The sequence below is a fragment of the Spinacia oleracea genome, chromosome 6, assembly GCF_020520425.1.
Source record: "Spinacia oleracea cultivar Varoflay chromosome 6, BTI_SOV_V1, whole genome shotgun sequence".
In the NCBI taxonomy this organism is placed as follows: Eukaryota; Viridiplantae; Streptophyta; class Magnoliopsida; order Caryophyllales; family Amaranthaceae; genus Spinacia; species Spinacia oleracea.
Window position 1 is genome coordinate 108,830,640 of NC_079492.1, and position 72,089 is coordinate 108,902,728.

At 40.1% G+C, this 72,089-nt stretch overlaps 1 long non-coding RNA gene and 1 other non-coding gene across 2 annotated transcripts; both read right to left on the reverse strand.

Annotated features, from left to right (window-relative positions):
- Positions 1-36,136: 36,136 nt before the first annotated feature.
- On the reverse strand, positions 36,137-36,243 carry LOC130464675 (small nucleolar RNA R71). The gene has a single exon (XR_008925037.1). It is a non-coding gene; the product is annotated as a small nucleolar RNA R71 (small nucleolar RNA).
- Positions 36,244-44,964: 8,721 nt separating this feature from the next.
- Positions 44,965-52,365, reverse strand: LOC110788748 (uncharacterized). Its single transcript, XR_002533439.2, has 2 exons — positions 45,480-52,365; positions 44,965-45,274 (listed from the first exon to the last, which is right to left on the reverse strand). It is a non-coding gene; the product is annotated as an uncharacterized lncRNA (long non-coding RNA).
- Between the last annotated feature and the right edge of the window lie 19,724 nt (positions 52,366-72,089).

Genomic DNA, 72,089 nt, shown 5'->3' on the forward strand with positions numbered 1-72,089 from the left:
CTAGGATCGCCCTTAAGGTACTTAGAATTTTCGGCACTTTATAGGCAATTGTATGACTGAATTTTTGCTCTCAAAAATCACTTTTGAATACTTGAATAATCTCTATACAAAATAATGACCCTAGGCCTTTATTTATAGAGGTATGGAAAGGGAATCGTAATCCTATTAGGATACGAATTAATTAAACTAGAATTCTAATAGAGTTCTTATTTAATTAATTCATCCTTTTAGGTTTAGGAATTTAATCATTAGTTGAAACCTGATAGCTTTAGGATTCGTACAGCACACCAACACACACGCACGCACAACAGCCTACGAGGGGCGCCATGCGCGCGCGCGCAGCCCGCGAGCTCGCAGCCCATTGCTGCAAGCCCCACACGCTGCCGCAGCCTTGGCGCGCGCTGGGCCTGCCTTGCGGTGGGCCTGGCGCAGCCTTGGCTGGTGCGTTGTGGCGCGCTGGCTTGCTGGGCGATGGCCCGGCTTCGTGCTGGGCCTTCGTCTGGCAGGCCTCGTCCGATGCTAATTCGTACGATACGCTTCCGATTAATTTCCCGATTCCGGAATTCATTTCCGATACGAACAATATTTAATATTTCCGATTCCGGAATTAATTTCCGTTTCGAACAAATATTTAATATTTTCGTTTCCGGAATTATTTTCCGATTCCGGCAATATTTCCGATTCTGACAATATTTCCGTTTCCGGCAATATTTCCGATTCCGGCAATATTTCCATTTCCGATAATATTTTCCGATACGTACCATGTTTCCGTTTTCAGCAACATCTACGACTTGGATAATATTTACATTTCCGATACGATCCATATTTCCGTTTCCGGTAATATCATCGTTTCCGGAGTATTCATTTCTTGCCTGTGACGATCTCAGCTCCCACTGAAACCAAGATCCGTCGATTCCGAATATCCATAGATGGAGTATTTAATGCCATTAAATACTTGATCCGTTTACGTACTATTTGTGTGACCCTACGGGTTCAGTCAAGAGTAAGCTGTGGATTAATATCATTAATTCCACTTGAACTGAAGCGGCCTCTAGTCAGGCATTCAGCTCACTTGATCTCACTGAATTATTAACTTGTTAATTAATACTGAACCGCATTTATTAGACTTAACATTGAATGCATACTTGGACCAAGGGCATTATTTCCTTCAGTTTGTCCTTTTGGATCCTCCAGAGTCCATGTTGGCGAAGACTGTTGATGTCACCCGGGTCTGTGTGGAGGCTATGGAGGCTGGTGGCGAGTCCATTTGTCTCCCGTGGGAGAATTTTATAGATAGGAGGGCCAGCTATGAAGACCTCCTGTCGAGGCTTGCTCAACCTGTTCGCTTTGTGCCACCGGTGTGCTTTGGATTTTGAATCTTATATACTTGTATTCTTGTATTATTGAATCTTGTATAACTAGATCGTTGTATGTGTGCTTGTAGGTCGAGGAGATCGACCCGGAGGATGTTCCCTATGCTGACAAGGTCCTCCGTTATGTGGACTCGGATGGGGATCAGGTGGAAGTTACCGTTCCGATGGCTTCTCCTCCAGATCAAATGGCGACCAACGCCCTTCCGAAGTACTATGCAACTGTAAGTACCTTTGTATTTTCTTGAAAATTGGTTGTAATTTTGTATCTGGACATTGATCTTGAATTTTATATGCAGGCGCCTCGTGTGAGAGTGCGTCGTTGGATGACTGTGATTGATTCCTTGAAGAAGCATTGTATCAACCTGACCAAGAAGCTTGCTGGCCGAGACAGAGATGTGAGTTTATCAACTCTGAGGTGTTTTTACTCTTGAAACTTGTATATGGATGTCTGATGCTTGAATTTTGAATGTGTATAGGAGCGCCGTCGAGGCCACAGAGAACCTGTGGATAGGGGACCTCGAGCCGGTATTTCGATGGAGTAGACTGGGCGTAGCTTAGGTCGAGGCCCCGACTTTGGTGTTGGGACTCTCCACAGGCATTCATATGCTGGTTGGGGTGATGTTCCCTCTAATTATGCTCAGCCTAATAGGCATTCGTAATCTTTCAGAGGTGCAGGCGGTCAGATGCCTTTCATGGTTTCTCCTGGCGTCCACTTAGGAGCGAGCAGTTCTCAGCCCTAGGGTGCAGCGTCTTGGAATCAGTGATGCGAGATGGAGCGGATGCGTCAGGTTGAAGACCTAGAGATGCAGCGTTGGTATATGGCGACCCAACAGTCTTATCAGTTTCCTCCCTATCAGCAGGGACCTCTGCAGTTTTCTAGTACCTTCCGTATCTCGGAGCAGGATCCAATTACCCCTGGGACGGAGCTTGATTGGGACCTGGAGCAGTATGTGAGCCGGAATAGGAACAAGAAGCCAGTGATCGAGCCTGTGATTGAAGATGACTCGGACTGATCTTGCATGGTAGCAAGTTCTAGCTTTGCCTTGGTTGAGCTTATGTATGTGGATTTATGTATGGATATTTTTAGTTGTATTTGTATTTGTATGGTTTGAATCATTGGATTTTTTATGGTTTTTGTATTTGAATATTGGGTTTTGTATTTTGAACTTATATGATTTGAATTTTGCTATATGCATTTTTTGCAAGGTTTTCAATTTAATTTCGTATGCGTTGTGTGTAAATTGAAATTTGTGGCTATATGTGTAAAATGAAAAAATTTGCCCATTTTTTCAGGGTGTATATACCCACTATAAGCCCCCACTTTGACTGAGGTTTTATGGTTTAGAAAAAGATCAAGTCAAAGTATATTCAACTTTTGCTAATGCACATGCTAATTCTGAAAAACAATTGCCCATTTTTTCGGGTGTATATACCCACTATAAGCCCCCACTTTGACTGAGGTTTTTTGGTTAGAAAAAGCGCAAGTCAAAGTATATTCAACTTTTTCTTATGCACATGCTGACTCGACTTAGGGCGCCGATCTAGGACTAGAAAGCTTTGAATTTTGAACAAATTGACCCGAAATTGACCCGGGTGCTGATTCGAACTGCTTGAAATTGCGCGGCTTGCAGAGTGCGTACTTGATGTCATAAAGTAGGACGTTGGGCTAGTCCTTCTTGCAGGCCCTGCGCCTGGCGTAGGCTTTGGGGTCCAGCGCAGGTGGTACTTTCGAGTACCACCCTAAGTGCTAGTTTTTGTATAAATAGGGAGTAATCCCGATCACTTTTCTTGCACCAATCCTTCCCTGCTCTTATCCACCCCCTACTTCTTCACAAAAAAGAAAGCAAATGGCTGTGTCTTTTGAAAATGCCTTGAACTCTTGGCTGGGTTCGCTAGGCAAACTGGAGAAAAGGAAGCTAGATGGCATGCATCTCGGGGTGCTTGTCTCCTTCCGGTTTGTGAAACTTGATATGCACTTCATCCATGTCGCTTGGAGGCTTGGGATCCGACTCATCACGTTTCCGCTTTGGTAACAACGAGGTATGTCCTCTCCCTGAAAACTTAAGTGCCATATTGGTAATGGCGATGCCTCCCTAATAGAGATTGTGGACAAGTTTTCTTGTGGTAGGGACCCAATGCCGCTTGTGATTGGCGAGACATTGTTGGGCCTGGATATACTAAAGTCGGACCCCTCTTCTATGCCATCTTGGAAGTCCGGTGCTACTCCAAGTAAGAACTTGGAGTTTCTTGTATATTGAAATCTGTACTTGTATTTAGAACATGGAATTTTGAATTTCTTTTTTTGTATTTTCCCGAAGGACTGGCTTATGGAGAGACTCATGTTGGTGGCACCACCAGAGAACATGGCAAGCTATAATAGGAGGGGATTCACGGTGCGACCCATGATGTATGGTCGGCTTTCACTAGATGAGTGGCGCTGCGCACTCTCAGAGATTGGATCTTGTATCAGGTGGGTAATTCCATGGTGGGGAATTGCTGCTATGGGACATGCACCTGGTTCTGCTATTTTGAGGGTGCGTAGCTTTTTCTATGTTGGTATTTTACTCTCGTGCTCGAGCGATGAGACAATATGGCTTAAGGCAAGAAATCCCGGATTGTGCTGAGGAGCATCTGAAACCTGTTGTACTAAACGCTTATCGCCTTGAAATTTGGAGGCGGTATTGGGTTGCCAAACCATTCTTCAACATTCAATTCCCACCTGAGCCTGCTACTCATTCTGCGGGGTATATTGTATGGATGAAAGGTCCAAGCCAAAGGGATATTTCTCTCTCCGGATCCGTGGGAGCACGAGGTTCTAGAGCTAGACGCCCTACATCAATTGATTACGAAGAAGGTGATGGGAGTGTGGCCGGTCCGGTGCTTGACCTTTCTGAGTCCAAAGGAGGTTCGTCGTCCTCTCGTCTTGGAAGATTAGCTGGGTCCTTTTCCCGCCACTTGGGCAAGGGGAAGATTGATGAATGATCGCAAGAAGGGAAAGAGGATAGTACTCAAGATGCCAAGACTCAAGAGCCTAGTCCCCCAACTCCGGATCTTTGTAGGATTGATGTGTTTGAAATTGTATTTGTAGGAAATGTGTTTAAGAGTGTGTTTAGAAGATGTGCTTAGGAAGTGTGCTTAGTGGAAGTGAAAAGGCTTTGAACTTTGCTTCACTTGATTCCAACTTTGTAATCGAATTAGCTTTAAAGATTGTGCCAGATTCCGTTTGAACATGCTTTGTACATTTGGAATAAGAACAATGATAATTGAATTTTGAAATTGATTTGATCTCTTTAGGAAGCCCTTAATTTAGGAAATTTGAATTTTTTTTGTATTAAGGTGGTCGGGCCTTGGAATGAGGTTGCCTACGTGTCCCGTTAAGGAATCAGGCCGAACGTAGTTCTAACATACAGAACTTTTGGAATTTTGAATTTAGACATAGAACTTCTTAAGCTAATCCAGGTTCGACAAAGAGCGGAACTCAGTCCCATCGACATCTGTTAATTCGACTGCTCCCCCAGAAAGGATATTCTTTATAATGTATGGCCCATCCCTGTTGAGTCTGAATTTTCCCCTTGGGTCCATGACGCTCTTGCGAAGGGATTTCAGGACAAGCTCGCCTTCTTTGATATTTCGGGTTCTGATCCTCTTGTTGAAATGTCTGGCCACTCAGCGCTGATAGACTTGCACGTGGTGAGCGGCTTGAAGCCGTCGCTCATCGAGCATGACTAGCTCATCGTATTTTGATTGTACCCATGCAGCTTCTGGGAAATTTCTTTCAAGGACTATCCTTAGAGAAGGCAGTTCTAGCTCAATAGGTTGTACCGCTTCCATTCCATAGACCAATGAAAATGGAGTTGCGCCAGTTGAAGTGCGAATTGAAGTTCAATACCCCCACAATGCAAAGTGCAGCTTCTGGGGCCAGTCTTTGTAATTTGTTGTCATATTCATGATGATGATTTTGACATTCTTGTTGGCTGCTTCGACTGCCCCATTGGTCTGTGGGCGATAAGGCGAAGAACGGTGATGTTTAATTTTGTACTCAGTGAATAGATCTTCACACTCGCCTTGGAAATGGGTTCCCTGGTCACTGATGAACTCGTGAGGAATGCCATATGTGCATTTGATGTTTTCTTGTATAAATTGGGCCACTTCCTTGGAACCCAATATTTTGAATGACCTGGCTTCAAACCACTTAGTGAAGTAATCGATGGCAACCAGTATGAACTCATGAAACCCGGTGCCTGTTGGAGTGATTTTACCGATGACGTCGATGATGAATGGACATGGTGATGAATGTGAATATAGCAAGGATGGGGAAATGTGCTTTAAGTTTGCACACTTTTGGCAGATAGGACATTTCTTGACAAAGAAGTAGCAGTCCCGCTCAAGGGTGGTCCAGTAATACCGAGCCCTAATGACTTTCAGAGCCAGCATCTTCCCATTCATGTGGGTACCACAGACCCCGGTATGTACGGTGTCTATGACTTTTGTACTTCGTGCTTGTCAACACATCGGAGATTGGGGCCGTTAAGGGACCTCTTGTATAGAACGTCGCCTTCTAAAACGAAGTTGGCTGATTGTAGGCGTAAAGCCTTTTGATTTTTTCTTGAAAAATGCGGTGGATATTCAGAATTTTGTAGATACCTTTGAATGTCTTTAAACCAAGGCTCATCTTCGTCAGGCTCGACGTCGTCAATAGCATGGTCATATGCTGCTTCTTGACGCGTTTCAATTGTAAGGGGCATTTCAGCTATGCCATTTGGAATGTTTATCATTGATGCTAGTTTTGCCAGGGCGTCGGCGAACTGATTCTCCTCTCGGGGGAGGTATGTGTAACGAAGCTCTTCGACTTGCTCATACAACTTCTCGAGATAAGACTTGTATAGGGATAAGCTTTCACTTCTGACTTTCCATTTGCCGGAAATCTGATTGTTGATCAGGGAAGAGTCCCCATATACTCGACGTTTCTGGACACCCAATGCTATGGCGGCTTCCAGGCCCATAATGCATGCTTTATATTCGGCCGCATTGTTTGTAACATTGAATTGTAGTTTTGCTGAGATGGGAGTGTGAGTGCCGTCAAGAGCTACTAGGATTACCCGGACACCACATCTGTTTTGATTAGAGGCACCGTCAAAGTGTAGCGACCAACTATCATCGCTTGTCATTAGAATTTGCTCATCAGGTAAGTCGTAATTCTCCTCTTCTGCCTCGATGGGGCAGTCGGCTAGGAAATCTTAGACCGCTGAACCCTTGATAGATTTTTGAGGAATGTATTTCAGGTCAAATTTAGCTAACATAACCAACCATCTGGACAGCCGTCCGTTGAGAGCCGATTTTTCGAATAAGAACTTGAGAGGATCGGCTTTGCAAACCACTTGCACTGTATGGGAGAGCATGTAGTGTCGGAGGTTCTTTGTGGCCCAAACCAAGGCGATGCTGAGCATTTCGCGTTGAGTATATCTGGTCTCGTACTCAAGCAGCTTCTTGCTTAGATAGTTCACGTCATTTTCTTTGCCTTCGATCTCTTGGGCTAGCATGGCCCCTACTGCTGAGTCAGTTGTTGGAAGGTAAAGCCTGAGTGGAACACCCGGTATTGCTGGCTTTAACACTGCTGGATTGGAAAGGTAGCCCTTGATGGTGCAAATGCATGCTGACAGTCTTCACCCCATACCTTGGGCTCACACTTGCGGAATTTGCGAAACACTGGCTCACAAACCATGGTGAGTTTTGAAATTAATCTGCTGATGTATTGTAATTTTCCAAGGAAATCCCAAATTTATTTTTCATTCGTTGGCGGTTTCATGTCTAGAATGGCCTACATTTTCGAAGGATCAGCCTCGATGCCCCGAGAACTGATGACGTACCCGAGCAATTTGCCTGACGTTACCCCGAATGCACATTTTTGAGGATTGAACCTCATATTGTATTGCCTGAGCCTATTGAAGAATTTTCTAAGTACTGTTGTATGCTCATGTCGTTCCTTGGATTTGACGATCATATCGTCGACATATACCTCGATTTCACTGTGAATCATGTTCCTCATAATGGTTGTGGCTGTCCTTTAATACGTAGCCCCAGCGTTCTTTAGTCCGAACGACATGACTGTATAACAATATGTACCCCACAGAGTGATAAAGGTTGTTTTCTCTATGTTGTCCTCTTCCATGGGAATCTGATTGTAGCCTGCGTACCCGTCCATAAAAGAGAGTAAGGCATGATTTGTTGTGTTGTCGACCAGAATGTCGATGTGTGGCAGTGGAAAACCGTCTTTAGGGCTAGCCTTGTTAAGATCTTTGTAATCAACGCACATTAGGACCTTGCCGTCTTTCTTCGGAACTGGGATAAAATTTCAAATCAACTCTGGGTATTTGGATTCTCGAATAAACCCGACCTCTAGCTGCTTGGAGACCTCTTCTTTAATTTTGAGGGAAACATCCGGTTTCATGCGACGAAGTTTCTGTTTGATGGGCTTTGAACCTGGAATGAGGGAAATTGTATGCTGACCGATGCTTGGATCAACCCCTGACATATCATGATAGGACCATGCGAAGACGTCTATGTACTCTGAAAGTAGCTTGATAAGATCATCCCGCTCTGCTTGAGATAGAGTTAAACCAATCTGAACTAGTTTTGGATCACTGTTGTTAGAAAGGTTAACTTTTTCTGTTTCCTCAATTATAGGCGTCATGTTTTCATGATTTTCGATAGCTGTTAAGATTTCAAGGTCAGTTTCTTGAGAAGCAAAGTTTTTTGGATTAGGAATGTGTTTTGAATTTGGACTTGAAGAGTAGGAGAAATTGAAGTATTATTGAAATTAGCAATCATTACATCAACAACTTTAACTTGAAGTTCGGCCTTTAAGGGCTCTTGATTGATGCAAGACTCTAGCTCTAGACTCTTAGACTCATCACTAGACTCGAAAATTGAAAGACAGACTCTGGACTTGAACATAAGAGACTAATCATCGAAGTAGTTCTCAGGGTATTACCAAACGTCCTCATCATCATCACAGAGAAGGTCATATCCATAGATTCTTGAAGCTTGATCATAGACTTGATTCCAGGTACTGTATGGAAATGCAGCAAAGAGGATCTTGTATCGATCATTGAGGCCTAGGAGAAACATCCTTACCATCTTCCCTTCTGGTAGCTCAGGTTGAATCACACAAGCAAAGGTCCTCCACCTATAGTAGTATTCATGACCAGACTCATACTTGTCTGGCACAGGGCCGGTGTGTGTTTGACAGAGGTGCTTTTGTAGCTGGCGTTTTTGGGTGTGAGACAGGCAGGACCATCTAACAGCTCCTCGAACCAAGATTCCCCGAATAAGAGATCGTAGTCGGTTGGTATATCAATGACTAGGAACTCAACATTGTTGTAGTAAATTTTGAAAGAGAAGATCAAATCAAGGACCCCCAAAATTTTGTATGTGATGCCACGGAATTTGATGGCCCACTCTGTAGTCAACATCAGGTCGTACTCAGTGAAGACCAAAGTTTTGAGAGTTGCTAAGGGGCATATTTTTTCTTGAATGTCGGTGGTTACCCTAGGCTCGGGGATCACCCAGTCTTGAGTTTGCGGAATGAGATGGTAGAAACTTGGAATCATCAGCTCGAAGCTGGGCTTGCGCATTGTATGAATCAGTTACATGGAAAGTCATTTTCCACATCCCCAAAATCTTGAAAGATAGCTTGCAATGAGAGAAATTTCTTGTCTCCCGGGGGTAAGGGCAGGGTCTTGTTCTCCACCATGTTCTGAATTAGGTGTTTGAGTTTAAAGCAGTTTTCGATGTCATGCCCGTTTCCCAGGTGGAATTTTCAATAAGCCTTGGGGTCCCAACTTTTGGACCTTCTGTCAGTTGGGGGATCCACGGTTGGACCAATAGGAGTGATGACTTGCTTCTTTACCAATAGGTTAAAGGCATCGATATAGGACATCCCATGATTGGTAAAGACCCTTTGAGGCCTGCTCTGGAAATTGCGCTGATTAGCATTGTTCTTGAAGTTGCTTGATTTCGGACCCTGAGGAGCTTCTAAGGCGTTGACCTCATGGACCTTGTGTGTTGTTTCGGCCTTCTTGCCTTTCCACTTCTCAGCTTGTGGGATTGGTGCCACGGGTGCTTTCACGAGGTCATCTTCTATGTCAACCCCGATATCATATGTTCACTTGAAATTCTCTAGGCCTAGATACTTCATGTGAGTGTTGTATTTTGGTAGGAGCCTAGCGATGAAAATCTTCACCAGTTCTCTATCGAAGGGTTGAGTGACCATTTGAGCTTCCATTTCCCTCTACCGGTTGAGGTAGTTCGTGAAACCTTCTTGGGGACTTTGTCTGAGAACCTATAATTCTCGAAGAGTGGTTTGAAGTTGTATGTTGGGTTGGTATTGTTCTAGGTCGGCGCCCGAATTTGACTTGCCTTATATGATTTTGAGTGGAAAAGGCTTAGTAAAACCAATGGAATGGTCTACTAGATGAGATTGTACTTGGATTTTGAAAATTGTATTTTGTACCGAGTTCCGGAATGGGAACGGCCTCTGGGATTGGATTTTGGCTCTTGTATTTTGGAAATGTTCTTAGCAATTGGGATTTCCGCACGGAGTTGCTCCAACCGCCTAATAAGGATAATGGTATCGTCATCATCCCAGAGGGGAGACACGATTTAGGTGTCTACAGAAGCCCTCACTTTGACTGAGCGTTCGGTTAGGAAAGCGCTAGTCAAAGTACTCGACTTAGGACGAAGAATGGTCAAGACGTTCTCCGATCAAAACCATTCTTTGTACACCGGTACCTGCACAAAACAGGCGTTAGAAAAAAGGATAGAGTCTACCTCCGTGCGGTTGTGATGACTCCGATTTGTATTTGTACTGCTCTTCCGCCTTTGGTTTAGGACGGAGCTTGGCATCTTGAATTTTTGAATCTTGAATTTTTGGAATGTTGAATTTTTTAATCTTGAATTTTTGAATTGTGAACACCCGGAGTCAATCTGTTGGGGATGTGCTTCACTGGGGATAAGAGCTTTTTATTGCCCCTTAAGATTCGGATGACTTTCCTGGAGCTTGGGTCCGTTGGGAGTCGAACGCCTGAGTCGTTGTATTTTTTGGACTTTGTATTCTTGAAATGCTCATCTGTTTGTGCTTGGAGATACGGGTGTATACCCGTATTTTCGGAAGATAGCCTGACTCGACGTTTGCTACTTGGTGCAAAAAACCGTAGCAGCAAAGGACGTGCAATCAGCACAGGAGACCGCGTGCTGCAGATTCCTGCGCATGCAGCAGGCAGCGCCCAACGCGGATCTCAGCGTCAGGCGCGGGGTGAGCTATAAAAGCTCCCCTTGTCGTGCCATTTTTAGGCATACTCTCTTGAATTCTTTGCTCTTCTCTCTCAAAGGTCGATTAGCCTCTCCCCTTGGTCTTGTTCTTGCCTTGTCCATGTAAGTATTTCATGTTTTTTGCTTATGAAATAATCTCTAGGATTGCATGTAGTTTTGAACTTTCTTGTACTTTTGGAATGATGCTTGTATGCTTAAGCTCTTTGAATTTTGTTGAGAATTGTTTGATAGCCAGTTGAACTGGAACTATTAGAACTTGTAGATTTTGAACTTTTGAAAATTTTCTTGAATCTTGTACATGGTATTTGTAGATAGTGGTCTCACTGGTGACCTTGCGGGGTCTCGGGAGAGAATAGGCTAGGATGCCCAGATGTTGCTTGTAGAATTTTGAATGCCTTCTTCGGCGTGGATAGCCTAGGCGTTGGTGTAGAACTTGTATACCTGCTTCGGCGTGGATGGCCTAGGCGTTGGTGTAGAACTTGTATACCTACTTCGGCGTGGATAGCCTAGGCGTTGGTGTAGAACTCGTATACCTGATTCGGCGTGGATAGCCTAGGCGTTGGTGTAGAACTTGTATTTTGAACTAGAGGTCCCTGGCTGAATTTGTACTGCCACTAGGGATTTTGGAATTTTTGACTTTGTACAGGCTAGTATAGGATAGCCTCTAAACTTTGATTTTTGTACGGGCTAGTATAGGATAGCCCCCATTTTAGAATTTTGACACTTTGTACTCTGCTTGATTTAGTATGCCTCGTCATATTCGGAGGAAGCTCGCCGAATCTTTGGTGGTTCGAGCTGCAGAGGAGGACGCTTCGGACGATGAAGCGGCCGCGGTAAACGCGCTGGATGGGGGTATGGTTCCCCGGAGAGCACCCACTTTTGTCGGTACTAGCTGGAGTCCTTCCGATCTGGTGTTTCGACCGGAGTTTCACTTGAATCAGAGGTCTCGCGCTGGTTTAGTGAGTCTTGTACTGTGCTTTGAATTTGTATCTTGTACTTGTATAGGTTTTGAGCTGATTTGTTCATTTGTAGGCCGATGGAGAGCCGTTTCGCACCTTTTGGTCCTTGGCGGAGCTTCAGAAGGCTTTCAAAGTCATCCGTGCTGACGAGGAGGCTATGGAGATCTGGTTGCAGACGGGCCTGGTTGATTTCTGGCGTGCCATGGAAGATACTCCAAGGAGAACGGGGATCAAACCCCGGCTACAGGCTTTGCTGGAGCGGTGGCGGGATACCACCAACACTTTTCATATGGCATGGGGGGAGATCACCATTACTCCTTTCGAGTTTTCCATGATTACGGGTCTTCCTTTTTCTGAGAGGAACGTGACCTTTGATTCGGCGTTGACGTGGCACACCTTTGATTCGGCGTTGACGTGGCGCTCGGCCGCTGCCAGGGACTTGCTCGGCCATGTTGTTGACTTGTCAGATGATGACACCCATGCTTCTATGACGGTGATCATGGACGCTATTCGTAGTGTGGGTGTGTCCGCAGAGCAGAGGATTATAATATTCCTCCTAGCTTTGATGAGTAGGGTGGTGGCCCCGAGCAGGAACAGTCGGGTGCACATTAGCTTCATGTCAGCTTTGCAGGACTTGAGGGCTGTTTCGAGCTACAGCTGGGGTGGTCTGACATATAGCCACCTCTTGTACGAGATGAAGTGGGCCTCCCGGACTCCGCCGGAGAGTGCGCCGAGCATTGCTGCTATGTGGAGTGTGTTGAAGGTATTTAAGACTCCATGTACTTTGTGCCTTGTACTTGTATGCTTGTATTTTGAACTTGAATGATGTTTTGCTTGCTTGTTTTTGTTAAAGATATGGATGTACGAGCACTTTCCGACCTTGGCGCCGGCTCGTACTGGGGATGCGGCTTACCCGTATGCTGCCTCTTGGATAGGAGCGGTGCGCAGGAGGGTGCCTCTGGCGGCCTCCCGCAGAGCTTGGAGAGTTCTACCTGCTGATGAGGTAATATTTTTGTACTGTTTTTCTCTTTTGTATTTGTATTTGTATAGTTGCCTGAGTTGTCTGCTTTATAGGTGGTTTGGCGTCCTTTTGCTGACGCGCCTGTACCTGCCTCGGCTGCTCGTGCCCATTTCTTGTCCGGGCGGCGGGTCTTGCTCCTAGAGGTGTATCGCCACATGTGGTATCTGGGGGAGCGAGTGTCCCTTCAGCACAGTTCGGGGGATAGGTTTGTCCCCAAGGACCCACCAGAGTCCATGCTGGCGCCGGATCAAGAGCTTGCCCGGCTCTATGTGAATGCTAGGGGCGATTCTGTTTGCCGCTCGTGGAGGGACTTTGTACAGAGGAAGGGCCGCTATGACGACTTCTTGAGGAGGTTGGCTCCACCAGTACGCTTTGTACTGCCGGTGAGCTTTTGTATCTTGAATTCTTGTATTCTTGTATTCTTGTATTCTTGAATCATTGTACCATTGTATGAATTTTTGTAGGAGGAGGAGGTCGACCCCGAGGACATTCCCTATGCTAACAGGGTTGTCCGATATGAGAACTCGGATGGGGAGCAGGTGGAGGTGACCGTCCCTGTAGCTTCTCCTCCGCATCGGAGGTCGTATGATGCTCTACCGGAGCATTATGCCGCTGAAAGTACTGTTGCATTTTCTTGAAATTGATTGTAATCTTGTATCTGGAAATTGATCTTGAATTTTTATGCAGGCGCCTCGGGTGAGAGTGCGTCGCTGGATGCTCGTAATTGACTCTTTGAAGAGGCATTGCACCAAGCTGACCCATAAGCTTTCTGGCCGGGACAGAGAGGTGCTTTCTTGTGAGGTTTTTGTATTTTTAGAAGCTTTGAACTTGGATGTCTGATTCTTGAATTTGTATTTTGTATAGGAGCGCCGTCGAGGACGCAGAGGTTCAATTAATAGGGAGCTCCAGGTGGAGACTTGTTCGAGGCAGGAAGGACCGAGCTTTAACCTAGGACAGGGGTCCGGTGTTGGTACTCATCAGAGGCACTCTGATGCTGATTGGGGAGCTGCCCCTTTTATACATGCTGATCCTACCAGGCATTCCTTTGGGGGTGCAAGCAGTTTGAGGCCTTTTGTTCCTCCTCCCGGTTACTATTTCGAAGGGAGTGGTCCTCAGCCTTGGAGTGGAGATCCTTGGACTTACTGGCAGGAGATGGAGAGCATGCATCAGGCCCAGATGTTCGCGGTACCGCGCCAGTTCATGGCGATGCAGCAGCCTTATCAGTACCCTTCCTCTCAGCAGGGACCCTTTCGTTCTCCCGGTACTCTTCGTATCTCGGAGCAGGATCCTGGTACTCCTGGGACAGAGTTGGATCGGGATTTGGAGCGCCTTAGGAGGCGGAACAGGAACAAGGAGCCCATGGTTGACATTACAGCTGATGATGACTCGGATTGACCCTGCATGGTAGCGAGTTCCAGCTTGCCTGGGTTGATTTTGTATAGGTTCGGTTGTATTTGTATGGTTTTGTATGGTTGGAAATTTGAAACTTGTATGACTTGAATTGGAATTTTGATGGTTTTGTACTTGAAATTTGCAAGGTTTTGAATTTTGAAACTTGTATGGTTGAAAATTTGAATTTTGCATGGTTGAAAATTGAATTTGGTATGCGTTGTGTGTGCTTTTGAAATTTTTAGCTATATGCATGCAATAGAAATTTGCAAAAAATTTGAAATTGCTAATTTTTTCAGGTGTATATACCCACTATAAGCCCCCACTTTGACTGAGGTTTTTAGGTAAGAAAAAACGCAAGTCAAAGTATATTCAACTTTTGCTTATGCATATGCAGACTCAAGTTAGGACGCCGATCTAGGACCAGAATGCAATGAACCGAAATCTGCCCGAAGCGTTGATCCGGACTGCGTGAAATTAAGCGGCTTGCGGCTTTGGAATCTTGAATAATGGAGGTTGTACTTTGCTGTACGAAGCACTAAAGAGTGCGTACTCAGAACCATAAAGGGGACGGTGGCCTCGTCCTTCGTTGCAGGCCCCCGCGCCTGGCGCAGGACATGGCGCCTGGTGGCAGCGTGCTGTCGTGCAAGCCGACTCTTGTATAAATAGGGAGAATTTCGGCTCATTCTTTGCATTAATCCCTCCCAGCTATTCTTTGCACACTACTTCCTCACGAAAAAGAAGAGAGAATATGGCTATATCCTTTGAAAATGCCCTGAACTCTTGGCTTGGTTCGCTAGGCAAATTGGAGAAAATGGAGCTCGATGGCATGCACCTCGGGGTGGTCACCTCCTTCCGGTTTGTAAAACTTGATGTGCACTTCATTCTTGCTGCTCTGGAGGCTTGGGATCCGAATCATCATGTCTTCTGCTTTGGAAATAATGAGGTATGTCCCCTTCCTGAAGAGTTTAGCGCCATATTGGGGTGGCCCATTATGCCGGAGCCATGCATGCCTAGTGTTGAAGAACACTTTTTCTTGGGTTTTGAAAGATACTTGGGCTTGAAGCCCCCACTTTTGAGTGCCGTTGTTTATGGCAGAGGGGTGGATTTGTCTCTCCTTGTCAACTATTTTGCCGGTCTTGATGTTCCCAAGGTTTTCCGCTTGAGGGCCTTGAGTTTTTGTATCTTTGCTCGCTTCCTCTTTTCGAAGCAGGGGTTTGGCAATGGCGATGCCTCCCTAATAGATTGTAGAGAAGTTTGCTAGTGGCCGAGACCCAACGCCGCTCGTGATTGGAGAAACATTGATGGGCCTTGATATATTGAAGTCGGACCCCTCTTCTTTGCCATCGGGAAGTCCGGTATTACTCCAAGTAAGGATCTGGAGCCTTCTTGCATATTGAATTTGTACTTGTATTGAAACTTGAATGTTGAATTTTGAAATGTGTTTCTTGTATACTCCCCAAGGTCTGGCTTATGGAGCGACTCATGCTGGTGGCACCACCGGAGAACATGGAGAGCTATAATAGAAAAGGGTTCACCGTGCGGCCCATGATGTATGGCCGGCTTTCATTGGATGAGTGGCGATGCACACTCTCTGGGATTGAATCTTGTATAAGGTGGGTAGTTCCTTGGTGGGGAATTACTGTTATGAGGTATGCATCCGGCTCCACTGCTTTGAGGGTACCGAGCCTCACAATGTTGGTCTTCTACTCGCCTGTCCGAGTGATGTGACAGTATGGCTTGAAACAGGAGATCCCAGACTGTACTGAAGAGAACCCGAAACATGTTGCACTAAATGCGAGTCGATTTGAAGTTTGGAGGCGGTATTGGGTCGCCAAACCGTTCTTGAATATTCAGTTCCCACCTGAGCCAGTTACTCTGTCTGCGGGGTATATTATATGGATGAAAGGCCCAAGCCAGAGGGACGTTTCCCTCTCCGGATCAGCTAGAGTCCGAGATTCTAGGGCTAGACGCCCTGCATCAACTGATTATGAGGAAGGTGACGGGAGTGTGGCCCGCCCGGTGCTTGACCGATCTGAGTCCAAAGGAGGTTCGTCATCCTCCCGTCTTGGAAGGCTTGCAAGTTCCTTCTCCCACCGCTTGGGCAAGGGGAAGATTGATGATTGATTGCAGGAGGAGGTGGGGGATAGTACTCAAGGTGCAAGGGCTCAAGAGCATAGTCGCCCGACCCTAGATCTTTGTAGGCTAGATGTGTTTGAAGTTGTATTAGAAGGAATTGTGTTTGGAATATGTGTTTAGAAAATGTGTTTAGAAAATGTGTTTAGGAAGTGAAAAGGCTTTTTAACTTTGCTTCACTTGATCCTAACCTTGTATTTGAATTAGCTTTGAAGGCCTTAGAGCCAAATAAAAAAGATATTGTGTTAAATTCCGCTTGAACATGCTTTGCTTTCAATTGGCACATTTGGAATAAAGACAACAACAATTACATTTTGAATTTTGATTTTGATTTGATTTTTAGGATGCCCTTAATTGAGGAAATTTTGAATTTGTTTTGGATTAAAGCGACCGGGCCTTGGAATGAGGGTGCCTACGTGTCCCGTTAAGGAATTAGGCCGGACGTAGTTCTGACTACCTTACAGGACTTTGAATTGGATTCTTGAATTTGAACATGGAACTTAGACATAGAACTTCTTGAGTTGATCGAGGTTTGTGAGGGATCGGAATTCTGTTCCGTCGACATCTGTTAACTCGACTGCTCCCCCGGAGAGGATCTTCTTGACAATGTATGGGCCTTCCCAGTGTTAGGTTATGATACATATAACTGAATATAAATCATGCGGAAAAACCATTAAAGCCAGGAATCCAAATTAATTGCCACATAACAATTAGCATAATTTAGGACACATACAATTTGTAGCGTGCCCTCCCTAGCTGCGCCCGAACCGAACAAGAACAAGTCTTTAGGACTCCAAATGTCGTCCCTCCGTCGATAGTCCACAGGACGTCCGGATCCGCCTTAGATTTAATTAACTAGAATTGCACCTATGGTACTATGTGTTTTTTGGATTTTTACAGCAAATTAATGACTGAGTTTTAAGCCTAAAACTTGTATGAATACTTGAATTACTTGTTATAAATTGTGAACTATGATCACGTATTTATAGGGTAGGAAATCGGGTATTTCAATCCTACTAGGAAACAAATTAACTAATCTGAATTTAACTTAAATTCAATTAATTAACTTCTAGTAGATTTAATAATTTAATCTTAAACGAATCCTAATCGATCACACAAGCACAAACACACACACGCACAGCAGCCCACGAGGGGCGCTGGGGCGCTGCGCGCTGGCCTGGCCCAACAGCTGCTCGCAGCCCGCTAAGGGCGCGCGCCAGCCTGCTGGTCTTGCTCGCGGGCCTGGCCTTGCTTCGTGCTTGGCTGGGCTTGCTTGCTTGCTTGGTCGCAGTGGGCTGCGCTCATGCGTGCTTGTGCGCGCGGGCTTCGCTAGGCGCTGGGCCTAGCTTTGTGCTGGGCCTTACGTCTAGCAAGCTCGTCCGATGTTTATTTCGTACGTCGCGCTTCCGATTAATTTTCCGATTCCGGAATTCATTTCCGATGCGAACAATATTTAATATCTCCGATTCCGGAATAAATTTCCGTTTCGAACAAATATTTAATATTTCCGTTTCCGGAATTATTTTCCGTTTCCGGCAATATTTCAGATTTCGGCAACATTTCCATTCCCGATAATATTTTCCGATACGTACCATGTTTCCGTTTCCGGCAACATCTACGACTTGGATAATATTGATATTTCCGATACGATCCATATTTCCGTTTCCTGCAATATCATCGTTTTCGGAGTATTCATAATTTGCCTTTGACGATCTCAGCTCCCACTGAAACCAAGATCCTCCGATTCCGAATACCCATAGATGGAGTATTTAATTGCCATTAAATACTTGATTCGTTTACGTACTATTTGTGTGACCCTACGGGTTCAGTCAAGAGTAAGCTGTGGATTAATATTATTAATTCCACTTGAACTGAAGCGACCTCTAGCTAGTCATTCAGTTCACTTAATCTCACTGAATTATTAACTTGTATAATTAACACTGAACCGCATTTATTAGACTTAACATTAAATGCATACTTGGACCAAGGGCATTATTTCCTTCACCTAGTTGGGTTTGAACTTTCCCCATGGGTCCATGATGCTTTTGCGAAGGGCTTTCAGGACAAGCTCGCCTTCCTTGATGTTTCGGGTTCTGACCCTCTTGTTGAAATGTCTGGCCACTCGGCGCTGATAGACTTGTGCATGGTGAGCAGCCTGAAGTCGACGCTCATCGAGCATGATTAGCTCGTCATATCTTGCTTGTACCCATGCAGTTTCTGGGATTTTGGTTTCGAGGACTATCCTTAGAGAAGGTATCTCTAGCTCGATAGGTTGTACTGCCTCCATTCCATAGACCAATGAGAATGGGGTTGCACCAGTTGAAGTGCGAATTGAAGTTCGATACCCCCACAATGCGAAGTGCAGCTTCTGGGGCCAGTCTTTGTAATTGGTTGTCATTTTCATGATGATGGTCTTGACATTCTTGTTTGCTGCTTCGACTGCCCCATTAGTTTGCGGGCGATATGGCGAAGAAGGGTGATGTTGAATTTCCCGGAGCATGGGTCCGTTGGGATTGTTGTATTGAAGATTGTACGGTGTCCCCTTTTGAAGTTTGAATTATTGAAGCTTGTAGATGTTTTTAGAACTTGAACCTTTGGAGTTTGTAATTTGAATTTTGTACTTTGGAATTGTAGATGCCTTGCTTGGCACAACCTTGTTCGGTTAGAGATTATAGAACTTGAATTTTGAATCTTTGTATTTTGAATCTTGTAGTTGTTGAAAAGGTCTTCATATTCTCCTTGGAAATGGGTTCCCTGATCACTGATGAACATGTGAGGAACACCGTATCTGCATATGATGTTTTCTTGAATGAACTGGGACACTTGCTTGGAACCCAATACCTTGACAAATTTGAATGCTTGGACTCTCGAATAAACCCGGCCTCTAGCTGCTTAGAGACTTCTTCTTGAATTTTGAGGAAAACATCTGATTTCATGCGACAGAGTTTCTGCTTGATGGGTTTTGATCATGGAATGAGGGGAATTGTATGCTGACCGATGCTTGGATCAACCCCTGGCATATCGTGATAGGACCATGTGAAGACGTCTATGTACTCTGAAAGTAGCTTGATAAGATCATCCTGCTCTGCTTGAGATAGAGTTAGACCAATCTGAACTAGTTTTGAATCACTACTGTTAGAAAGGTTAACTTTTTCTGTTTCCTCAATTATGGGCGTCCTGTTTTCATGATTTTCGATAGCTTTTAATATTTCAAGGTCAGTGTCTTGTGAAGCAAAGTTGTTTGGATTAGGATTGTGTTTTGAATTTGAACTTGAAGAGTAGGAGGAAATTGAAGTATTATTGAAATTGGCAATCATTACATCGACAACTTTAACTTGAAGGTCGGCCTTTAGAGGCTCTTGATTGATGCAAGACTCTAGCCTTAGACTCTTAGACTCCTTACTAGACTCGGATCCAGACTCATCCTCTGACTCGGACTCGCTCATCATAGATCCTTCGCCCACAGTAATCTTGAACATTTTTCCATTTGGAACAATATCTTGAGGGACTTCCTTCAGCCTTATGCATTGAAAAGAGTTTATTGATTGTCTTCGAGAGCCCTTATACGAGCCTCAACTTCCTCAACACGGTCATAGAGTTCAGCTACAGCCGCTGCTAGTGAAGCCACCTTGTACAGGATTTTGAGAGAATCAGTCTGAGCACCTATTTAGCACACGACTTTGAATATTTAGAACTTGGACTTCCCGACACATGATATGATATGCATGCAATGAATGAGACCTATACTTGACTCTAAGTGCCACTCCAAAGATTCGGGATTTTGGATTTTTGTATTTGTATTCGGGATTTGCAACCCGTTGGAAATATTTGAGAGGAGCCTTCATTCTTTTGTGGAAGTTGACTCTTTGGACTAGAACTTGCAAGGAAGGTTTTGACTTCTCGGGACGTGGACTATTTCAGGGGAATTTCAACCAATTGAATTTTGAAAATTGGACTTGCATTGCTTCAAGGGATTTTCAACCCATTGGAAGTATTTTTAGGAGATTTGAACATTGTATTATTTCAAGGGAGTTTCAACCCGATTGGAAGGGAATTGATTTTTGTATTATTTCAAGGGAATTTCAACCCGTCAATATTTCAGGGGAATTTCAACCCATTGGACCTTGGAATATTTTAGGGGGATTTCAACCCACCGAATGGAATTCCGAACTTGTATTATTTCGGGGGAGTTTCAACCCGTGGATTTCGAGGTATTTTAGGGGGATTTCAACCCATTGAAATATTTAGGGGAATTTCGACCCAGTGAGTAGAATTTGGAAATTGAATTTGTACTATTTTAGGGGAATTTCAACCCATTTGGAATTTGGACTTGTATTATTTCGAGGGATTTTCAACCCATAATAGAATTTTAATTTGTACTATTTCAGGGGATTTTCAACCCATAATAGAATTTGAATTTGTACTATTTTAGGGGATTTTCTACCCATTGGAAAAGAGGGTTTTGAATTTGTATTATTTCAAGGGATTTTCAACCCATTGGAAATGTTTTTGAATTTTGTATTTGGGAGCAACGGAAGGCAAGGATTTGTAGCTTGAAGATGAGCTTGAAGTTTGAATTTGATTCGAAGTTTGAATATTGCAATGGGAAAGAGGCACTTTTGTATAGAGCTTGAGATGTTTGAATTTGAATGTTCCGGCATCATGCCATCATGAGTTTGGAATTGGATTTGAAATTTGGAAAGTCCGGCATCATGCCGCCGTGGACTTGGAATTTTGAAGTACTTGATCATGGAATTTTGAATTTGAAATTGAATGAGGAAAATCTGGCATTATGCCATCATGGATTTGGAATTGGAAAGTTTCGAATATGGGACTTGAGATTTGAAAGATTGAATATAGGAATTTTGAACTTGGAATATGGATTGGGAAAAGTCGGCATTACGACGGCATGAATTTGAACATTTGAACTTGACGTTTCGAACTTGAAATTGGTAATTTGTACTTGAGGTTTGAGAAATTGAATTGAAAAGTCCGTATTACGACAACATGAGTTTGGACATTTGAATTTGAGGTTTTGAGTTTGGAATTGGCAACTTGATCTTGAGGTTTTGAAGACTTGAATGTTTGAACTAGAAAACCCGGCATGACGCCGTTGGATTTGAGTTTTGAACTTGGAATTTTGAAATTTTGACTAAAAAATCCGGCATCATGACGCCGTTGGATTTTGAGTTTTGAACTTGAAATTTGAAACTTTGACTAGAAAATCTGGCATTATGACGCTGTTGGATTTGAACTTGATTTTGAAACTCGAAGTTTGAATTGGAAAATCCGGCATTATGACGCCGTTGGATTGCATTTGAACTTGATTTCGAAATTTGAAATTTGGACTAGAAATTCCGGCATTATGACGCCGTTGGATGAAATTTGAAATTTGGAGTAGAAAATCCGGCATTATGACGCCGTTGGATTGAATGTTGAATTTGGAACTTGGAATTCGGAATTTGGACTCGAAAATCCGGCATTATGACACCATTGGATTGGATTTTGAATTTGGCATTTGTGCGTGAGGCGTGTTTAAGGGTTTTGAATCAAATGGAGTGGCACTCCTAAAAGACCTTAAATCGGCGATTTAGATGCATGAGGCTTGAATGATTCTCCTAGGGGTTCGGTTTCCTAGTTGGAGGCTAATTGGTTTTGGCAAAGCTATAACTCGAGGTTAGCCATTCACCCGTGCAAAGACGCCCACACAATGCACAAGTAGCACGTTGTCACAATAACAAAGACATGAATGCGACATGCAAAGTTCTCAACCTAATGTCGGTCTGAGTTTTGTATGACGCAAGTGGTCGGCTTTGGGTGTCAAAAGGTACTTGACTAAGAGGCGGATTCGGCGACAACTTGCACATCCGCCTAAGGGACGTGTGTGTCGGCAGACGACCTCCATACTTGACATCTGGAATGTCAAGAAAATGCCAAGTTTCGGTGGGCGCGGAAATGGTCACACACTTTGGTCGGGAACCGTATGGAGAGTCACCAGTTCGTTGCCCCCGGGGCTAGCCCGAATGTAGAACACATCCGTTTGGGCAAGGTAGAAATTCATTTTCCACAAATATGGTTTTCGAAAAATGCATGAAATGCCTAGAAATTGAAAATGGAAATCGTACTTGAATGTCGTATTTGAAAATCTCGTTTTTCGACATTCGTTCTCGAGGTTTGGGAGCGTCCTTCAAGATTCAAAAATAGACTAACTCCCACATGAAAACTTGAGCAAAAGTGGGCAACAGGCCACTATGAGCCACTGTCCTGGATGCAGGCAGTGGCGTTTGGCGCAGGAGGTTGCGCCTAGCGCCAGTGCTGACATCCAGTACTTAAGCAGATCAGTGGCTTGCTGCTCGAAATCTGCTCGTATTTTCAAAGTTGAAATTAGAAAGTCCATAGTGGAGTCGCCAGAATTGTAAGGGGTGTTTTTGGATTTTCCCCCTACGGGGGCGGTTTTTATAGAAACCTTCGTATTTTTGTACTTTGTAGGAGTCGCCACCAAACATTGTTTAGGGTCTTGTTTGGAAAGACCGTAAATGACTCTGTTACGATAAGACTGGAATCTTCGAAATAGATGGGTGAGATCTGGGCAAGGGAACGAGATGCTTATTTCGCGAGCTTTAGAAATAATTCAAGTGCGTGACACAACATTTTCGAAAATACCCTCGTTTAGACTATGTGGGTTTGAATTCAGGACAAATTGAATTTCTACTTTGTATGGCGGTCACTTTGCTTTAAAGTAAATTTAAGGGAACCTAAGATCAGTTTGTCCAAGAAATTATTTTTGTTAAGCATGATGTGCGGTGATGAAAGCAAGAAAGCAAATAAAGCAACATCACAATAGTAAATAAGGCGGAATTAGTAAATACAAGACCCCCTAGAAATGGACTAGGGAGTAGGTCCACATTGCCTAGAAGGATTAGGCAAGTAAAGTTGCGGAATTGAAATTGCAATATTGAAAGGTGCGGAATTGAAATTGCGGAATTGAAAGGTGCATAATTGAAAAGTGCATAATTGAAAGATGCATAATTGAAAGGTGCATAATTGAAATGGCAATATTGAACTAGAATTTAAGAACATAAGGTCCGAACGCCAAACGGCTACTTAATAATAAGTGCGTCCGACACGGAGTCAAAGTTAAAAAAATCTCAACTTAGGATGGATTGTTCACCCAAAGTATCCTAGATTTTGCATATAGAGCTTGAACTTGAAAAGTTTGAAACTTGAAATATTGAACTTGAAATACTTGAACTTGAACTTGAAATATTGAAGTTAAGAGACTTGAATCTCAAAGATCGGGCCTTTTAATGTTGAAAAGGTTAGATCTTTGATATGCTCTTACTTTGACAGGATCCTAGTTTAGGGAAGTAGTCATGAGCAACCCTAAACATTGTTGGATCTTGAAATTTGAAAACTTCAAATTGTATATTGAAAAATGGAGTCTTGAATCTCAAAAGACTAAACCTTTAAAAGCTAGAAAGGTATCATCTTTGATTACTCCACACTTGAAAATGATTCTAGTTCAAAGAGATGATTACAAGCAACTTTGAACATCCTTGAATCTTGAAAGTTTGCATTTTTGTATTTTGAAAAGTTTGGATTTTGAAAAGTTGTATGATTGTTGCAAGTGACATCTTTAGTAATAAAAATGCCAACTTGCTAATCATTTTTGAAGTAGGAAAATCAAAGAAACATGATTTAATATGGTGGGATTCGGAATTACCTATTTAAGTTTAGGCAAGAATTCCTTTTAGAGCTCCCAATTGCTTAGAACTTGAAAATTGTATGTGTTTTTGAAGGATTTTTGGAGTTTGTATTGAGGCGTAATTTTGGTATTACGATGTTGTAACTTGAATCTGCCTCCCCTAATGCTTGGAATTAGGGGGTATTTATAGGGGGAATGGCTGCAAAACGCCAGCCATTGCCAGCGCAGCACACAACTGGCAGCGCTGGGCGTTGTGACGTGGCGTGAATGCCGCCAAAACAAGGACGCGGGCTCCGTCCTTGCTTTGTCTTGTATTGGTGTACCTTCGTACGAATAGTACGAAGTTTGGCACGTAGTGTTTTCTTGGGGATTAAGACTTGATTTTGCGTCTAAAAACAAGCCGTTTCGGGTTTTTGAATTTCGGTTTTACGGGACGAGGCCCGGCTTGCTCGGTTTTGTGGGTCGGCGCCCGAATTTGACTTGCCTTATATGATTTTGACTGGAAAAGGCTTATTAAAACCAATGGAATGGTCTACTAGATGAGATTGTACTTGGATTTTGAAATTGGTTTTTGAAAATTGTATTTTGTGCCGAGTTCCGGAATGGGAATGGCCTCGGGGATCTGATTTTGGATCTTGTATTTTGGAAATGTTTTTAGCAATTGCGATTTACGCACGGAGTTTCTCTAACCGCCTAATAAGGATAATGGTATCGTCATCATCCCAGAAGGGAGACACGATTTAGGTGTCTACATCCACCTTTGAGAAAGGTTGCTTTGTCATTTTGCCAAGTAAACAAGATTTGCATTGATCAATCTTCTCTAAGTTGAATGATTCTAGAATTCCTTTTCGTTGAAGTAATTCCATGCGCTTTGTGTTTATATGGCCTGATCGACAATGCCACAGAAATTGAGATCCGAATCACCAGTTTTAGCCTTTTTAGTATTTATGTTATAAATGTGTTTGCTCGCATCTAGCACATATAGACCATTTTCTTGTTGTGCTGAACCATAAAACATTCCATTCAAAGAAAAAGAACAACTATTGTCTTTAAATTGAAAACTAAAACCTTTAGAATCCAAACTTGAAACGGAAATAATGTTTCTGGTGATACTAGGAACATAGTAACAGTTTTCTAGTTCCAAAACAAAACCACTAGGCAAAGAAATAAAATAAGATCCTACGGCTAATGCAGCAATCCGTGCTCCATTTCCCACGCGTAGATCCATCTCGCTTTATCAAGCTTTCTACTTCTCCTTAGTCCTTGCGAATTGGAACATAAGTGTAAGCCACAACCAGTATCTAATACCCAAGAAGTAGAATTAGCAAGATTACAATGTATCACATACATACCTAAAGGAGAAGCAACGTTTCTTTCCTTCTTCTCTTCCTTTAGTTTGGAGGAATCTCGCTTGTAATGACCAATTTCATTACAATTGAAGAATTGCGATGTAGACGGAAAACGATCCTTCTTCATCTTCTTCTTGGAGGGCGCCACTTGCCTTCCTGAAGTAGATGGAGATGCACCCTTGCTTTGGATCTTCCCCGGAACCCTTTTCTTGATTTTCTTACTCTTTACTTTTAGCGATTCTTGCTTATCACTTACAAAGTCCAATTCATACTGATGAAGCAAGTAAACTAGCTCACTAAGAGTGTTTTCCCTTTTTTCTTGGAGAAATAGAGTAGTTTGAATTTCTTATAACCAGGGTGAAGAGAATTCAAAAGTATTCCCGCAGCAGCAAAATCTGGGAATGGATCACCAAGTAACTCCAGGCGGTTGAGAAGCCCAACCATTTTCTTTGTATGAGTTCTAATTGGTGTCCCCTCTGTCATTTCAAGGTCAATGACCCATTCCCTTGCCTTTTGTCTTTCGACGTCAAAGCAACAACCAAGTGGAGCATTAATCTTTAGATCCTCAAATGAATTTACCAATTCAAAAACATTTTGGTTGACATGTTGACCACCATGTTGGAATCTACCACGACATATATCCCTAAGATGCCTTAGGAGTGCCCATGGCTCGTATGCAACGAACCTTGCACTCCAATCCTTGGGGATAGAGCCAAGAATAAGATCCATCACTAGCGACGTGTGGTTCGCCCACGCACAGTGCTTTTCTGGAGTCATATCCTTTGAGTAATAGCTGGGGATGGGACAAGCAACTACATATTCAATGTTGTTCCACCTGAGGACCTGCCGAAACTTTCTCTCCCAATCAAGAAAGTTTGATAGGTTCAATTTTACATCCAGAATTTCGGTTACTTTGAGTGTTGTGTTGATTGCGGCCATTTGATTACTACAATCGAAAAGAATTTGCAATAAATAACCATTCATAACTTTAATAACTTTAAAATAAAAGCTAACATGCAATCATTAAAGCCATTAAAAATTTCATTCATGCAAAAAGCAAAACATGGTCAAAAAATAAATGAAACGATTCCAAGACCCTAAAAGTCCTAAATCCTTAAGCAGCTTTGGCATGTCTTAAGTGGTTTAAGATTCTAGGTAAGCAAAACCTATTGTTAGCATAGTAATCTCCAAATTACTCTTGGTTAATAGATTAATACCATAATTTATCCCATTGCCACAACATAATGCCATTGTTTTTTGAGTTGAAACCACAATCAACGTGCTCCTTTGGGACGCCTTACCACCTAAGTCAACTAAAATAGCACCTCGCTTTGGCGTAAACCTACTACCTTAGATCCTTAGATTTTTGTAAGTGCTTGATTTGGAAGGCAATTTTTAAACTCAATATTATTTTGGACCTAGTTGTTTCTATGTTGGTTCGATTATTTAGTGAACTTAATCTAATCGAGTCATACGAAACAACCTATTCATGCAAAGTATACATACATACATTCAAGCATAATATATATCAAAATGCATAAATAAATGGTGAACTAGTATGGCCCAAACCATCTTGTCTTGAAGCATCCAATCTTCATCACCATCTTGTTAGCTTGGCATCGTCTTGAATCTTTGTTCAAATGCTAACTTAAAGTTCTAAACTTAGAAATACTTGAAAATAATAAAATTACATCACAATTTCCATGGTACGCATACCATATTTAAAACTTTACATTCAAATATGGAACGGTTCGTAGACCGTATTTAACTATCCTTAATGGTCATACTAGTCACTTGGAGTACCTACATTACATAATATACATTCTATGCATTCACCCATTTGTATGCTAAAACGAATGGCCCATATAACTATGCAAGTATTTACGTGAATTAATTAAAATTCATGTTCACATAAACGCGTCCTAAAAGATTAATCAATTTCCAAATTATTAATCCTTAGACTTTATTCTAATTAAAATTGAATTTAATTAAAATAATGCGACCTACGAAAATAATTGAAAATAATTATTTCATTTTAATTTCATTTAGTGGCTCCCACTCAAACCAATAATTATTCCGGATAATTATTTATAAAATATTAAATTAAAACTTGCGGTCCGACCCAAGTAAATAAAATATTAAATTAAATATCCCGTTAGCCCAAATTAATGCAAACATGTCAAGCCCAACGAAATAAGCAATTTTTTAAAAAAAACTTCAAGTGCATGGTTGGGCTAGGCTTGCGCCCAGCCCATCGCAGCGCTTGTGTGGCCTACGAGGCACACGAGCAAGCTCGCACACCCCGCATCCTGGCGTGCGCGCGTCCCCGCAACATCGTGCTGCCCTGCGCGTTCGTTGTGCTCGTCGCTGCGCTGCGCGTCGCAAGGCTTCGTGCCCTGCTTCGCTCGCAGCACTCGCAAGCCAAGGCGCCTGCCTTGCTCGCCCCTTCCCCGCCCAGCGCGCGCGCGGCACGCAGCTCGCTTGCTGCTGCCCGCGTCGTTGCGGCTCAGCACAGGCATGGCAGCCTGCGTGGCTCATCGAGCCACACGTCCACCCCACCCTTGTGTTCGTGCCTTTGGTTCGTGCCTACGGACCAACTTAATTAAAAAAAAATTAATTTCACGAACTTTGCATCAATGTTATTTTTCATTAAAAGTTACGATTTTTATTTTCGAAAAACAACGGTTTTTACAATTTAATAAAATAACGACAATCCAATTTCGTAAAATATTAAATCAAGGCTAACATTATTCAAATTTTAAAAACAGACGAATCAACCAAAAATTTGAACTTTTAAATAATAAAATCCAAAACTTTAAATCGTTCTTTAAACATTTAAATTTCAGATTTTAATAATTAGGTTTAAGTGCGATTAAAATTAACGAAACCATTCAAAATTTTAATCCAATAATTTTTTAAAATTATCCACTGACCCATGAAATTATATTCCCTTTCCCAATTAACCGAATTATTAGATTTAAATTATTTAAAAAATCAATTAATGATCTAAATTTTACGAATTTTGGGAAAGCAAAATTAGGGTTCATACTTATCGGAAAAATCTGAACATTTTACCATAGATCAAGAATATACCCAGGAACATTGTATCAAAATTTCAAGCAATTCCGAGTTTCTTAGGTTGACATTTTAATTGAATTACTTTCCGACACTTTTAATTTTTATTAAAAAATTAACAAAAACGCCCAAAAAACGACAGTTAGAAGCATGCTTTTGCAATTCCGTTCTCATGATTTGATCTAAGAAAATCGTTTTCAATCAGATTAGGGTTTAAAAAGTCAAAAAACCGAATCTTTTTGAAATCAGACCTTATTACGCAATTCATCCAATAATTCATAATAAATCCGAAAATTCAACAAAAATTCCCAAAATTTCGACAACAGCAAAAATAAATAAAACATGCTAAAATATGCTTTGAATACATAAGGTTCATGATACCACTGTAGGGGAATACAGTTAAACATAATAACATGTGCGGAAACAATCCCCAAAGCCAGGAAACATGTATAAAGCACAGATTAAGCATACTTACCTTTGAAGCGTGTTTTGCCTAGTAATCTGTCAACGAACACGAACTTAAAACTCCACTTGTTGTTCCTCTACTTGGTTCACCGACACGATCAGATCCGTCTTGATAACCGTAGCTTAGACAATTAATCAAGAGTGTTTGCTTTTTGGGAAGAACTCGGTTTGGAGGCACATAGAGAATTAGGGTTAGAGTGTGTTTGAATTGTGTTATGGAAAAGATAGTGTGTAGGTTATAATAATAACCTAACTAACCGGCCAAGCCAAAAGGCCATGACCGGCCAGCAAGCCCACGCGACACACACGACAAGCGAGCACGCAGCCAGCTGGGCCATGGGCCGCGTGCTGCTGCTGCTGCTGCGTTGTCGCCTTTGGCCCGCGCGCGCACATGCAGCCGCTCGGCTTTGGGCCAGCGCTGCCGTGCTTGTGTTGCTCGCGCACCATGCGCTCATGGGCCTTGAATGCTTCGTGCATTTGGCTCGTGGGCTGCTCTTCGTATTCGCGACTGATATCGTTCCGGATATTATTTATCGTTTTGTATACGACGACTCACCGCCGACGATACGATTTATTCGTTTTGCCCAGCTTATGAATATTCACGATACGATATATGATTCCGATGCAAGGTCGTATCGTATAATACGTTTTCCAAAACTAATTCCCGAAAAGCTATTAAATGAATTTCCGATTCATTTAATCTGGTGATCTGTTACGTGACATTGGTGTGACCTTGTAGGTTCAGTCAAGAGTAAGTTGTGAGCTTAATATTCATTAGAACTCACTGATCGGAAGCATTGCTCCAGCTAGCTGTTGCGATCACTTGATCTTACTGGATTAATTGTTCGCAATTAATCTGAACCTTGGTATTAGACTTAATGCACCTTGGGTGAAGGACATATTTCCTTCATAGTGAATTAGAATGAAAAATCAAACAATGATGCCATTCCCCGACAACGGCGCCATTTTGATGAGCCGATTTTCGGTCATTGACGGATAGCGCTCAATCAAACAAAATTTATAAACTCCTAACTAATCGGCTATATTGACTATAGCGGCAAGCATAGGGATCGTCCCAAGAGAATGAATATGTTTGACTTTTCAATCTAATGTGTTCAAAAGCTAATTCGATCGAAAAATGAATTTGTGAATATATGAATCTATTGAAAGCAAGAAAAGTATGAAATATGAACAAGTAAAGAAATTCTAGAGGTTTCGGGAATCGGCAATGGAAGTTGAATTAAGGGAAGGACAAAGGTCAACACACAATGACGACGCAATGACTTGGCACATAGGGGAAAAGCAACTAATGACGCGCTCGCCACCTCTCGGATAGAGCGCGCTAAGTCCTCTAGTCTAGGAAGAGCTCTCGCATGATCGTAATACTAAACAACTCACGATTGAGACCTACTCTTCACATGCAACATAGAGATTCACAATCTCTTGCCAAATCAAAATGAAGCACTCCAATCTATCCTAATTGAACTACCATTTGCAACTGTACTAATTCATTATTCATGGAATTCCTAACTATCAAATCAAATTTAATCACAACATCAACATGAATTTCCCTACAATTTCCCCAAATTCAATCCCAAGGCTTCAACCCTAACCTCTATACTAATGACTACTCAATAGACATGATTGATATCAAAATTAAACTAAAACTAATCCTAATCATGTAACTATTGAATTAATGAAACCAATTGAATCAACAAAAATCAGAAAATTCAAATATTAAAATTGGGGGAAAAAATCAAGAAAATTCAAAATATGAAACTAAATCTAAGATTCAACAATGAAATCAAAGCTTAAACGAAATTAATGAAGCAATTAAAGAATGAAAGAACAAATTAAAGAGAAAAGTAAGAATTATACCTTGAATGATTGAAATTGCATCAAAATTGAAGAACACAATTGAAGAACAAAACTCAAATGAAAGAGAAGAGAAATCTGAAATTTAATGTTTGAATCAACTAGGAATTGAAAGATTAAGCTAAGAATCCTAATCCTAACCTCTAATCTAATATCTAATCTCTAACTTCTCTCTAGAATTTGAAGAACTAATTCTAATTATAAAATCTAATGTCCGAACAAAATGCTGTGATTTCTGTATTTAAAATCCTTCGCGCAGACGTACGACCGCATAAGGGGGTAAGTGCGCCCGCATAGAATGGTGCTGAGTTCCTGATCCATTTTCGCCAATTCGTGCACTCGAACAGAATGGTTGTGCGCTCGCACAGCAGTGTGCCCCGGCACACCAAGCTTGTGCGCTCGCACGGCTGCTGCTCTTGTTGTGGCTGTTCGAGTGCTGCTGTAGTGTGCGATGCTGCAGGGCTGCTATTCTTCTCGTGCATAGCTGTTGTTCTTGTGATGCTCGAGTGCTGCTGTTCTTGCCTTGCTAACCCCCTTTGTTGCTGTTGTAGTTGAGATGCTGCGGGGCTGTTTTGCGCGCTGCTACTCTGCCTGCTTATTGCTGCTGTTTGCTCGTGCACTTTGTGTGCAGCAACCAAGTGGATTTCTTTGTCGCTGCAAAGAGAAATTGTAGAGCTTATTATTAAAAATCGAAAAATAAAAACATTAATTCGTTTAACATTTTTAGAAATCGCAAAACATATAACTCGTCGACAAGCATAATGACACATTTATTAACACGTTAATACTCAAAACGACCCTTAGGCAATGAGAATGCGCACAAAAGGCACGTTTAAAGCAAAAACGACTAAAATCTACGCAAGACGAGAAAAAGTTACGATTAATGCAAAAATGCGATAAACAAACTAAAAACGATAAAACTAAGCAAAAAGAATAATAAAATGCTAATAAAATGAACTAAAATCCTAAGCTAAGAGTGACATAAATGTCGCTCATCAGAAACCCCCCCTCAAATGATCTTCCAAACTCCATTTACAAGTTCAAGTTTCAATATTTATGCTTTGATTTCAAAAATGATCAGTAAGTTGATGCTTTCATTCTTGAAAGTATTCCTTACAACAATCATCATACAATTTTACAAAATCCAAATATTTTCAAATGTTCAAGGATGTTTACGAGAAGGGCAATCCCTTTTCTAAACTAGAACATGTGAACATTCAAGTTCCTAATACAAAATTCAATATTCAAGTTCAATGATGTTTAAATAAGAGAAAACTCTCTTTAAACTAGAATATTTCAAATCATGGAGTATGTTAAAAATGAAATTTTTCAAACATGAAACCTCTCAATCTTTGATGTTGAACCTCCCTTTACAAGTTCAAGTTCTATTTCAAGTTCTATTTCAATATTCAAAATCAATGACACTTTAAGATGAGCAACTCACCTAAAGTTAAGATTTTTGGAGAGTTGAATTCGTGCCAGGCACACTTATTTCGGATTTCAAATACAATAATACAACTTGAATATCACACTTTCAATATCGTTATTTCAATTTCGCACTTTCAATATCGCACTTTCAATATCGCAATTTCAATATCGCACTTTCAATACCGCACTTTCAATATCGCAATTTCAATATCACAATTTCAATATTGCACCCTTACTCGTCTTTTCAAGGCGAAGTGGTTCTGTACGTATTTCAATAATTCCTCTTCTACTTGTGATGATGCTTTACATGTTTATCGCTTTCATCACATAACATGCTAAATACAACAATATACAAAAGCTTACATCACTCTTAACAAAGATAATCTCTTGGACAAACCGGCCTTAGGTTCCTTGAATCAACTTTAAAGCAAAGTGACCACGTACAAGTAGCAATTCCAATGATACTAAATGCATGATTCAACCAACCTAGTGCCATGATTAGGATTTTATAAAACGATCCTTGTCTTGTATTTGAATGTACTTCTAAAACCTATCAAAATAAGAGGTTCGTTCCCGTACCCGGATCTCACACATACGGTTTCAAGATTCAATGCCTTGTCCAAAAAGAGTCAACTTTGGTCTTTCCAAACGGGACCCTTAATACGTTTGGTGGCGACTTCGTCGAAGTTCAAAATTTTGGAAAGTCGTAGGGGTATTTCTCGCACTTTCCTATATTATGAGCCTTGATTTTTCTATGTTTAAATTCAATGACATCACTTGTGTGAACCTAGAATTTGGCTCCCCCTTTAGGGGTGGGATTGAAAAGATCAAGTCAAATCTAGTTGATCACACACTTGATAAATTGAACAAGTTAGAGACTTTGATGAGTCTTAAACATGACTCGCCAAGCTCTCATAACTTGCATACAAAATTCAATGTCCAAGTTATACGAAGTACAAAAAAATACAAAAAAAACCCCCTACACGGTGTTATAGAGAAGCGGATAGGGGAAGGAGCAGAGAAACTAGAGAGGAGAAGGAGAGAGAAGAAGGAAAATGAAAAAATGTTTTAGGGAAAAGAAGAGAAGAGGAAGTAGGAGAATTGGGAAATAAATTGTTTTTGGGTAACGTTTTTAGAAATATTTTGTACGGCTCGTTTGTAAAATGAGCCCGCACTTGAATTTTAAGCCCACACTTTAACTCAAGTGCTGTCAATTTTGTTAAATGATCCCGCACTTGTGAAAATGTTTTTTTCGTGCGCTCAAGTGCAACCAATTCAGTAAATGAGCTGCACTTGAAGGGAATCCCATGTTAGGTTATGATACATATAAATCATATATTAATCATGCGGAAAAACCATAAAGCCAGGAATCCAAATTAATTACCACATAACAATTAGCATAATTTAGGATACATACACTTTGTAGCGTGCCCTCCCTAGCTGCGCCCGAACCGAACAAGAACAAGTCTAGGACTCCAAATGGTGTCCCTCCGTAGATAGTCCACAGCACGTTCGGATCCGCCTTAGATTTAATTAACTAGAATTGCACCTAAGGTATTATGTAATATTCAAATATTTGAGGAAAATATTATTGTTAGTTTTAATCCTTAAAACTAGGTGAATACTTGAAATTATGTGTACGTAAATTGTGAAACCTATCACATATTTATAGTGTAGGAATAATGGAATTTAGAAGTCTACTAGGATTTAAGTAATCTAAATCTATTAGAGTTAGACTTTACTTAAAACTAGTAACCTTAGGAAATTAATCTTTCTAATCCTAATTGCATAAGGATTCGATGTATGCACGAACTTCAACACACACACGAGTACGACCCACAAGAGTGCAGGCCATGCCCAAGCGCGCGGAGAAGCCCACGCTGGCTCGCAGCCCATGAGCGCTCGCAGCCCGCGTCTGTGATATGTGTGCTTCATATAGAGTTTTACCCCCGTCCCTTAGCACTTTTATGCATCAAATGATCTCTTAGGGGCCGTTTTTAGTACTAATATGTGTTATTGAGTGTGCCTTGAGTTTCAGGTTTGATTAGTGAGAAATTGGTCTTTTTTAGACCCGTTTCATGGTGATTTAGGCCACTACACGAGCCCGAGGAAGTTCGGGACCATTATCGTCGACTTTCGGGAGCCTTAGATGCTTACGGTTGAGCCCCGGGAGTTAGACTCAGTGATATGGGCGAAGGATGTTGATAATTGCAAATCGCCCTTTGAGCTGAGGGAGAAACGCGGAGATCGGGCGGAAAGAAAAGGGATTTGAAGTCTTCTGTGCGCGCCCAATCGGGCGCACATCGCCCGGTGCGGATCGGGCGACCATCTGGGTCTGCTGTGAGCCTTCCGCAAACCGCCCGATCGGGCGGAATTTGGCCCGATCGGGCCGACTTTCGAGCACATCGCCCGATCGGGCGAAGCGTCGACCGATCGGGCGACGCCAACCTCTGATGCTTATGCGCGTGTTCTATTTCCATTTTTTGGGCTTTATTTTGGGGAAACTATATATACTAGCTCTTATTAATTTTAGGGACACCTTAATTTAGTATGGTAGACTTAGTTTATTTTCCTTAGGTTATTATTCTCTCAAATTTGTTCCAACACTTAGATTCAATTTCTATAAAAATTCAAGCTTTCAATTTCCATTGTTCTTCATTTTAGGTATTATTTTCTTACTTTGATTTATTACTTTGTTTTAATTATGCTTTCAATTAATATGCTTGCTTTGTTAATTATTATCATGAGTGAGTAGTCTATTTTCTAGGGTTTAGGGGATCCATGAATGCATGATTGGGATTAATTGTGGGCATGATTAGTTGATTATTTCATTGTAATTTCTAGAGCTTATTATTATTGCTCGTCAATTCTGTTTGGCCGGAATAATTTGATTTGAGTTTGATTAACCTTAGATTATGCGCCGAGAGGTATAAATCTTATGTTTTTTATCTGTGGCTATTAGATAGGAATTGTAATTGGTACATAGAGAGAGCCTGCTAGTTATAATTGCCTAAGGAATTCATAAGATTCGAGAGATGCATGTTTTACTGGTTATGATTGTTAATTGATTGTTGTTGTCCGTTGTCCAATCCCGGTCTGCATTTGTGGTGAACCGCTACCCTATATTCCTTTATCATTGATATTTTCTATTTTAATTATTGCCTTAGTCTAATCTGCAAACCAATTCAAACCCTTTTGATACCAATAGTCTAGATTAGTTAATTAGTAATAGAAAGAACACTGTTTCCCTGTGGATTCGATCCTGAATTCCCTTTGCTACCTAGCTAGTGAACTTAGGTTATTTTTGACTAGGTGATACGACTTCAGCCTGTCAAATTTTGGCGCCGTTGCCGGGGAGACGGTTTTATTTTCTGTTATTAATTTTTTATTCTAGATTATTGTTTGTTACTTCTCAAGGAACTCCCGTTCCTTGAGACCGGATCACACACCTGTTTGTAGTTTCTTTGTCTATGCCCAGGACTGTAGGTACTAGTAATCTTACTCCATTCGATCCTAAGCCCGAAAGAACCTTTCGTAGACGAAGAAATTTCATTGCACAGTGTGGGAATTACTCTGATTCTGATCAATATATTGGCGGTCTTTTTCCTTCAGATACAGATTCAGTTTCAGATATAGAGATGGGTGACGGAACACCGCCACCTGCGCCACGGCTTACAGACTATTCTAAGCCAAGTTTGTCTGTCCTACCAAAGGCAATCATGCCTTCTATTGCAGCTGAGACCTTCAAGATTGAGCCTGCATTGATTAACATGATTGAGAGACGCAAGTTCGGTGGGGAAGCAGATGAAGACCCAAATCTTCACATACAATCCTTCATCCAATACTGCTCTACCATTAAGCAAAAGGGATTGACTCCGGAGCAGACTATGGAGATACTTTTCCCGTTCTCTCTAAGCGGGAAGGCAAAGTTGTGGATTAATGGGTTGAATCGAGCAGCCATGAAAATTGATAACTGGGAGTCTTTGGCCCTTGCATTCTATGTTAATTACTTCCCGCCTGAGAAGACAGCTCGCCTGAGGGGCCAGATCATTTCTATTAGACAACAAGTAGATGAGAGTTTGTTCGAGGTATGGGAAAGGTTCAAGGATCTGCAGAGAGAGTGCCCATACCACGGCTTGACGGACTGGTTCTTGATTCAATAGTTTTATAATGGTCTAGGTAATGAGTCTAGACTTATTTTGGATTCAGCTGCATTGGGGAGATTCATGCAACTTGAGGTGGATAGAGCTGTGGAGGTGATTGAGGAGATGGCCATTCATAATGCCCAGTATGGAAATCCTAGGGGCTTATCTAACAAGGGTGGTAAGAATGATTTGAATTCCATAGAAGAATTAACTGCCCAATTAACTGCTTTACATTATAAGTTTGATAATATGCAAGCAACAAATGCTCAATCTGCCCAACCTGTTAGTGTAGCTCCAATGAGTGCTCAAACTGCTAATGTCTGTGAAAGTTGTGGAACGTCTGGTCATTATGCACAGAAATGTCGGAGCTCTATTGAACAATGTAATGTATTCCAGTCCTACAAACAGAATAACCCATTTTCCAACTCTTACAATGAGGGCTACAAAAACAACCCTCTACTATCTTACAGGAGCAACAATATCCAGAACCCCCATCAAGTCCAACATCCACCACCACAACAACCATAACAACCCCCACCACAACAATCATACCAACCACGGAACAACTATAACCAACAGTCTAGTGAACCGCCTGGGTTTCCTAGACAACACACATCACCTCCACCGCCACAACCTCAACCCACACAGTCAGACCCTATACTAGTAGAGATGAGAAACATGATGTTACAGATGCAGAAATCTCTAAGTGAAAAGGATGCTAAAATCGATGCTCTTACTGCTCACAATAAGATCATTAATACACAGTTGGCACAGATGGCCACTACTCTTGCAGGGAGGCCTCCCGACCAACTTCCTTCACAGCCTAAAAATAGGAAAACTGCGAATGCCATTACATTGCGGAGTGTTAGGGGTTATGATGGTCCTTCTATGCCTGTTGTGGTTGATTCTGGGGTGTCTGCTAGTGGTCTGGTTAGTGAGGAGATCCCAAAAATGGTCATGGATGGTAAGGAAGCTGAAAAGGTAGTCAGTGAGAACGAGGCTACAACTGAGGTTAAGAAGGAGACATATATTCAAGAGCCACCTATTGTACTCCCCTTCCCAAACCGGCAACTCAAGAATAAGCTACACAATCAGTTTGGCAAATTCTTGGAAGTGGTCAAAAACTTGCAGGTAACGGTTCCTTTTACTGAATTAATTTTACAGGTTCCTGCATATGCTAAATTTATGAAAGATATTTTGACCAGGAAACGTGCTTTTTGTGAAGTAGAGACTGTAGCTTTCACTGAGGAATGTAGTGCCTATTTGCAAAATAAGTCTCCACCTAAACTTAAAGACCCCGGGAGTTTTTCCATCCCATGTAACATTGGCACCGTATTTATTGATAAAGCTTTGTGTGATTTAGGTGCTAGTGTGTCTGTTATGCCATTGTCTGTCTGTACTAAAATGAATATGGGTGAGCTTAAGGTTACCAATATCACTCTGCAAATGGCCGACCGTTCTGTAAAATACCCCTTAGGTGTTTTAGAGGACGTCCCTGTTAGAGTAGGTAAATTCTATATACTTGTAGACTTTGTGGTACTAGACATGCAAGAGGACTCGCCAATTCCCATTATCTTAGGTAGACCCTTCCTTCACACGGCGGAGGCGGTTATTGATGTTAAAAGTGGGAAATTGACTTTGTCTGTTGGGGATGATAAGGTGACTTTTAATCTAAATAGTGCCTTAAAGAGTCCCATGCTAGAGGAAGAACAATGCTACCGAATTGATGTAGTTGATTTTATTATGCGTGATAACGTCTCCCAACTTCTCGAAAGGGATCCTTTGGAGGCAGTGCTTTGTTGTGAATCTTCTGCAGGTGATAGCAGTTCTTGGAGTGCTGAAGTGGATGCTCTAGAGTTGGCTCTTGATGGTGGAGGGTCTGAACCAGAGAGCACCAAATTGAAGAGGTTAGTTCGGCCGGTTTATCCTGTTAAAGAGGTAAAGAAACCCGAACTTAAGCCTCGTCCTGCTAATCTTAAATATGCTTTTTTGGATGATGAACAACTTTGCCCTGTAATCGTCATTACTGCATTTGATGCAGACCAGTTGTCCCAACTTCTTACTGTGTTGAAAAAGCACAAAAAGGCCATTGGGTACAGTATTGTTGATTTAAAGGGTATTAGCCCTGCCTTTTGTATGCATAGGATACATGTAGATGATAATCAAAAACCATGCATTCAACCCCAACGTCGTTTGAATCCCATCATGCAAGATGTTGTGAAAGCCGAAGTTATGAAATTGCTTGATGCGGGTATTGTTTATGCTGTGTCTGATTCTAAGTGGGTGAGTCCTGTTCAGGTAGTGCTTAAGAAAGGGGGGACGACTGTGGTTAGGAATGAGAAAAATGAATTGATCCCAACTAGGGTAGTTACAGGTTGGCGCATGTGCATTGATTATAGGCGTCTAAATGTTGCTACTAAAAAGGACCACTTTCCCCTTCCCTTTGTTGATCAAATGTTAGAAAGGTTAGCCTGTCACAAGTTTTTCTGTTATCTGGATGGTTACTCTTGTTTTTTCCAAATTCCCATACATCCAAATGACCAGGAAAAGACCACCTTCACCTGTCCCTATGGTACCTTTGCATATCGTAGGATGCCCTTTGGTCTGTGTAGACACCTACTTTCGTCTCCATTCCCGAAAGGGAAGGTTCGATGATGAAAACGTAAATCTCCACTTGACAACGCATCTCCTATAAAATAACGAATCTCATTACCCCTTTTCATTTCACCCGAAACCTGCTATTTATAGAAACCTGCTATTTATGGAAACCTGCTAAAAATAGTAACTGCCGTAATGGGTACTTGTTAAAAGTGGCAAGTCATAAAAGATAGAAACCTGTCAGAATTAGGTGTTGCACTCCAACATAAATCCTAAATGAGATAGAAATTGTGAGAGAATCCTATTCCTAATATGATTCGAAAGTAAGAGTCACGTATTAATTAAAATCCTAACGAGCCTAGAGTTCGTAATGGGCCCAGACGCATCCCGTTACAAGGTTAATACGCACTAAAGGACTCAATTAAATCTCAAATACTCCGGATTCTAGGAATCCGAATCTGACAAAGAAACGGCCCAAACAGCAATTTCAACGCCCAGCCCTGGGCGCTGAAATTGCCTGGATCCTATTTTCAACGCCCAGAGCTGGGCGCCGAAATCTTTGACGCCCAGGCCTGGGAGCTGAAAATACCTGGTACGTGTTTTTTCCTAATTCCTCGTGGATTAGAGTTCTACAATTCTATCTTTCCATGAACTCTTTTCTATAAATAGGGCCCTAAATTCGACGTGAAAGACACAACAATGACAACAACACACAATTATATTCTGAGTATTGACTCTAAACCCTAAGCCTAAGCCTCACGCTGCAAAACTGATCACGCGTTCTGTTGCAATCGATCCATAAATCGAACATAACGTATCCCGTCCCATAATTTGAGATTCGTTAAATAAAAGGAGAAATAGCAAAGTCAAAGTGGTTAGTTTTCTGAGAACCGTGACGCACCTCTCAAGGGTGCGTAGTAATGTGTCCCTTTTCCATGGTTTAATTGCTTTCCTCGCCCTTTTATGAACTGTTAAACTAACTAAATTCTGATTGTTCGATCACGCTTAATAAATATGATATTTTTGGGAAATTGGATTATCATGCTAGGTCCCTTAAAACAATCTAAATCAGATAATCGCGTTCGATCTAGTACTATATGTTGCATATTGATAAAATCAACTCAGATTAGTTTCATAGTTAACGCATGTCCCTTCAATTATTTATGCTGAGCTAGTAAGGATATCCTGCCTCTGGAGTTATCGAAGAGCGAGTACTCCTCTCGGTAGTTACAGTCCCCCGAACCCTCAATCTCTACCCTGCGGGTGTACGTTGAGCGATCCCCACCACCAGGGATCACAAGGGAACCTACGACCGTCGTGGTCAAACATAATTGCACTCCCTTTATGTCACGATAACCGGGTTTTGTCAGTTTTTCTCATTGTCGTTAAAAACTGAATGGCGACTCCTATATTACTAGTCAATTGGGTGTAAACTCACAGGAAATCCAATTACACTTGATTTGACAAAAAAGAAGCGTCACACCCACGAGGGACGATGTCACGCATTAGCCTCGTGCTTTTTCGACCCCCTCACAGTGGCGACTCCACTGGGGATAGTGAAGGAAATACTCGTGCTTGTAGGTAATCAAAATAGCCGAAGGGTGAAACGATCCTACCCCGCGTTTATTTCCCAATCAAGTTGGTACGACCTGAAAATCAGCATATTAATGTGAACGGACAGAACCGCATAACGAATCTTGGCTCCCTTGGTGTTTCATCTCGGGAGTCGGGACTAAGGATACCCATCGCCAACCGGGGGGTGCATACGCTTCGAATGTTGTCCACTCGGCACTTTCGCTAGTAGTACACCCGTCCCAAACCCAATCGCTCGCCCATTAGGTCCCTCTCGCCTGCATGCCCCCTTGGCTTGCACTTGTGGGTTGGCCTCTTGAGCGAAATTCGTCTGTTGAAGACACTACCTCGTCCGGGGCATGTGTTGGATCTACGATAGAAGCGGTACCAAGCTAGACGCAAATAACTACCCATAGAAGCCTATCATAAACTACATGACATATTATTCTTGCCTCATGATGGAATGTTAGTTATGTGTAGCGAAATATATGATTGTGTGTGACAAACTATCCTAGAAAACCAACGACCTTAAAAACTGCCCAAACATTCATAAACCAATTGGCCAAAGAGTTATACCAAAATACGTGTTCCGCAAACCCGAACGATCGCCACAAAAATAAGCGACGCTCGGGATGGCCTGTAACGAATCCCACAAATGCTGCACAACGCGTAAAGGACGTTATTAGGCAAGCATGCAAAATCGAAGTCGCATAAACAAAAGTAGACGCAAACAGAAAACGAGAACCAGCCAGGGACGCATTTTCTACGCCCCTGGCTGGGCGCCAGAATTTCTCACGCCCGACGCTGGGCGCTGAAGTTGCTGCTTGGCCTTCTGGTCAGGCGCAGCAGCCTCAGTGCCCGCGAAAAAGAAAACACGTAGCAAAAAAACCGTTCGTAAAAAAAAATTGCTGCGAGGGCGTAAGAAAAGCACTCGATTCTAAAAGCGACTCATAAAAATAAATAACTCTTTGTGTCGTTGTTAGGCCTCCTACGACGACGATGTTCGGCACCAAAACCGAGCATGCTAATTAAACGACCTTGAATGTCACATGGGCAAAGTATTCAAAAAATAATGTTCAAATGGAGTCTTCAAGGAAAAATAATGTTCGAATAAAAAAATAAAAAAAAAAACCCGAGTCCAGACTAGGTTATGCCGAAGTACAATCTAAATCCTAAGTCTTAGTTGTCTTATCCATAGAATCGGTCCTAATACTTGGTGTTGTTCTGCAAGCTAAAAGGTTAAACCATATTGAGTCTCCGTTCCTAACATTTAAATCAATGAGCACCCATATGTAATTGCCATCCCTTGCTAGGAATCCACGGCCTCAGTACTTTCTCTCACCAATAAAAAGAATATATTATAGTATTTGCAAAATGGAAATGGTCACATTCTGGAAATCATTCCCCCATAGTCGCACAACCCCCAAAGTGAACCTAAGGTGTTAATACCATTGGTAAAGAAAAAATTAATGGCCCAAGGCTTATAATCACATTGGGTCACGACTATCATAGTCCTCTCGAGTCACTCGCTCCTTGAAATACTACTAAGTACGGACTAAAATATTTTCCATGAATGCAACATGACCAACCATAAAAATACCCAAATCGACATACTATAAGGCTACCATTGGGGTAAAGCAATACACACTAAGAGAAAAGCCTCACTAATGATTCCTGTCTTGCAAAAATAAAAATTCGATCTCCCCAACTAACTACCTTGCCAACATTAAGCAAAATGGCGCATGACAAATGAACACCCAAGGGTTAAAATCTAAAGTGTCAACCAATGAAAGTTATGGTCCAATTAGCCTAAGTCTGAGAGTCGCTTGGTCAAGTATTATAGGCTTACGCCACGTCATCATTTTGAGTCTAGGCCACGTCCTTGTATTCCTACACGATTTATAATCAGAAAGATTAATGAAAGTTTGAGTCTAAATCACAACTTCCAATTAAATCCCAGAAACTGGAGTCTGAAAAGAAACAAAAAAAATTATTTTCGATGTAATTCTTTCGTTAAATTTCAATAAGGTAAAAACAACATTTTGAATCTACGCTATTTGCACATTTTAAGAAATGACTAAGTACGCCTGCAAAGTAAGACAAAATTAAAGGTCCACCCTAGGCCAACTAAAATTAAAGGTCCACCCTAGGCCTACTAAAATTAAAGGTCCACTATAGGCCTACCAAACGAGGCTCACTCAGTCTCGCCTCGTGACTCAAAGACCACAACCATCTACCTTTTAGCCCAAATAAAAATTTTGAAGGATTTATTTTAGGGAGAAATCCCATGCAAAGAAGGAAAAAATAGAAAGAGAAAAGGGAGAGCGAAAAGAGCGAGCCATGAAATACTTAGCCCGTACCTCCCAAAGTGCGAAATTTACCCAAGTAAACGAAGGAAAAGAATTGAGTCAACCAATTCAAATCATAAAATTATACGATGTCTACCCTTTCCAATCCTTATGTTCTTAGACGCCTTCGCTCTGGGGCCCCTGTTCAGCTCATTTAACCCATCCATGTTCTCATCGCCATAACCCAAGAAACCATTACCTCGACTCTTGTTCTTGAACTTGTTGTCAACTGCAAACCACGTACGGCAATTGACACGTGCGTCATACCCGTTATTTCCAAAACCTGCTCTTACATCACCACTAGTATGATGATCATATGACTTGTTTGGATACATCCTGTTGATATACCCTTGAGCTGTCCCCATGCTATTCATTGGCCTTGGTTGATGTAATCCTCATGTTCGACTAATACCTATACAACTTATCCTATCTCATTCAACCCATCTTTCAAGCCGTCTTGAGTCACAAATAAACAAGAGACAAATGAAGAGTACATTCTACGCTCAGCGTAAAAATAATAAATAAAAAAATGTGAATAGTAAAAAAGAAACTTTGCAAAGCGCCTCTAAAGTTAGTCTAAAAAGAAAAAAAAGGGGCATTTAGCGCACCAAAAAAAAGATCCGCCCAAAAATCATTTTCGCGCCCACAGCTGGGCGCCGAAATCTTTAGCGCCCCAGCCTGGGCGCTGAATCTCTCTACTTGCTAAATTTTGTCCAAAAGTGCTCGTCATTTTATCCGCACATACATGGAAAAATAACGAACACTTGGAGGGGTACAGCACGTATTCAGATATACGTACCACCAAAGAAATACATGTACTCAAAAAATATATAAAACAAATTTTTGGCTTACGGCAAAGCAGCAGATTAAAATAATAATATACCTCACTTATTCTACCGTTTCAAATAATATGTTTCCATCTCAGAACGTACTTGTTTAAAATCGGCATTCTAAGAAACCATTTTCTAGGCTAAGAACTACGCAAGACTTGATTCCAAATTAAATCTATTTAAAGCGGATACGTAGGCAATCCATGATTCGGTCCAACCAATATTAAAGCCTATAGAAAAACAAGAATAAAAATAGAAGTCCCTTATTGAAATTTAATTACTTGCAATCCAAGTCGAAAGAAAAATTGAAAGCACGAAGAAGAATCCAAGTCATCAAGATGCCAAAATGAGCACACATCGAAAAATAATGAGGGCACGTACCCTTGCCAGAAGGAGCACTCACACTCCTAGGCACTTAGCCAAGACTCAAAAAAAAAAAAAAAGGATCGCTTTGCCTCAATTGAATGGGGGCTAGCGCAAGCGTCCATGACCTCTAAAAGTACTCGACTTGACCCTCCCTAAAGCGAACTAACTCACTTAAAGACTTTCTTTCACCACTAGACATAGTCGTTCGCTTAAAGACCTTCTTTCACCACTAGACACAGTCATAATCGCCAACAAGTAGTGAAAGCAGTAAGCTCGCAATAAAGAGGATTGTTCTACGGCATCACCCCATCGTTCCTTCGAACTCAGGGCACCCGTTCATGGTAATTCAAATGCTTGCTAATCCCCTTTGGAAAAAAATAAGACATTGTCAATAGGACTTGGCACTTAACCGAGGCTCACCCTACTCAGACATGTGACACGGGCATCTAAAATCGAAATCTGAAAGCATCATTAATGGGAAGACATAACAGCAACTGGGGGCTAAAAATTGAAATGAAAGAGCTAGGGAAAGAACTAAGTATACCTTGACCTTTTGTGCAGACATACACCAAGCACTACTACAAATCCCGCCTTTTATCGACGATTTTCAGGCCATTTCTCGTCGCCTAGAAGCGTCGAAAAATTAGTCCTAGCCACTTTCTAAAGGCGTCGAGATAATTAAAGTCGAAAATATTCTCGACGCTTAAAGGCGACGCGAACGAAGACGTTTTCTGGATTCCACATTTTTGTTCAGCTTCGTCGCTATTAAGCGTCAAGACATTTGGTTTTTGCGTCAACAATATGTTTTCCCGCTTTGCCCAAAATTTACCTGTTTAACGTTCGCGACGCCTACAAACGTCCAGAAATTTATATTCACGACGCTTACAGGCGTCTAGAAATTTATATTCGCGATGCGTACTAGCATCCATAAATTTGTGTTGACAGGAATTTTAGTTCTAAATGATCATATAATTATGAAGTTAAAATTAAAGCAACAGGATCAATAATGAAACTTGAATTTTGAATAATTGGTCTTCAATAAAATTAACTTAATAATAAAACCTTAGAAGTAGCTAGTTAGTATCCATAGACTATAGTACACACATTTTACTAGCCAAAATCCATAATACATAAATGTCACTAACCAAAATATCATTAAATATCTAAATAATATCTACTAAACCAAAGAACTAAAGCCTAGAAAAACTAAGATCTAACTATATATATGATGGTAGTAGCTTTGTGAAGCTCAAGTCTTGCGCGTCTTCTTTGTCGTGTCCTTGCGCGTCTTCTTTGTCACGTTGGACGACCTTCAAAGAAAAAAAAAAATGTAATAAGTACAAAATGAGCAGGAGAATCACAAATATTTGCTATGAAAGTAATCAAGCTAGTCATTGTGATCATTGGTATATAAGTAATGCATTAAAAAAAATAAGATAACTAAAACTCTATACAAGATGGGAATGAGTCGGTTATCTAGTATTTGTATAAAGTTATCCGGTAAGTAGTACTAACCGTTGTAAACTAGTTCAAGTCCCATGTTATTACTCCTGTAGACAATGTAAGAACTTCAAAATTAAGAGTGCAAATAAAGAATACAAATAATGCTCTTATTCCTTTGACTGGAGTACAAATTAAACAAAATGCAAACCTTCCAGCTATAACTTGAGTGTGAAATCTGTTTGGAAAGTTCTACTTAACTTCCAGCCTTCGTTAGTATGCAAAAACTGAAAACCTATCAAAGGTTGAAAACACATTCTGCTACCCTCGTACATTGGTTATCGGAGGAACTCACTTGATCACCACTAACATTCATGAATAACAGCATCAAATTATCCCATATTAACAAGGCCTCCAAAACAAGATGATTTCTCCCAAATATCTAAAGTTCTAAACTCCCAACATTCTAAAATTCTACAGATATTGAAGCATACAATTCAGGCAACACAAAATCTAGAACAAAGAGCTATTATTCTAATATGAGCACCAAATAGACAAGATATTTATAGTCTAAAATTCTGAAATTAAAGTACAATATGTAAAAACTTGGTCATGTATTCACTTAAAGCAAGCCCATTGCACCCCTGCAATAATATGCTCGTCATTGCACCTTGTGCCCACACTACCAGACATCACCCTCACGCACACACTCTCAAGCACATATCAAGAACACAAGCACCAAACACAGACCCTATCAAACAATGTCTGAGGCCATCTTTTAATTCTTTGTTCAAATATGTAGTAAATACATGGAATGAAGCAAAACAGGGAACGAAAAACATCCACAGCTGCAGACTATAATTTTTTTACGATTACCTCAAAAAGAAGTCAATGTACTTATTCTCAAACTTCTTATGTATGGCTAAGAAAATCATCCAAGCCCTCGTTAGCATTGATTGATTTGGCCATGGAGGTCATTGCTCACATTTCTTCTGACCAGTTTGGTGCTAAGAAAAGAACGTCTTTATTTGCATAAGGCGTTCTTGACTTCTTGTTGTTGTTGCTTTATGTTCAGTCCCTTCTATCGCAGAAAACTCCAAAACAGTCTGCTTGAAGCTTGTATGTAGAATGTTGGAAGAACAATACCAATTCATTGGCTCAGTTGGTAAACTCATTCCTGATGTTTTTGCAGGGATAGGGTATGCTTTATCCTCTTATGGAGAAGTTTATTTTGTTAGGCTGTTAATCTTTCTTCTAGGGAATTGGGTTAAAATAGAAGTACCCATGAAGAACACAAACACAAACACCAACACCAACACAGACCATTTCAAACAATGTATGAGGCCATCTTTTAATTCTTTGTTCAAATATGTAGTAAATACATGGAATAAAGCAAAAACAGGGAATGACAAATATCTACAGCTGCAGAGTGAGTTTTTTTCTGATTACCTCAAAAAGGCAACCAATGTAATTCAATATTAGGTGTTCATATTAGTAAAATGCCTCTTTATCTTTTTATATTTATCTTTCCCTAATCTTATAAGACCACCACAATGCCTCTTTCTTGGTTTTCAAATTCCCCCCACAATAAGATTTCCTGGTTTGTTCCACTTGCACCTACGCAGGCTTTGAATTAAAGGTGGCGTCACAAGTCATGTTGACCTGGTAGTCAGTCCATGATGCTGAGAGTTGGGACTTTGCAGTGGAGTTTGCACTAGTCTGGGCACAAAATATGGGCATGGAGTAGGATTGTACATGGGGCCACGCAGTTGGTGATGGACTTAAATATTTAGTAGGCAGTAGGATTCTCCTTAGAGAATGGCTAGATGTTGGTGCTAACACCTGTTTAATACCCCACCAAAAGCCGAGTTAACTTACTATAAGCCTAATAAACTTGTTAAAGTAACCAGAAATTTTGATCCAGTAATGAGTTTGAGTTGTTAAATCCATTTCTCAAAAATCGATGATTTCTTATCAGGTCAGGAAATGAGGACTACACTCTAAATCACTAAATGATCCATGACAAACTCTGAAATACCCTCTAATTCAATCTTCTCTCCATCATGAATACAAGTTTCAATTAGATGCAAACTAACATCTCAGCCGACTGGAGTATACTTAAGAGGTCAGGAGTAGCTCATTATAGTAGTCTTATCATACCAAATAGGTAAAATCTTAGCAGTATAAACCACTTTTTGGTTAGTATCTTGTACATCAAATGTATGCCGATAAGTCATTCTGTCATATATATATATATAGTTAATAGTCACATATACTAATCCTCATTAAAACAATACCTCAAGTAATAAACACTTAAAAAAATTTGCACATGTAATATGGATGCCTCTGATAGACATTCAAATATTTTAATGCCTTAAACCCATGGGTTAGAGATGTTAAACAACTATTGACGGAAAAAACCTATGCATAACCCTTGTTAAATAGGAGTAAGTGTTAAATTAAACCCTGGTTTTCTGGGAAACAAAAATTTGCCATAACCCTACTGTAAACTGTTAACAGATTACATACTCAAAAGCACAACGCAATTGGGTCAAGTGTAAATTACCCATATATATAAGCAATTTTAGTTTTCAAATTCTATATGAATAACATCCATAAATTTAGTGATTTGATGTCTTGAGATGTATATTTGACATTATTTACTTCATCTAATACGATCCAAACCCAAAATACTAAGAAAATTTGTAATTTGTGAAAATAATACCTGTTGCCTAGAACAGCTTGAAGATCAACGATTCATCTACTGCTTCCTTGTCAAAACACTATCCGATATTGAGAGCAGTATGTACACACAAGTCTTCCACCTAGTATGGACCTTGTTTACCCTTTGTTCGTTACAGAGTATTCTTTAGTTTGCGAGTATCATATTCAAATTCTATAATAAAACAATGGAGGCAAGTATACATAAAATCCAGATAGCTATATCCCATTGACCATTCAAACCTATTGATCAAAAGAAAACTGATTCCTGAGTAAAAATCTTGTAAAATAAGCAGATTTAATGAATCCAACAAAAAGAAAAATTGATCTTTATCTAAGTCCTACTATAACATATGCGGTAACATGGAAGCTAAACTAACTTGCTTTTGGACTTTCTGCATATCATGCTTGTGTAAGCAACATAAGAATGTATCATATCAAGAGAAACAAGACTCTGTGTACAACGTTTTTAGGCACTGTTAGTTTGTAATCTTTGCATAGAATGAAAATGAAATCAAGTAGCAATCCAAACGAGGATAATTACAACCTCTTATATACATAGTACATGGGGTTAAAGAAATGTGTTCTTCTTTAGACAAAACAGATGTAGGACTTGATCCAACTCTAGTGACACACTAACATCTCAAAACACTCTACAATATTAACCTTCACTTTCACATTCATATACAAACATAACACTCAAAGTCTCAAAACAGCTCATATACACACTTGCAATTCATCCTTGTTACCTACCCTGGTAGAACAAGACCAACATTACAACACATATTATTATCCTAAAATGACTAATTAAATAGGAACGAAAGGACATGAGTAATTGAGTACCTAAAAATTACCATCATGCAATTGAAAGGATCAATAATATAATTAAAATAAATTCAGCCTAAAGATTACTTAGTAAAATCCATTCAAACACCACAAAAGAAGACAAATCTGAAAACTTGAACAATGAACAAGCATAAATAAAATAATCCCTAGAAATTCGATCAATCAATTATTCTAGATGCTTAACAATTAATATTCATAAGATAGTACCAAGTCGAAAATAAGAGTCAGAGTTTATCAAAATTAACATAATAATAACATGTTTCTACATATATTTTTCCACAATCGTCACGTTTATACACAATCACATAACATTCAATGAGAATTTCAAGAAATGGAGAACTCAGTGGAGAACAAGAAATAATAAGGTTTGAGAACAAAGGTCGGAAGAAAACACGATTGAATCTGAATTAGATGAATCTCCGAGGGCCTTTAAAAAAAATGAATCTCTAATGGGGTTTTCCGCCACTGTAACGCGTGAGGGTTGACAAGGTCAAAGATGAAGAATTCAATGAAGAAAAATAGGAATTGAAAGCCGACAAACCTGAACATCGACAATGGTGAAGTGAATGGGAGGAATTAAGCGATTTTCTCTAGCGAAATGAATGAAAATAAGTTAGGGTTTTTTTTCTACGAGTACTGATACTCTGATAGTAATACTACTCTGTAAATTACTAAACACGTGCAAGGCACGTGGAATCTCGACACAGAAAGGTGTTGAGAAAATGTTCGACAACATAAGGCGTCGAGAAAAGGCGGGAACTGGTATTTTCCCCAACGTTGATGTCCAAGCGTCGAACACCTTGTGTCGTGAAACCATACTTTTTGTAGTAGTGAAGTAAATCTAAGTCAATTTGAAAACGGTTTATATTCCCGCAATTCTGGAAAATGTAGCCCTAAAAACCTAAAAGCATATGCCAAACGGGCACAAGTAATATCTTGACACCTGCACCCTGGCTTCCAGCAAATCCTTAGACAGCATTCCAAAATCGTAACAGTATTTTGATTCACTCATTCTGTACGAACCCTTCTATAAGTCAACCTACTTAGGACACCTCGGATTGTACACAGTAGGACTCGGATTTCAAATAATTTTCAAAGACTTCTTCGAACATAATAAAGTGTCATTGGTTTAATCTAAGTACGCGTTTTGCGAGTGAGTCAAAGATATTTCTAAATATGATTATGGGTAAAGAAAGGCACCTAGCTTTTGGTCAAGGCACACTTCAACATGTGATTACCTTGACCATGGCAATGTCGCACAATACGACATTTACAAGAGAAGTAGCAAATCACTACTCGAACGTACCTCGCACTAAACGAGTCTGGTTCAAACTATTCATGATCCATGTCACCATGAATGCACAAAAACGTATGCAAGGCATTATAGCACCAAGCCAATCCCGTAGCTACAGTTGGAGGCTTGAGAAAAACACTCTAAAGATGCTCGAAATGACGATTTCATCGCAAATTCTCGACGCTAATGCTATATATATATGTCATAGGGGCACAATCCTAAGCTTTAATCGCGTAAAACGAACCTTAGAATGGCTACAACCCCTCCCAAATTCTAAGCGCTACTTAGAATATATAAAGTCACCCTACTAACAAGGGTAACTGAAAATCGCGAGTCACCAAAACTCCGATCAAACTACTGCACATAACGCTCGCCCTACAAGCGCCCGTTACACAGTCTACCTCGTTCCAAAGCAAAAGCGAAAGAAAAAAAAATCAAGGATAAGAACTGTCAAAATATACCCAGAAATCATTTTCAACGCCAAAAGCTGGGCGCCGATATCTTTAACGCCCCAGCCCGGGCGCTGAATCTTTCTGCTAGCCAAGTTTTGCCCAGATATAAAAATAAGAAAGAAACACCTATGAATCCTCGCATCGAACGAAGTAATAAGCCGTGCAAACCCACGCAGAAGGTGCTACACTTGTTCGAACACCTGAACGAGGGATGATGAAGTACTCCAATTCAAAAATAATAATGATATCCCAACACCTGGAGGAATGTTCTAAGACACGCTGTTAGGCCACACAAGCCTACGTCGCACCATAAGTTCAACCGTCCCACGGTACAAGTCTAAAAAAAAGAGTAAGGCATATTGCACAAATGCGGGCACGACCAAGAGCATGTGTAAAAGAGGCAAAGACTACTTATCGCCCAAATGCAAGCCACACGACTCCTACATTAAGGATTAAAGGTAGCAAAACATTACCTACCACGGAAGGGATAGCTCGCACCTACACGAGCGAAACCCGGAGGCATCTTTCTCGAAAGAACCTACAAAAATCGTACGCCAAAAGGAAGCGTCCCAACATGCATACTTGGGGGCTCCAAGCTACGAAACAACCATAGCAAAATAAAAAATCTCGAAGCAAATGTTTGACCAAATGAAAGGGCACGATGTTTGAGCCCACTTCATGAATGGGCCTGAACCCTTTCAAGCTTCTAAGCAAACTATTCAAAATCAGTCATTGCTCAAAAAAAAAAATGATTCAAGCAAACTGATTAATGGACTGCACACAACGGCCATTCTATGAATGCTCGTTCGCACATACATATCATCATTCTAAGTATCAAACATTCACGAACGCGTTCAAAAGGAAAAATATACAACAACAAGAGCGGTCCCTTCAACGAATGAACAAGAGGCCAACTGTGTCATCAAAAGACTAGCCCAAACAACACTTTCAACGCCCCACCTAGGTGTGAATTATTTCAACGCCGAGGCCCGGGCGCCAAAAATGAACCCAGGCTCAAAAAAAAGGCCCTAACTTCTATGGGGCCCTGCCGCATCCATTCGACTCGAAAATTGCCGATTTTTGAAAGTCGCACCTCACAGGCTTTGTTAAAAGTAGCACACCACTACAAAGGTCGCTCCCACTTACGAGCACAATCCCAAACACAATCAAGGACACTACAGAATGCGTATCCCCAAGGAACCTCTTTGACAAGAACTGACCGTCAAGCACGAATGCTTGGGGGCTCGAAAGAAAATATATATTTCAAAAAAAAAAAGTATGCAAAGTTAAAACAATATTCCCAGACTACGCTGTACAAAGTCCCGTGTTTGGATAATCTCAAAAGAAAAAAAACGGATTTCGACCTCAGAATAAAGGTCGCCGTCGACGCTTGTACATGGTCCTCTGATCAAAGACCGAGTAGTGGCGAAATTGAGCCGTAAAGACTAGCTCAAAACCATGAAAGATGATGACCACGAGACAATGGCCCGTCTAAGCACGTTGTCAGCCCACATTCAGGTTGCAACTAAATCCGAGCATCCCTCGAAAGAAAATAAATTCTTCAAAAAAAACAAAAACAGGGTTCGCCCACCCGCAGCGGGCGGGGTCTGCGTCACTAGCCGCGCAGGTCCTCAGTTTTCGAAAAATAGAATCTTCAAAAAACAAATGAAACAGGCTCGCCATCTTCAGCCGGCGGGGTCTACGTCACAAACCACGTAGGTCCTTATTTTCAAAAAGCACAAACAAATTTCAAAATAGATTCGTCCACTTCTATCGGACGGGGTGTCCACCCTTAGCGGACAGGTTCGCCATCTTCAGCCGGCGAGGTCTACGTCACAAACCGCGTAGGTCCTTATTTTCAATTTCAAAAACAGATTCGTCCACTTCTATCGGACGGGGTGTCCACCCTTAGCGGACAGGCTCGCCATCTTTAGCCGGCGGGGTCTGCGTCACTAACCGCGCAGGTCCTTAGTCGCTGCAGCGATAACCTTTATCGGTTTTTCCTGTTTCCAAAAATTAAAGGATCGGTTTTTCCTTTTTCCAAAAATTAAAGGATCGGTTTTCCCTTTTTCCAAAAATTAAAGGATCGGTTTTCCCCTTTTCCAAAAATTAAAGGATCGGTTTTCCCTTTTTCCAAAAATTAAAGGATTGGTTTTCCGTTTTTCCAAAAAAGAACGATGTGATTGGTTTTCCCTTTTTTCCAAAAATTAAAGGATTGGTTTTCCGTTTTTCCAAAAAAGAACGATGTGTTGGATTTTCCTTCGTTTTACGTCCCATAAAAACAAGGGGGTTTTCTCGTTTAACTAACCTTGAAAATGAGAATCTTTAAAAACATTTTTACCTCGTGGTTGGGCTTGGCCAGGCCCAATTACACTTTATAGCTTTGATTTCGAAAACATCTGTAGCTACTCCCAATGACAAAGTGAGGGAGTTTCTACACTTCTTTAGATCCTTCCAATAACAAAGTGAGAAAGTTTCTATACTATCCGTTGACAAATCCCAATGACATGTGAGGGATATGTCGACACTCCAAGTGATGACCCTTAAGTCAAATGTTATCACTCGGGGGCTCGTGAGACCCTCGCAAAAACAGGTCACCATGGCTTGTGTGGCGCACTCCGTCTAGTACTTTGACCATCGTCTTATTCGAAGACTCAGTCAAAGTGGGGGCTAACTGTAGACACCTACTTTTGTCCCCATTCCCGAAAGGGAAGGTTCGATAATGAAAACGTAAATCTCCACTTGACAACGCATCTCCTATAAAATAACGAATCTCATTACCCCTTTTCATTTCACCCGAAACCTACTATTTATAGAAACCTGCTATTTATGGAAACCTGCTAAAAATAATAATTGCCGTAATGGGTAGTTGTTAAAAGTGACAAGTCATAAAAGATAGAAACCTGTCAGAATTAGGTGTTGCACTCCAACATAAATCCTAAATGAGATAGAAATTGCGAGAAAATCCTATTCCTAATATGATTCGAAAGTAAAAGAGTCACGTATTAATTAAAATCCTAACAAACCTAGAGTTCGTAATGGGCCCAAACGCATCCCGTCAAAAGGTTAATACGCACTAAAGGACTCAATTAAATCTCAAATACTCCGGATTCTAGGAATCCGAATCTAACAAAGAAACGGCCCAAACAGCAATTTCAACGCCCAGCCCTGGGCGCTGAAATTGCCTGGATCCTATTTTCATAGCCCAGAGCTGGGCGCAGAAATCTTTGACGCCCAGGCCTGGGCGCTGAAAATACCTGGTACGTGTTTTTTCCTAATTCCTCGTGGATTAGAATTCTACAATTCTATCTTTCCACGAACTCTTTTCTATAAATAGGGCCCTAAATTCGACGTGAAAGACACAACAATGACAACAACACACAATTATATTCTGAGTATTGACTCTAAACCCTTAAGCCTAAGCCTCACGCTGCAAAACTGATCACGCGTTCTGACGCAATCGATCCATAAATCGAACAGAACGTATCCCGTCCCATAATTTGAGATTCGTTAAATAAAAGGAGAAATAGCAAAGTCAAAGTGGTTAGTTTTCTGAGAACCGTGACGCACCTCTCAAGGGTGCGTCGTAATGTGTCCCTTTTCCATGGTTTAATTGCTTTCCTCGCCCTTTTTATGAACTGTTAAACTAACTAAATCTGATTGTTCTATCACGCCTAGCAAATATAATATTTTTGGGAAATTGGATTATCATGCTAGGTCCCTTAATGCTATCTAAATCAGATAATCGCGATCGATCTAGTATTATATGTTGCATATTGCTAAAATCAACTCAGATTAGTTTAATAGTTAACGCATGTCCCTTCAATTATTTATGCTGAACTAGTAAGGATATCCTGCCTCTGGAGTTATCGAAGAGCGAGTACTCCTCTCGGTAGTTACAGTCCCCCGAACCCTCAATCTCTACCCGACGGGTGTACGTTGAGCGATCCCCACCACTAGGGATCACAAGGGAACCTACGGCCGTCGTGGTCAAACATAATTGCACTACCTTTATGTCACGATAACCGGTTTTGTTAGTTTTTCTCATTGTCGTTAAAAACTGAATGCCGACTCCTATATTACTATACCTGGCAAACGGATCGTGTCGTGTCGTGTTCGTTTCCGTGTCACTGATAAACGGGTTGAAAACTTTAAAAGCTAACACGACCCATTTAACAAACGGGTCAGAAACATCAAACACGGACACGACCCGTTTAATAAACGGGTAACACGAACCTAACACGCATAACCTGTTTAGTTAAACAGGTCGTGTTCGTGTAATAATTTTCCAACCCATTAAATACGTTAACACTTTAAGCAAACAATGACCCTAATTTCAAGCAGTTAGAGGACTTGGGGTAGTAGAGCTGTAGAGGGGGAAGGAGAAATATCAACATCCAATTTCAAGCTCATTATGTTGTCACATAATTCCTCAAGTTCTGGATTTCAAGTAACAAGACAAATACTAAATAATCAACTAAGCAGTGTTGATGTTACCGAATAATTAACTAAAGAAACGAATCAAAGAATAAAATAATAAATGAGGAATTAAAGAGAAACTTATTTGTTTATTATCTTGGTTGACTTTGAAGATGGGTTCAAAGGAATAGGATGAAAATGGAGGCTCTTGTCTCCAGTAGAAAATGAAAAGACGGATGAAAAAGATGGAGTAATATTTTAGGGTTTAATTTTTTTTGACTGTAATGATTTTGGTAGGGTTTGGATCTACATTTATATATGACGGCTGATTGTGGAGTTAGTTTTAGGTTTTACTTTTTTTTGGGCCTCATTCTAAATTGTTATTTTGGGCTTAGTTACTTTTCTTTGTCATTCTAAATTGTTATTTTGGCTGGAGTTCATAATTAAGTGATATATTTATGCGGGTAAACGGGTAAACAGGTCAACCCGCATAATTAAGCGGGTTATCTCGTGTCAGGTTCGTGTTTAAATTTTCAACACTAACCCGACCTATTTAATAGTCGTGTCGTGTCGTGTTGACCCATTTAATTAAACGTGTTGAAAATTCTCAACACTAACCCACTTTTTTCGTGTCCGGTTCGTGTCGTGTTATCGTGTCGTGTCATCTTTTGCCGGCTCTATATATTACTAGTCAATTGGGTGTAAACTCACAGGAAATCCAATTACACTTGATTTGACAAAAAAGAAGCGTCACACCCACGAGGGACGAGGTCACGCATTAGCCTCGTGCTTTTTCGACCCCCTCACAGTCTGTGTAATGCACCTGCTACTTTCCAACGTTGCATGATGAGCATCTTTTCTGAGTTTATTGAGTCTATCATGGAAGTGTTTATGGATGACTTTAGTGTCTATGGTACTTCTTTTGATTCTTGTTTGCTAAATTTGACTAACGTGTTGAAAATGTGTGAAAAATGTAATCTAGTCCTGAATTGGGAAAAGTGTCATTTCATGGTTACTGAAGGGGTGGTCTTGGGGCATTTAATATCTGATAAGGGCATTCAGGTGGATCGAGCTAAGGTCCAAGTGATTGAACAATTGCCCCCTCCAGTTAATGTGAAGGGTGTTAGAAGTTTTCTTGGTCATACGGGGTTTTATCGTCGCTTTATCAAGGATTTTTCTAAAATTGTTAAACCACTGACCCAGCTCCTCCTCAAGGATGCTCCATTTGTGTTTACTGATGCTTGTGTTAAGGCTTTTGACAGGATTAAACAGGCACAAATTTTGGCTCCTATCATCCGTTCTCCCGAATGGGATCTTTCGTTCGAGATAATGTGTGATGCAAGTGATTACGCAGTTGGGGCAGTTTAGGGTCAGAGAAAGGAAAAGGTCTTGCATGCCATCTACTATGCAAGTAAGACCTTAGATGAAGCTCAAGTTAATTATCCTACTACTGAGAAGGAGCTTCTAGCCATAGTCTATGCCTTGGACAAATTTCGCACTTATCTGATTGGGTCCAAGGTGATAGTCTATACTGACCATGCGGTTCTTAAGTATCTGCTCTCAAAAAAGGAAGCCAAGCCTAGGCTTATTCGATGGATACTACTGCTACAGGAGTTTGATCTAGAGATTCGCGACAAGAAAGGGGCTGAGAATGTGGTTGCAGATCACTTGCCTAGATTGAGATATGATGATGGTAAAGTATCTACACCGATCGATGATTAATTCCCGGATGATCACTTACTTGCACTTGTCAGTCAGTCACCATGGTTCGCAGATTTTGCAACCTACATTGTAGGTATAATAGCCCAAAATTTTAAGCAGCTTATAAATAATTTTTAAGTTTATTTTATTAGCTAAATTACCTATTAATATTTCCCATTAAATGTGTTTAAGGAAAATAAAACAAATAAATAAATAAACTATTTTCCTATATAATTGATAATGTATTTTACTCTTTTAATTTAATCAAAATAATGAGCCAAGTCAAAACTTAATTTTTCTTTTCTCATTTTCTCTATCTATGCATGTCATTTGGGAGGAATGCCAACACACTACCATATCCTTGTTGTCAAATTTGTATTGTGCCAAGCTAAACCCCATTTCAATTAGTTTCCTTCTATTTTCTGTAAGTTGGAGCCACCGCCACCTTTAATGAAGAAGAACCCATTTCCTATTCTAGTCCCTTTAGCTTGGTTTTTCAGTCACAATATTTATTTCCTCCAATTACACCATCTTCTGTTTTATATTTTCTCATGCTTTCTTCATTAAAGCTGAAGATATCTCCGAGATACTCAGTTTAGGATCAAAAATCACTCAATTCGGGATTGTACCCTAAGAGTTATGCTCTCTACTAACTCACTGTTGATGCAACTTGTTTATGTTGCTGCTGCTTCTGTTTCGTGAATTTACTACAACATGCGTTCAGATTATACCAATAGTTTCTTCATGAAAGTTGTATCCTTTGAAAAGTTAACCAATTTAGGCTCAAGAATTACTCAATTCGGAATCCTGAGCTAGGAGATAAAGTCTTCCGAAACTCACAGATGTTGCTGCCAACGTGTTGTTGCTATTGCTCTTTCGTCCTTGTTATTTCTCACTTCCACCGCTTCTTGATTGCGTTGTTAGCTTCTCAATGAAAAGGATGGTGATGGAGTAAAGTCAAGGAATTCAAATGGAGTTGATAATCGGGGAAGCTAGATGGCATGTACTCTTGAAAATTATTTGCGGAAGTGATGTTGATTAAGGTACACATTGTTCATCCACTTTGATGAAAATTTATGGCTTGTGTTATCTTTATTTTAAGAATGTGATTTACGTTTAACAATATGAATTTCGATTTAAGGTTTACTTATACTATTGTGATTTGGAAAGCCCAAATAAGTTGTGAATATGAACATTTTTAGAATTCCAATGATTTTAATATTTGTGCTTTTAATTTACATATCTCAATTGATTTAAACATGAGGATTGTGAAAGCTCGATTTTTGAGACTTGAAATTTTGATTGTGAGACATTTTGATAGATTTGAACATGAGACTTATGCCAATTCGATTGTGAGACTTGTGAAGATTTGGTAGCGAGAATTATTATGGTTTGGTTACATATTTGGGGGATGTGACCCATGTGAGATTATAAAGATACATATATTTGTTAAGAATGATATGGGTTGTAATGTAATCGGTATTCCGTACTCTAAGTCGGCTTATGTTAGCCTCATTATATTTATTGCATTTCGAGAAATACAGTTGAATATCATGATGGGTAATCAAGCTATAGGTATGACAAGTTTTAAAATAAGGTATGGAGTACATGATTATAGAACTATGAGTGTGACTTACAAATATTAACCTATGTTGGGATTAATAAGGTTTAGCTGGGACTATCGGTTGAATCATAAGCGATAGATATGTTCCTCTGTATTCATTTGTTTTTCTTGAACTATTATTTGAGCGATATAATTTTATAATAAGATCTATAAATTATTCTATGAGATAATTATTTTCTTTATGTTATAGTTAACGTTATCACTAAACGGTAGTTTTACCAACATATTAGTTATTTTGTATAATTCTAACTCGAATATGACGATAAGGATTGGTTACTACGTAAATGACTTATTGAAATAAGTTTTATTAATTGGGTAACCATTAAAGTAAACTAATTGATCTTTTAAAAATCCCGTTTGAGTTACTCAATATATATAATGTATTTTGCTTTTTTCCGAATTATGATTTATGGCCTATATTTATCAAGTTATCCTTTATCGATTTGGGAAGCTCAATGTTTATTAAATCATATTATTTGAGATCTTTATATGGTTTCTGTAAATAATATGTTTGAATTTAAAAGTTTAGTATTATTCTTTGACTAAGATGAAATAATATAAATGATATATTTTGATACGATTAGATTGTGTATTTACACATAATTTTATACCTTATTCTTAATGAGAATTATTTTTAAGATCAAAATTACAGTGTTGGGCATGTAACCACGTACGATCAAGAGAAAATCAAGTTGACTAGTATTAATTGAGTTATTAAGCTAACTTAGGTATAACTTATATGCATCTAGAGTTACTTATAAGGGATATTTTGGGTTATTAAACTTGGAGTTATGAAGGTTTCATAGTATAATAAGGGTTCGAGTTTATTATACTATTGGGACTAAAGGTTGAAGTAATTTGAAAGGGTGATCTTTGTGCTACAAACTAAATACGTGCATTTTGGGATTGAGAATATATCAATGGATTAATATTGAGTTTACTACTTCGAATTCGTGAGTATAATTTCTGACAAGATTAAGGATTCCGGTTATATCTTGGATTTTGACTATATGCGAGTGATTTCAAGTGAATTGAATAATTGCATATAGATACAGAGGTTGTTTTGTTTTCAAGATTTATGTATACAAAATTTGTGAAAAGCTTTGGATAAGTTGTTATGATCTTTAAGCAAATCTTTTGAATGGATTGGTCAAATTGAATAAGTATCATTGTGATAACATTTTCAACTGTGCTTAATTGTGTTTAATTAAGATGTGACTTGGTTTGTGATACAAGCCTTTGAAGAATTATATTTATATATTTCTTAAATTTGTTAAATGAGTTTCAAATATGTTTTAGTGGGGAAGAAGTCGTTAACAACGGCAATGAACAACACTTGTGTATTTGTGTGTGATCTGTGTAAATGCACATCTGTGCATCTGTGTAAATGTACATATGTACATCTGTGTGGGGACATGTCCTTAAAGTCTTGAAATCATGTGTATGTGTGTGGGGTGACGACCCCTAAAAGTATAGAGGCTGTGGTCGAACAACCCCTCTCTATTCGTGTTCTCTTCCCCCAATTAGTATATGAGTTTTAAAGACAAAATGTGTTCGATTTTGCTAGAATAAGAAAATAATGTGGAAGAATTGAAGTGTGTGTCTTTTGAAATATCAAACATATATTGTTTGCAAAATCCTAAGTATGCTTTTGATATGTTCTCTATTTTTCATAAAAAACAGTTTATGAAAGAGGTATAATTATAGCGATTAAATTTTGGAAAGTTGTCGTGGTGGATCAAAGATGGAGTCTTAGTATTTTTTTAAAAATAATATATATATATATATGTATGTATATATATATATATATATATATATATATATATATATATATATATATATATATATATATATATATATATATATATATATATATATATATATATATATTCAAGAGATCGAATCACCTCTTGGTTGTAAGAAGTAAGACATAGAGAATGTGTTTATATACATTATGATGAATATTACTCTTGGAGCTATACTAGAATTTATGTTAGATCCTATGAGAATCATGAGAAGTGGGTTAAGAAACTTAGTTGGATATTCTGTAAGGTGTATAATAGGTATCAATCTTCGTGAGTGTTATATGACTTTGTGGATGTTGTGAGTAATACAATCTTCAGAATATGTGAGTATAAGTCAATAGTCTTGCCTTGTTAATTGATCAAATTTGTAAGTTTTATTCAAAGTTTTCATGTGAAATTCTTAAAGTTATTGCACTTTGTTTACCGAGCTTAATTTGAAGTACAATTTTTTCGTATCAAACCAATTTTATCTTTGAAATAAATAAATCATGATATTATGTTTTAAGCCACTAAATTGACTTTCAGGTTGGACAATGTGTACTCAGTTTTCCTGATTTTGTTCTTTGAACCTGTCCAGGTGGGGCAGAGTCCTATTTAATGATTTAGCAGGTTTATCAAATGTAAAGTTGAATCAAGGATCGTGAACGGAAAAGAGAAGTGCTAGCGGGGTTGTATGAATAAGGTTGTAATGGTTTTATTTCGAGTATTTTGTAGTTAATTATGAGAGTTGATACCGAGACTATTTTAATTCCTTGTGGATTAAGATTTAAGTTTTATTAATGTCTAATAAGTCATTCTGAATAGCAGCTCGTTAAGAGTGGGCTGTTACAGGTGGTATCAGAGCCAAAGTTGATTTTGGGTTTGCTATGATCTCCATATCATAGCATATGAATTGAAAATGGGTGTATTGGATTGATTAAAGAGTTATTGGGTATGTAATTTATTTGGTATATTAAGCTCAAAGTCTTAACCGATAAGTCGAGAATTGAAGGGAAGATTTGAAGTGATGATAGTTGTCTTGTGAAATACCTTAGAGATATGGAGATTGAAAATAAGCTAAAATATATATTTTGGGAGTTGGTGAACCTCCATTTAACATGTGGAAAGAAGTGTCGAGGATTCAAGATATTAGTGTGGTTATGCATTTGGAAATGAGGGATTGAGGATTTAAATTCCATTGCTTGTTTGAATTATTAGAATTAGATTCTGCAATAGATTGTTTGATCTGGGCAATTAGAGTTTTCTATTTTGTTTCATTTCCTCATCTCCAGATCGAGAGTTTCAACTTGTTGTCATTATCAATCTATCCAGTCTATTCCTCTCAAATCGAAATGAGTATAGTATCATGCATTAATATCCAATACATCTATTTTTGCTTAAAATCCAATACCCATATTCGACTCATATCTGTCAAGCAAATCGAGTTATCTTAGTTTACTTTCTACCCTGTTATTTCAAGACAATATGTTTTTTTTTTCAAATGATACAAAGCTTGTGTTTTCAAGTTTCCAGGACGAAACTTATTTTAAGGGTGGTAAAATATAATAGCCCAAAATTTTAAGCAGCTTATATAAATAATTTTTAAGTTTATTTTATTAGCTAAATTACGTATTAATATTTCCGATTAAATGTGTTTAAGGAAAATAAAACAAATAAATAAATAAAATATTTTCCTATATAATTGATAATGTATTTTACTCTTTTAATTTAATCAAAATAATGAGCCAAGTCAAAACTTAATTTTTCTTTTCTCATTTTCTCTCTCTATGCTTGTCATTTGGGAGGAATGCCAACACACTACCATATCCTTGTTGTCAAGTTTGTATTGTGCCAAGCTAACCCCCATTTCAATTAGTTTCCTTCTATTTTCTGTAAGTTGGAGCCACCGCCACCTTTAATGAAGAAGAACCCATTTCCTATTCTAGTCCCTTTAGCTTGGTTTTTCGGTCAGAATATTTGTTTCCTCCAATTACACCATCTTCTATTTTATATTTTCTCATGCTTTCTTCATTAAAGTTGAAGATATCTTCGAGATACTCAGTTTAGGATCAAAAATCACTCAATTCGGGATTGTATCCTAAGAGTTATGCTCTCTACTAACTCACTGTTGATGCAACTTGTTTATGTTGCAGCTGCTTCGGTTTCGTGAAATTACTACAACATGCGTTCAGATTTTACCAATAGTTTCTTCATGGAAGTTGTAGAATTTGAAAAGTTAACCAATTTAGGCTCAAGAATTACTCAATTCGGAATACTGAGCTAGGAGATATGGTCTTCCGAAACTCACAGATGTTGCTGCCAACGTGTTGTTGCTATTGCTTCTTTCGTCCTTGTTATTTCTCACTTCCACCGCTTCTTAATTGCGTTGTTAGCTTCTCAATGAAAAGGATGGTGATGGAGTAAAGTTAAGGACCTCAAATGGAGTTGATAATCGGGGAAGCTAGATGGCATGTACTCTTGAAAATTATTTGCGGAAGTGATGTTGATTAAGGTACACATTGTTCATCCACTTTGATGAAAATTTATGGCTTGTGTTATCTTTATTTTAAGAATGTGATTTACGTTTAACAATATGAATTTCGATTTAAGTTTTACTTATACTATTGTGATTTGGAAAGCCCAAATAAGTTGTGAATATGAACATTTTTAGAATTTCAATGATTTTAATATTTGTGCTTTTAATTTACATATCTCAATTGATTTAAACATGAGGATTGTGAAAGCTCGATTTTTGAGACTTGAAATTTTGATTGTGAGACATTTTGATAGATTTGAACATGAGACTTATGCCAATTCGATTGTGAGACTTGTGAAGATTTGGTAGCGAGAATTATTATGGTTTGGTTACATATTTGGGGGATGTGACCCATGTGAGATTATAAAGATACATATATTTGTTAAGAATGATATGGGTTGTAATGTAATCGGTATTCCGTACTCTAAGTCGGCTTATGTTAGCCTCATTATATTTAGTGCATTTCGAAAAATACAGTTGAATATCATGATGGGTAATCAAGGTATAGGTATGACAAATTTTGAAATAAGGTACGGAGTACATAATTATAGAACTATGAGTGTTGTAAGGTTATGATACATATAAACGAATATAAATCATGCAGAAAAACCATAAATGCCAGGATTCCAAATTAATTTCCACATAACAATTAGCATAATTAGGATGCACACTCTTTGTAGCGTGCCCTCCCTTGCTGCGCCCGAACCTAACAAGAACAAGTCTTTAGGACTCCAAGTGTCGTCCCTCCGTAGAAAGTCCACAACACGTCCGGATCCGCCTTAAGATTGACCAACTAGAATCGCCCTTAAGGTACTAAAAATATTCGGCTATTTGCTCAAATTCTTACCTTTGAATACTTCAAACTCGTTATAAATTATGAGCCCTGAACTCATATTTATAGGCCATGGAATAAGCAATCGAATCCTACTAGGATACGAATTAATTAAATTAGAATCCTAGCAGAACTCTAATTATTAATTAATTTATCTTTTAGGATTAGGAAATTTAATCATCAAACGAATCCTATACGCTTTAGGTTTCGTAAGTGAACACAAACACACACGCACGCACAACAGCCCACGAGGGGCGCCATGCGCGCGCGCGTTGCCCAAGCAACGCAGCCCACTCGCCACGAAGCCCACAAGCTGCCGCAACCTTGGGCGCGCGTTGGGCCTGCCTTGCGGTGGGCCTGGCGCAGCCTTGGGCTGGCGTGTTGTGGCGCGCGATTCCCTTGCTGGACGTGGGCCTGGCTTCGTGCTGGGCCTTCGTCTAGCAAGCTCGTCCGATGTTAATTCGTACGACGCGCTTCCGATTAATTTCTCGATTCCGGAATTCATTTCTGATACGAACAATATTTAACATTTCCGATTCCAGAATTAATTTGCGTCTCGAACAAATATTTAATATTTCCGTGTCCGAATTATTTTCCGATTCCGGCAATATTTCCGATTCCGGCAATATTTCCGATTCCGGCAATATTTCCGATTCCGGCAATATTTCCATTTCCGATAATATTTTCCGATACGTACCTGTAGGGGAATACAGTTAAACATAATAACATGTGCGGAAACAATCCCCAAAGCCAGGAAACATGTATAAAGCACAAATTAAGAAAACTTACATTCGAATCTTGTTTTCCACAATAATCTGTCAACGAACACGAACAAATAACTCCACTTGTCGTTCCTCTACTTGGTTCACCGGCATGTTCAGATCCGTCTTGATAATCGTAGCTTAGAAAATCATTCAAGAGTTTGTGCTTTTTGGGAAGAACACATCCATGGAGGCTAAGAGAGAATTTAGGGTTTTCTCTCTCTTCCTTAGGGTTTGATGTGTGGGCCGCGGTCCTTGATGTTTGCTTGTTGCGCTGCTACCCAACTGCGCGCACATGCAGTGCCGGGGCTGGCTCGTTGCTGCGTGCAATCTTGCCGGCTCGTTGGGCCTCGCGCGCATGCGTGCTTGGCTCGACGGGCTGGCAATTCCATTGCGGCTCGTATTCGCGACTAATACCTTACGGCTATTGTTTATCGTATCTTATTCGACGAATCACCGTCGTACGATACGATTATTCGTTTTGCCCAGCTTACGAATATCTGCGATACGATATACGATTCCGATCAAACGTCATATCGTATATTATGTTTTTCCGAACTAATTCCCGAAAAGCTATTAAATGAATTTCCGATTCATTTAATCCGGTGATCTGTTACATGCCATTGGTGTGACCTTTTAGGTTCAGTCAAGAGTAAGTTGTGAGCTTAATATTCATTAGAACTCACTGATCGGAAGCATTGCTCCAGCTAGCTGTTCCGATCACTTGATCTCACTGAATTAATTGTTCGCAATTAATCCGAACCTTGGTATTAGACTTAATGCACCTTGGGTGAAGGACATATTTCCTTCAATCTCCCACTTGTCATTCAGACAAGTGTGCATTCACATTCCTTTGTCACTTAGTGTTACTTACTGAACATAAGGTAAGATCCAAGCCATCCTTATTAGGTCCAGAAGTGTTTCTCGGATTACAGAGTTCAACTGTCAAACTTTTGCAGAAGGTTAAGCCTAACCATTCTGAGCACGGCCATGCATTTTACAGTATCTAACTCTCTGAGAGGCCTTGTTACACAACAACACCATATCCTATCAAAGATAGGAGGACAATCCATTCTTGCAATCTATGAACACTCACTTTGATTCATAGTACGCCCAATAACTGCTTTTATAGCCTCCTTTTACGGTGCGACATTTAGCTAGTATCAAGGCGAACTAATTCTCAAACGAGCAGACATAATCGCTCATGTTCTGAGGAACGATTTCTAATCACCATTAATGAGAACTACCTATGACATGACTTTAATCTCTTAAAGTGTTCTCATGGTCAATCCGATACAAGATCCAATAAGTATCTATACAAAAGATTCTGACATCCAGTCACTCTAGTTCAAGAAACAGAACTAAGTAATCTACTTGCATTCTAATATTCATTAGTCATTGGTCGTCCACCTTTCAATGACCTGGATTAGGGATCCTTTGTGACTTCAATATTCAAGTTCACTTATGGGTGTTTCTTTGTCGAAGTATCCATCTTGACATCCCATTTGAATGATTTGAATCACATGGACTTATCATTTAATACTAAACCAAGATTAAATGAACTATGAAATATAATTTCATAAATGATAAATGTTTAAACCAAATGCTTACCAACTTGTGGGCCTCTAACCCAAAATCAAGCATTTAATGTTTTACAGATATAGGCCTTTCGCCCAATACTTAAAACATTCATGGAACTCAAACTTGATTCCATATCTGCTATTGAGCAATCATAGCTTTATGAAAATATGGATCATCTTATAGATGAGGAGTTTAGTGGGAGCTAAGTCAAGTTTATTGGTTCTATATATGAGATACAAATCTCTCTATTGAAAATGACATTCAAATTCTAAATGGTTAGATTTGAAAGTATTTGTCAATATTAGAACCATGGCGAAACTTAGAACATACTGGGTTAAAGATCTATTGGATGGGATCTAAAGCGTTGTTTGGATTCTGTAAAAGTAATTACTAAATCAAACACAATGGAGAGACTCAAAAGAGATTCTCAACCCATATGAGCAAGTCTAAGTTATGAATGCTTTAACTAAGTATAAACCTAGGCTGTTATCACTAAAGTTAAGCATAAAGGACCTTGAAGAGGTGCCTTCACCTTATGTCACATGGCAATGCCAAGATTTTAGCAAAGATTCAGTATCTCTTGAAACAGAATAAAGCTAAAAGTTAACTGGATAGATTTTAAAATGCAAATGGTTTTTGCATTACAATCAATCATGTATGATGTGATATATAGATCGCAAAGAAAACTCGTGAACATTGGATAGTGACGAGTTTATACCAATCTCTATTGATCTGGATCAAAGATCATTGGAACAGTTTCAAGAACATCCAATACATTTGGATATGTAGGATGAGCACTTGATAAGAGGAAGTGAAGATAACTAAAGTTTTGATGCTACATGCATTTGCCTAAGCAAAAGTTGAATCTTGTTGTTAGGTGTAGACACCTACTTTTGTCCCCATTCCCGAAAGGGAAGGTTTGATGATGAGAACATAAATCTCCACTTGGCAACGCATCTCCTATAAAATAACGAATCTCAATCACCCTTTCATTTTAGCCAAAACTGCTATTTATAGAAACCTGCTAAGAATAGTAACTGCCGTAAGAAGTAGTTGTTAAAAGTGACAAAGTCATAAAAGATAGAAATCTGTCAGAATTAGGTGTTGCACTCCAACATAAGTCCTAAAAGAGATAGAATTGGCAAAAGGAATTCTATTCCTGCTATCATTCGAAAATAAGAGTTACGTATTAATTAAATTCCAAACGAACCTAGAGTTCGTAACGGGCCCAGACGCATTCCGTCATAAGTTAATACGCACTAAAAGACTCGGATAAATCTCAAAAGCTCCGTGTTTTAAAGAGTCCAAATCTGACAAGAACTCGGCCCAGATCACATTTTCAACGCCCTGCCCTGGGCGCTGAAAAAGCCTACTGCCGTTTTACTTCCGGATTCTTTTTGGATTCGTATTCTAAAAATCTATTTTTCCACAAACTCTTTCCCTATAAATACAGCCTCAAAACCGACGTGAACACAACACACAATTCCATAACCTGAGTATTGACTCTAGCCTTAAGCCTAGCCTCACGCTGCGAAATTGATCCGGCGTTCTGTCGCAATCGACCCAAAAGTCGAACAGAACGCATCCTGTCCCGTGTAGCTGATGAATTAAGCCTAAATACTGGAACATTGCTTGAAAACCCGAGAATTCGTTAAATAAAAGGAGAAATAGCAAAGCCAAGTGGTTAGTTTTCTGAGAACCGTGACGCACCTCTCAAGGGTGCGTTGTAATGTGTCCCTCATATGATTTAATCGCTTTCATCACCCTTTTATAAAATTGTCAAACTATTAACTTGATTGATCTATCACACCTAATAAGATAATACCTTGGACAATTGAATTATCATGCTAGGTACCTTAAATCAATCGAAATAAGATAATCACGATCGATTTAGTGTTATGTGTTGCATATTGCTAAAATCAATTCAGAATAGTTTAATAGTTTAAACGCACGTCCCTTCAATTATTTATGCTGAGCTAGTAAGGATAACCTGCCTCTGGAGTTATCGATGAGCACTCCTCTCGGTAGTTACAGTCCCCCGAACTCTCAATCTCTGCCCTGCGGGTGTACGTTGAGCGATCCCCACACCAGGGATCACAAGGGAACCTATGGCCGTCATGGTCGAACATAATTGCATTCCCTTTATGTCACGATAACCGGGTTTTGTCAGTTTTTCTCATTGTCGTTTAAAACTGAATGACGACTCCTATATTACTAGTCGATTGGGTGTAAACTCACAGGAAATCCAATTACACTTGATCTGACAACGTCACGCCCACGAGGGACGAGGTCATGGATTAGCCTCGCGCTTTTTCGACCCCCTCACAGTGGCGACTCCGCTGGGGACGTTAATGAAATACTCGTGCTCGTAGGTAATCAAAATAGCCGAAGGGTGAAACGATCCTACTCCGCGTTTATTTCCTTATCAAGTTGGGACGACTTGAAAATCAGCATATTAATGTGAACGGACAGAACCGCATAACGAATCTCGGCTCCCTTGGCATGTTTCATCTCCGGAGTTGGGACTAAGGATACCCATCGCCAACCGGGGGGTGCATACGCTTCGAATGTTGTCCACTCGTCACTATTCGCTAGTAGTACATCCGTCCCAAACCCAATCGCTCGCCCACTAAGGTCCCTCTCATTGGTGCATGCCCCCTTGGCTTACATCGTGATTGGCCTCTTGGGACGAAATTCGTCTGTTGAATGCACTACCTCGACCGGGGCATGTGTTGGATCTACGATAGAAGCGGTACCAAGCCAGGCGCAAATATTACCCATAGAAGCCTATCATAAACTACGTGACATATTATTTTTTGCTTCATGTTGTAATGCTAGTTATGTGTAGCAAATTACGTGATTGTGCTGTGATTGTGTGTGACAAATAACCCTAGAAAACCAACGACCCTAAAAATTGCCCAAACATTCATAAACACCAATTGGCCAAAGAGTTATACCAAAATACGTGTTCCACAGCCCCGGGCGATCGCCACAAAAATAAGCGACGCCCAGGACAGCCTGTAACGGATCCCACAATGCTGCACAACGCGTAAAGGACGTTATTAGGCGAGCACGCAAAATTAAGTCGTATATACGAAAAAAGAACACGCGAACAGAATACGAGTACCAGTCAGGGGCGCATTTTCAGCGCCCCTGGCTGGGCGCCAAACATTTTCAACGCCGGGAGCTGGGCGCTGAAGTTGCTGCTAAAGGAAATAATACCCTTGGTCCAAGTATGCATTTAATATTAAGTCAAATAAATGCGGTTCAGTATTAATTAACAAGTTAATAATTCAGTGAGATCAAGTGAGCTGAATGCCTAGCTAGAGGCCGCTTCAGTTCAAGTGGAATTAATGATATTAATCCACAGCTTACTCTTGACTGAACCCGTAGGGTCACACAAATAGTACGTAAACAGATCAAGTATTTAATGGCATTAAATACTCCATCTATGGATATTCGGAATCGACGGATCTTGGTTTCAGTGGGAGCTGAGATCGTCACAAGCAAGAAATGAATACTCCGGAAACGATGATATTGCCGGAAACGGAAATATGGATCGTATCGGAAATATAAATATTATCCAAGTCGTAGATGTTGCCGGAAACGGAAACATGGTACGTATCGGAAAATATTAATGGAAATGGAAATATTGCCGGAATCGGAAATATTGCCGGAAACGGAAATATTGTCAGAATCTGAAATATTATCGGAAACGGAAAATAATTCCGGAAACGGAAATATTAAATATTTGTTCGAAACGGAAATTAATTCCGGAATCGGAAAAATTAAATATTGTTCGTATCGGAAATGAATTCCGGAATCGGGAATTTAATCGGAAGCGTATTGTACGAATTAGCATCGGACGAGGCTCGCTAGACGAAGGCCCAGCACGAAGCCAGGCCATCGCCCAGCAAGCCACACGCATCACCAACACACGCCAAGCCTCGACCAGGCCCAGCGCAAGCGAGGCCAGCCAAGGCTTTGGGCGCGCGCGCGGACACAGGCAGCGGGCATGGGCCGAGGCACTGTGCGCTCAGCGTGGGCCGCAAGGCCTGCGCGGGTGTACGGTGCTCGTGCGATGCTCGTGTGCGAATCCTAAAGCTATCGGGATTTGATAAAAGATCAAATCCTAAACTTATTAGATAAAGTTTATTTAATAGAGTCCTTGCAGGATTCTAATTAAACTAATTAGTATCCTAATAGGATTATGATTCCTTTTCCATACCTCTATAAATAGGAGCCTAGGGTCACAATTTATAGATACAATTGAAGTATTCTAAAGGTAAGATTTTGAAGAAAAATCAGCCACTCTCTTGCCCCTAATCAGCCGAAATCTATACTACCTTAAGGGCGATTCTAGTTGGTCAAGCTTAAGGCGGATCCGGACGTGCTGTGGACTATCTACGGAGGGACGACATTTGGAGTCCTAAAGACTTGTTCTTGTTTAGTTCGGGCGCAGCTAGGGAGGGCACGCAACAAAGTGTATGCATCTAAACTATGCTAAATGATTATGTGTAAATAATATGTTTCCTGGCATTAAGGTTTTTCCGCATGATTTATGTTTTGTCATATGTATCATAACCTATCAGTGGTATCACGAGCCTCTTATTATTTTCATAATCTATATTGCATAAACATGGTTAAATATTACAAATTTGCAAGGAATTAAAAGGGGTGATTAATTTTCGTAATTGTTAATTAATTGCAAATTGCGTTTATTTAATTATATGTACGCAGTTTTTCGGCAGTTTCTTCGTTACTCATCCAAATCGAGTGATTTTTGTGTCAATTCCGCATGTAAAAGGCATTCTAAAATTTTGACAAAAACAATATTTTTTGGCCGAACCCAGAATTCCCAAATTCGAAGCCTAACTATGACTTTTCGGAGGTTTTAGTTTTTCGAACGCAAAAGTTTGTAAATTTAAGATGTTAAATTAAATATTTGTGATTCTTGTTGATAAATCTTGAATTTTTGATTGACCTAATGTATATGTTTAACAAGTTTGAATGCCTAGCCTTGTTAATTATACAATCTAATTTGTAATTATGATTAATTTGTTGAAATTCGAATAATTTAGAATTGATTTGTTTTTCATAATTAATTAATAATTTAATTAGATGCCTATGATTATAAACCACCATAAAAATTGTTAATTTATGTTCAATTTTAAATTTTTTATGACCTAGACTTGAATCCATGTTAATCGGAAATTAATTGATTAATAAATTTTCGATTTTTTGCCCTAAAATTATGAAATTAATATGTTTTATTAATTTGTCATTAATTTTGAATTAAAAATTTTAAATTTTTATGCAATTCGCTCATAAAACTTGCACGCACAAAGCATTGGACGCTACGTGTAACCCTTAAGGGGTGTTGTACAGTGCGGGCATGAGACGACGAGCAAGGGAGCTTGTCGCCCATGCGGTACGAATGGAGCGAGCAAGGCGAGTGGCGCGCGAGCACAAGGCAGCAGCCCTGCCTTGTGTCGAGTGCTGTGCGCATATGGGCGATGGGCGATGATCGATGGCATGGCACGAGGAGAGGGGCGCGCGCGCGAGGGCGAGAGCTGGTTGCCCAGCGATCGCTGCTCCGCGCACCAACATGCGTGGCCTCGAGCGCTTGCTTGCGCGAGCAAGCGAGCACCATCGTAGCTGCTGCGATGCTATGGGCAGGCAGGCTGCGCGCAAGCGTGGCTTGGCTTGCTGCGTTTGCGCGTGGCTGCTGCGATGATGTGCCATGGGCCAGCGATGGGTCGTGCAATCTGTTAGGTTATGATACATATGATATTACATAAATCATGCGGAAACAACCATTAACCCAGGATTACATATTATTTACACATAATCATATAGCATAATTTAGATGCATACTCTTTGTTGCGTGCCCTCCCTAGCTGCGCCCGAACCGAGCAAGAACAAGTCTTTAGGACTCCAAGTGTCGTCCCTCCGTAGATAGTCCACAGCACGTCCGGATCCGCCTTAAGATTGACCAACTAGAATCGCCCTTAAGGTACTAGAATTTTCAGCACTTTTGAGCAAGATGTGTGGCTGAATTTTTCTCTCAAAAACTCACTTTTGAATACTTGAAACTCGTTATAAAATTGTGAACCCAGGCCACATATTTATAG